This window comes from Natrix helvetica (assembly GCF_964273705.1).
Source record: "Natrix helvetica genome assembly, chromosome: 2".
Classification (NCBI taxonomy): Eukaryota; Metazoa; Chordata; class Lepidosauria; order Squamata; family Natricidae; genus Natrix; species Natrix helvetica.
Genome location: NC_138552.1, coordinates 184,313,166 through 184,373,010, shown reverse-complemented (window position 1 = coordinate 184,373,010; position 59,845 = coordinate 184,313,166). Strand labels below are relative to the sequence as shown.

The 59,845-nt window shown below is 40.9% G+C and overlaps 1 protein-coding gene across 6 annotated transcripts; it reads left to right on the top strand.

The window, feature by feature from the left end:
* Window positions 1-13,172: 13,172 nt before the first annotated feature.
* On the top strand, window positions 13,173-56,244 carry POPDC1 (popeye domain cAMP effector 1). Of its 6 annotated transcripts, none has more exons than XR_014174270.1 (9): window positions 13,173-13,380; window positions 16,354-16,584; window positions 17,010-17,134; window positions 35,045-35,232; window positions 36,926-37,034; window positions 40,524-40,691; window positions 42,836-42,977; window positions 48,994-49,859; window positions 55,608-56,244. XR_014174270.1 is itself a non-coding variant. In XM_081940314.1 (8 exons), the coding sequence occupies exons 2-8, from the start codon at window positions 16,365-16,367 to the stop codon at window positions 49,104-49,106; spliced, it is 1,065 nt and encodes a 354-aa protein (XP_081796440.1). In that variant the 5' UTR covers window positions 13,173-13,380; window positions 16,354-16,364; the 3' UTR covers window positions 49,107-52,454. The 6 variants fall into 6 exon arrangements, 4 of the variants coding, with proteins under 4 accessions (XP_081796440.1, XP_081796441.1, XP_081796438.1 ...); XR_014174271.1 differs by lacking the exon at window positions 55,608-56,244 and adding an exon at window positions 51,628-52,454; XM_081940314.1 differs by lacking the exon at window positions 55,608-56,244 and having other exon boundaries at window positions 48,994-52,454.
* Window positions 56,245-59,845: the final 3,601 nt, after the last annotated feature.

Genomic DNA, 59,845 nt, shown 5'->3' with positions numbered 1-59,845 from the left:
ATATGTAACTTAGAGTTGAACTATGAGTCTTTGGTGCTCTCTGAGCTCGTTTGCTTGCAGGCATTTCATTACCCAACTAGATAATAACTTCAGTGTGAATGAGTGTGGGGTTTGTGCCATGTTTATATACAGCAGATGCCCTACAACTTCTACGGAGATGATTTGAATTTTTAGAGCAGGGGTGTCAAAGTAACATCATCACGGCGGAGTCACATGATATATTGGGACTTTCTCCCTTTCGCTAAAACGGGTGTGGTCATGGCCAGCACGGGACATATCCGGCCCGTGGGCCAGGAGTTTGACAGCCCTCTATTAGTTTCAGTTCAGTAAAGATAATCTATAAAGGATAACACTGAAGGTCTACAGCTGGTTCATTCTAAGGTCAAATAGGATCAATGTAACAGGATAGTTATGGCCAGTTTAAAGAAAAAGAACGTTGGTCTTACCTGAACGTTTTTTTCAGGAGATGTGGAGGGAGGGGTCACAGAAGGGTTATTACAGCCTGATTGGTCCATTTGACTGAGAGAAAACTTCTTAACCTTCGGCTTCTCCCGTTGTTTCCCAGTTTCCGCGATGTCGTTGCATGCATCTATAACAACAAACAAAGACAAGGGAAAGCCCCCCCGGGGCCACCCGATCCTACACCTCCCGGACCCTGTCTATCTAACTAGGGTGGGAATGTGACCCCTCCCTCCACATCTCCTGAAAAAAACGTTCAGGTAAGACCAACGTTCTTTTTCCAGTAAAGTGGAGGGAGGGGTCACAGAAGGGACATACCCAAGCTACGTCCCCGGGCGGGTAGACTGGGTCCCAGGTGAAGGATCGGCCACCACCCTCTGGAGGACCCGCCGCCCAAAGGATGCCTCAGCCGAGGCATACGCATCCAAACGGTAGTGCCTAACGAAAGGCGTAGGAGAGGCCCAAGTGGCCGCCCTGCAAATATCCTCGAAGGGTGCTCTGGTAGCCCAGGCCGCAGTGGTAGCGGCACTGCGGGTGGAGTGGGCAGTGATACCTGACGGGGGAGTTTTCCCGGAAGCACTGTAGGCCTCAACTATGGCCAACCTAATCCATCTCCCGATAGTGGAAGAGGACACCTTACGTCCCAACGAGCCCGGCTGAAAAGAGACGAACAACGCCTCGGTCCTCCTAACGCCCTCCGTCCGTTTCAGGTATATGCGGACGGCGCGGCGGACGTCCAGCCTGTACCACACGAACTCCTGCTCCCTTGCAGGATTGGGACAAAAATTTGGAAGCACAATCTCTTGGGCCCTGTGAAATTGAGAATTCACCTTCGGAATAAACGAAGGATCCAAACGCAGGACAACCCTGTCCTGGTGGATTATACACAGATCACTGCGAGAAGAAAGAGCCCCCAATTCTGAAATGCGCCTGGCTGATGTAATGGCCACTAAAAACACCACCTTAAGGGTGAGAAGGCGCATGTGCACCGTCCTAAGAGGTTCGAAAGGGGAGCCTGTCAGAGCCTTGAGGACCAGAGTGAGGTCCCAGGTCGGGAATCTATGAACCGGGGGTGGGCGGATGTTAGCTGCCCCTTTAAGAAAACGCTTAATCAAGGGAGAACGAGAAAGGGTGGGGGAACCCTCCCCCCCCAGAATGGTGGCCAAAGCCGCCACCTGTCGCCGGAGCGTATTATGTGACGGACCGTCCTCTAACCCCTTCTGAAGGAACTCCAATACGTCTGGGACGGTAGCCCTGGAGGGATCCAACCCCAACGGAATACACCACTTTGCAAACGCCCTCCAAGTGGCATTGTAAATCCTAACCGTAGACGGCCTCCTGGACGCCTCTAAGGTGGCTATAACTCCCGATGATAGTCTCCTCCCCCTCAGGATCCCCCGTTCAATAGCCAGGCGGTCAGATGAAGCCACTGAGGCCCTGGGTGATGCAAAGCCCCTTGACTCAGAACGACCTCCCCTGGGGGAATCCTCCAGGGGTCTGCTACCGACAGCTGGACCAGGTCCGCGAACCAGGGTCTCCTCGGCCAGTACGGGGCTAACAGAATAACGAGAGCCCTCTCTGTGACTACCTTCCTGATCGTATGGGGAACGAGGGGAAGGGGATGAAAGGCATGAAGAAGGCCCGGGGGCCACCGGCTCCTGAGGGCATCCGCTCCTTCCGCTGACGGAGACTGGAAACGGGTGAAGAAACGCGGCAGCTGGGCGTTGTCGGGGGAGGCGAACAGGTCCACCAGGGGTGTGCCGAATCTGCTGCATATCTTCAGAAACAACTCCGACCCCAGTTGCCACTCGCCGTCGTCTAGGGTCGTGCGACTCAGCCAATCCGCCTGAAGATTGGACACCCCTGAGATGTGCTCCGCTACTATCGAAGCCAAGTGTCTCTCTGCCCACAAGCCCAACGTCTGCGCCTCTCGCCAAAGGGAACGGGAGTGAGTGCCCCCCTGGCGATTGACATGGGCCTTCGTCGCCACATTGTCCGTGAGCAGGAGGACATGGCGCCCCCGCAGGTGATGACGAAAAGTCCTGAGGGCAAGTCTCGCGGCCTTCAGCTCCAGCCAATTGATGTTGTGGCGGAGATCCGAGGCAGACCAACGTCCCTGGGTCATGTCGGAGTCCATCACGGCCCCCCAGCCGAAGAGGCTGGCATCCGTCGTCACGGTGACTCTCTCGGGCTCCCAAAAGCAAGCCCCCTGTTGCAGCGCCGGGGACATCCACCACTGAAGAGAGAGCCTCACCTCCGCTGGTAGAGGAACTGGCCGCAAAGAGTTGCTCATCATCCTTCTCTGGACTGGAATCAAGGCCCACTGGAGAGGTCGCAGATGGAGCCGGGCCCAGGGCACAATCCCTATACAAGAGACCATCTTCCCCAGAAGTTGAGACAAGGTCAGGATGGAAACAGACCTTCTTTTTCTTACGGAGGAGACCAGTTGACGGAGGCTGGTCAAGCGGTCTGGGGATAGGCGGACCCTCCCTGACTCGGAGTTTATCACTGTCCCTAAGTGGAGGATCTGTTTGGACGGGGACAGGTGGCTCTTGGGAAAATTCACGGAAAACCCTAACTCCTGAAGCTAACGGATCGTCAGCCGAAGATCTGACTTGGCTCTGGGGAGGGACTCCGCCTGGACCAGGACGTCGTCCAAGTAGCACTGAAGTCTCACCGGAATGGAACGTAGGTAAGCCGCCAGTGCTGCCAGGACCTTGGTGAACATCCGCGGCGCTGAGGCCAGACCAAACGGGAGGGCCCGGTACTGGTAATGCCTGCCCTGGTGAGAAAACCTGAGATAGCGCCGGTGAGACTGGAGAATGGGAATGTGGAGATAGGCCTCTGTCAAGTCTACCGAGGCCATGTAATCCCCCTTCCGAATGCCCTGCAGGATTGATTTCAGGGACGCCATCTTGAACCGCCTGTAGACTAGGTAGCGGTTGAGACGTTTCAGGTTGAGGATTGCCCTCCAACCCCCCGAGGATTTTGGGACTACGAACAGATGTGAGTAGTAGCCCTGACCCCTCTCCGGCCCCGGAACTACCTCCACCGCCCTGATGTCTAGGAGATGGGCAACAGCGAGGTCCATGAGACGACGGCGTCCCGGGTCCCGAGCCAGGGGGAAGACCTTGAAAAAACTTGGGGGTTTGGAGAGGAACTCTAACCTTAGGCCGTGGCGAACGGTCGCCCTGACCCAACCGTCTGATGTGATCTGATCCCACTTGTCCGCATACAGCGCCAGGCGGCCTCCGATGGGATGACTCGGGTTCAAGTCATTTCCCCCTGCGGAAAGGACGGCCGCCCCCCCCTCGAAAGGGCCGCTTGGACTGCGGCTGATACCTAGAACGATCTTGAAAGTTCTGCCTATTGAACTGCCTGTCCTGCCTGTATGGTTGGTAACGCTGATCCTGATTCCTGTCATAGGATTTGAACTGGGTCCTGCGATAGGGGTGACTACGGGACTCCGCCTTTTTGGTGGATGTAGGCATAACCTTCTTTTTATCTTTGTTCTCCACCAAAATCGGGTCTAAGGAGGCCCCGAACAAATTTGGACCTGCAAAGGGGGCGGCCACCAGGTCCCACTTGGCTTTATAGTCCATCTGCCAGTTCCTGAGCCACAGGAGCCGACGGGAGGCCACAGAGGTGGCCAAGGCACTAGAACCAAACCTAACAGCGTCTAGGGTCGCATTGGCCGAATACTGACACGCTGCCATAATTTTAGCTAAATCCTGGTGAACCCGCTCATCTTGGATCGGAATGCGATCCTGAAGCTGGCGGAGCCACATGACCGTAGTGCGGTTAAAGTACAAGGCGGCAGCCGCCGCCCGCACTGCCCATGCTGAGGCCTTATAATTCTTACGTAAAGTGAGCTCCGCCCTCTTGTCCTCTGGCTTAAGTTTGTCTGCCGCATCCCCCGAGACCACTGGGGAAGAGGAGACTAGGGCTGCTATGGGCTGATCTATAGCTGGAAGCTGAATAGCCTGCACAAAAGACTTTTCCATGTTGTAGGCGCGACGGTCGTTGCTGCCTGGGGGGGGGGGAATTAGAAGGACGGGCCCATTGGCTAGTAGCCACCTCTAAGAAAAGAGGAGGAGCAGGAATCTCCTCCTTATTAGTGGCCGTCGCTGAGAACATGACCATGTCTGGATCCGTGGGCTGTGGGACCGTGGGGTCCCCCGTGCCCACCTTGGTGGTCCTCCTAGCCTTCTTGAGCAATGGTTTGAACATGGCCTGGAGGAAAAGGTTGGAAGAACGAGGCGGCTCAGGAGCCGCATCTTCCTCCTCAGAGAACCCCCAATCATCCCTCCGTGCCTCCCCCCTAGAGGAAACCTCATTCATGAGGGAAGGAGAAGAAGCCCTAGATCTGGACCTACTAAAGGGAGTGACTCGACTGTGATGGTAGGGCCTGTCCCTTTGAGAAATGCCCCTAGAGATGGCTGCAGAAATAAGCCTTTTGAGATTCTCAGGGAGGTGTTCTAGATCCTCCTCATCTCCTTCAGTATCATAGTCACATAGGCCCTGCTGGTTCTCCTACCCCTAACGGGACCTGCAGAGGTACCTTCCAACGGGTCCCCCCTATCTGCCTCTCTAGTCCCCAGGGAAACAGAAGGAGAGCGAGGGCCCCCCCACTGCTGACTCCTATCAGATCTGCATGAGGAAGCAGAGGAAGAAGAAGAAGGGCTGAACCCCCTGGCCACAGGTGGGGAAGGGCAGGAAGCCACAGGGCGTGGAGATCTGGATCTAGGCCCAGGATCCCGGGCCTGTCTTTTCTCAGCTCTTTCAATGACCTTCTCTATAGCCCTGGATCGCCTGAGCTCATCCCTTTGCAGAGCTCTGGAAGGTCTGTCCTCTGCCGAAGGCCTAGAAGCCCGAGGCCTAACAGGGGGAGTGGGTTCAGCCTTATCATCACCTGCCTGAGACGGCGCGGCCTGCTGAGCCTCTGTTCTATCAGCCATCGCCCCACTCACGTGCACCAAATGAATTTTGAAGCAGAAACAGCCCTTCAGCTGGTGGGAATCTCCTGCTCCGGGCCTCCGGTAAAACTACAAACTGCACGGCCACGTTGTATCCAGCCTCTCCGTGCTGCAATGCCCAGACACGTGATCCAAAATGGCTGCCGGCTTCTTTGGGCGGTCCCTGGCCAAAGCGCGCCTAAAAATGGCCGCCGACCTCGCCCTTAGCTTCCTCTGCCTGCGGGCGGCCGCCTCCACGCTCGCCGCCCCCAACAGCACCCAAGAAAGACACTGGGCTCCTAATCACCAGGAGACCTCCAAATTCAAGAAAAAAACGGCCCCGCACCGCCGCCGCGGGCTGTAACCGGCCCCGGACTGCAAGAAATTCAAATGTGAAGCCGATCTGTCGCTTTCGCGCTGAAAAGCCCCGGCGCGCTGCGACTTTCTCTTAAAACATGTGCAGAGCACGTAGGGTCGCCCGGCACACCCGAGACACCAGGCATCAGTCCGGAGCGACCTTCGAGGCGGGGGAAGGAAGCCACGCCCCCCCCCTACTGAGTCTCCCAGCCTTCCGAGGGCAGCAAACAACAGCCCTGCAAGGCAGACCCACTACAAAAAATAATTTTTCAAAAGTAATCAAATTAAAAATTCCAAATTTACCAAGATCAATTATCATGCACTGACTAACTAGAAAACCATAAACACTCCTACTAGGAACCAAACCTGAGTCTTGGACCGACTGAGAGGAAACTGGGAACCAACGGGAGAAGCCGAAGGTTAAGAAGTTTTCTCTCAGTCAAATGGACCAATCAGGCTGTAATAACCCTTCTGTGACCCCTCCCTCCACTCTACTGGAAAATTAATGCTTCAACTGGATAGATTCTGGGATTTCTATGTGCTAATTTTTAAAAAAATATCCTGTAATCTTCCAAGGAAGAGATAGAAGGTAGTCCTTGACTTACAACCACAATTGAGCCCAAGATTTCTGTTGTTAAATGAGACATTTGTAAAGTGATTTTTGCCCCATTTTGCAATCTTCCTTGCCACAGCTGTTAAGTGAATCACAGCAGTTAATAAATTAGTAATCTTGTTAAGTAAATCTGGCTTCCCCATTGATTTTTTTGCTTATCAGAAGGTTGCAAAAAGTAATCACATGACCTTGGGACACAGTAACAGTCATAAGTATGAACCAGTTGCCAAGCATCTGAATTTTGATCACAGGAACATGGGGATGGTGCAAAGGTCATAACTGTGAAAAACAGTCATAAGTCACATTTTTCAGTGCCGTTGTAACTTTGAATGGTCACTAAATGAACTGTAAGTTGAGGACCACCTGTATTAGTATGATTCTGTATCATACTAATACATTTCATATTCATAATTACTCAACAGCAAGCACACTACTGCAAACTTGTTCAGGCAATAAAGAAGCAATCTGTCAATAGAGAAAAGGAGAAATACAAACAGCAGACGACCTTCTTCTCTTAATGCTGTAATAGTGTTTGCAGAAGTGATGAAAATCATTCACCAGCTGCTAATAAGACTGATCACACCATTCAACATCTACATTCAGCTATGTAAATATGGAAGGAAAGCTGCAATAGTGCTTAAGACTGCAGAAAATCTATCAAATCTCTTGTCACCTTCAAATAATTGAACCGATTCAAATGCACTCGATTAGATACAGACATCAAATCTATCCAAATAAATAAATTGATTGAATCGCCTTTCAGTTCTGTCTTCTCATCAAAGCTTTGAACAGCCATAGAAAATATATCTGTAGACACTAATATTTGTATGACACCGAAGACTTCAGAGAAGTGGAAAAAGATTATATATAATTTAAACAGTGAACCTGTGGCATACTCTGGGAATCCCAATGTATCTTGGCCCAGAAAGTTGCTTAAGTCTTTAATAACATTTAAGATTTAAAAAATCTCCAACTGATATTTGTTTTCACTGGTCACTAAATCTATGCATTTCCAAAGATGGAAATTATTTTATTCTATTAACCTGAACTTGTTTTTTTTTTTTCCAAAATGAAGGACTTTGAATCTTTTGTTTCTTCTCAATAAATTTTGAGAAAGCCTCTAGTGTAAATCAAGGTCCCCCAATATCAATAAAATATTACAAAACTTCAGCTGGTGCTACAAAGAAATTCCCTCTATTTTTGAAGGAAATTTTTAGTTGTTTTTTTTCTCCTGGCCCACATAATTTGGACTGTGTTTATCTTTTGTGTGTGTGTGTGTTTATACATGTGAGAATTCATCTGTCCTCATACTGTTGAAAACATGGCCAACTAGGTGTACCACTTTCCTTCTTTTGGGAAAATCTGTGATTTAATGACATACTTCTGTTCCACGCAATGGAAAAAAGCAGGATAGCTTATTTAAGCTGAAGAGAATTTAGAAAGGGGGGAACATGGTTTCTGCAAATGAATTTAAAATAGGAATCTGAAGAAAGGTTCGTAATTTCTCCAGAATAATTATGAAACAGACTCGCTAGCTTTCTCATTAAAGTAGGAGAATTGAAAATGATAAATGAATTTAACAAATAACCTTACCAGCGGTCTGTCAGGAGCAGAAAATATCCCATTTTAATAGAATAGCTCATTTCTCACATCATCAGTGATGTCAGCCTATGGACTGTGTCCACTGTTCCTAGGACTGTGACAAGTGATAACCATTCTTGTTTAAACTGCAGATAAAGTGGATAAAGAGGATTTTTAGTTAGAGGTAAGTCAACAGACCAAATTAATATTTATTGCTTGCAGAATGCAATAATAATATTATGCTTGCAGGAAATAATTATTCTTACACATTAAAAGCATAGGGCTTCAGGTTCTGTCACATAAATCTTCATGACAGTTCCTGCTGTCATGATATGGCCAAACTGTGAAAAATGAACAATTTAAAATAGTTTAAATTTGTTTTGGGAACCTACATGCATATAAATAAGAAACCTCTGGAACTTGATTGTATAGATTCTAAACATTCCACATTCTTTTAAATGTATGACTATAGGTTTCACCACTTTCAATTAACAACAATTCTTTGAAGTAGGCTAAATTGAACGAAAGGCTGCACTTTCAATGTTCTGGAGGTTGAGGCTGCTGGAAATTATATGAAATGTCATGTTTTTAAAAGATAAATGCAAGAGATGATGTAGTTACCTCTTCATGATTACCCTTGCTTTACATTACTTGTATTTTTTATATATCAGGTAACTGGAGGAAAAAGGTATAGAAGCAGGGGTTAGAAGATTCATCTCCTATTTATAATAGGTGTGAAACTTGGTCATCAGTTGTGTTAAGTCTGATTGTTTGATTGGATTTATGACTTAGTAGTAGTTTGTACTAAACTATTATGTTTTGGCATGACATAATGTGTCACATATTCACATCCTAACAGCTGAACTTCATTAAACAAACCATGGCTGTGAGAAATACTGCAGGAACCAAATCAGTGGAAAGGACCTTCTAGAGCAGTGGTTCTCAACCTGTGGGTCGGGACCCCTTTGAGGGTCGAACGACCCTTTCACAGGGGTCACCTAAGACCATTGGAAAACACATATTTTCGATGGTCTTAGGAACCGAGACACCAATTTTATGGTTGGGGGGGCGCCACAACATGAGGAACTGTATTAAAGGGTCACGGCATTGGGAAGGTTGAGAACCACTGTTCTAGAGACTATTAACTGAGCCTTTAAGGAAAACAACTGTTGCATTAATAACATTGACTGAAGTGAAACAGCCTTCTCAACCATCACTTCTGGAGTCATTAAAAAACAATAATTGTAATTTTAAAAAATATCTCATGCCAAAATTTACCTTTCAACTTTGAGTATGAGAGGGCTACCAGATCTGGGTTGCAAATATTTGGATAATGGTTAGGTGACAGCAAAGAGACAGAAAACTCTAGCAATTATCTGATCTCTGCACTCCTATGGATGAGGTCAAGGATAGTATTTTTGTTTACTCTGAGTCAGATTTGCTTCTTTATCTTTTACTACTGTATCAGTCCTTTTCTTAATCAAGCCTTCCTCCTGCATCTTTACACTTTTGAGCAATACAGAATCCTAGTTCTTGGTATACATGTTAATTTCCTTCCTTTCTTCATCATAGCGGACTATCTAGGACTACCTGGAATGGTTGTCCATTTCCTTCCTTCATTCATCATAGTGGACTATCTAGGACTACCTGGAATGGGTGTCCATTTCCAGATGTGTGTCTGCCTATGTCTGCCTGTACATAAAGATCTGGGACTGTGCACTTTTTTTAATTGGGAAGAAGTGTTTCAGATCTGCAGTAACACAGCAAGACACTATTATTCATAACAGCAGCAGCCACTCTTTTGTTAAACTTTTTTCAGCCAACCTGTCCAAAAGATGCAACTGATTTCCAAAATTCATTCATTTAAAAGAATGATTCTTTAAAGTATTTGCAACATTTTTTTCTTGCAGAAACCTATGAAAGCAGAGCTGGATTTTGACATGGCCAGACATGGGAAATTGTGGAAGCTCTATTTCAAAAATGTTAATAAAACATCAGACTGTTACAAGCCACTAAAATGCATTACAAATCTATGACCGAATAAAGAAAAACTGTCTTTGAACAAAAGATGTGAATGAATGCAAAAACAACCCAAATTCAAAATTAATGAGAGCCATGGGAGACTTAAATTTAAGAGACTCTCATCTTTGACATCCCAAAACCCTGATAATAATAGTAATAATAGTAATACTAATAATAATAATAAAAAAATAAGAAGATACTTGGTTGATACCTGTATCAACCATCAATGCCGGTCAATAATATTTGTGATATGTTTTTAAATGTTCAGTTAACTGAGTTTCATGTTTAATGAATAAAAGATCATAGTAATAATAACAATAACCACAACAATAACAATAAGTGCATTTTTGAAAGCAAATATGCAAAAATGGAAAACAGTTCTAACAGCAAATGGGAAGAACATTGGCGAAGTCAACATCAGTTGACGAATCTTCCAGGGTGACTCACTTTTGCCACTACTGTTCAACATTGCATTAATTTCACTGACAATAATCCTACGAAACACAAAACTAGGATACCAAATCTCAAGCCAACATGGCAAGATAAACCATCTACTATACATGGATGATTTTAAAATGTATGTGCACTGAACTTAAATCAATACTCAACACAGTTCAACTGTTCAGCAGTGATATCAAAATGAACTTTGAACTTGAAAATGTGCTATATTATCCATGCTGCGAGGAAAAATTGAAAAATAGAATGAATAGAACTGGGAAATGGAAGCATAGTGAAAGCATTAGCAAAGGGTGATGGTCACAAATACCTAGGCATGATGGAAGCAGATAACATCTTGAATGAAAAAGTCAGAGAGTCAACGCAAAAGGAATACATCAGGAGAGTCCACAAAAGATTAAAATCGAAGCTGAATGCTGGAAACATAATTAAAGCCATTAATACATGGGCAGTTCCAGTGATGTGCTACTCAGCTGGAATCATCAATTGGACTTTAGCTGAACAGGAAAACGTGCAAACTTTTTAATATGTACCACGCTTTACACCCACAAAGTGACATCTACAGGCTGTACCTGCCAAGAAAAATAGGGGGCAGAGGGCTATTGCAAATCCATCAAACTGTAGAAGAAGAAAAACAAAGTTTGAATGCTTATGTGAATCAAAGTACAGAAAAATTGCTGCAGGCTGTGAAAACGGACAACATTATAAAAACAACAGAAACAAAGGCAGAATATAAGGAAAAACAGCTGGATGACAGATTAAATAGATGGAAAACCAAAGCTTTGCAGGGACAGCACTTGAAAAACATTGAAGGAAAATGTGATGATAACTTTACATGGGCATGGCTTAAGATGGGAACCATCAAGAAAGAAATTGAAGGTTTAATAGAGGCTGCTCAAGAACAAGCACATCAAATTAATGCTATGAAAGCGAAGATACAAAAATTCACTGACAATCCAAACTGCTGACTTTGCAACGACAAAGTTGAAACTGTTTCACATTTAGTATGTGAATGCAGCAAAATTGCACAAACTGATTACAAAGCAAGATACAACTGTGTTGATAAATTAATCCACTGGTCATTATGTAAAAAATATGACTTACCTGTATCCCAAAAGTCATGGGAACATAAAGTGGAAAAAGTTATCGAAAATGAGAAGATGAATGTCTTGTGGGACTTTCTAATTCAAATGGATCGTCATTTGGAACACAACGCGCCAGATATCAGTTGTCAAGAACCAAAACATACAATTTATTGATATTGTAGCACCAGGAGATGCCAGAGTCGAAGAAAAAGAACTGGAAAAAATCATGAAATATCATGACCTGGCCATTGAAACTATGTGATTATGGATGAAACATGTCATTGGGGCACTTGGTACCATGTCCAAGAATTTTATAAAATACATCAAGAAATTGTAGTTTCCTGCAATAACACCAGCAGAATTGTAAAAAAACTGCGCTACTCGGAACATCGTATATTTTAAGAAGGTATTTGGTTGATACCTAGGATGCTGGCAGCAAACCGTATCAACCATTAGCACCCATCAATGGTATTTGTGATGCATTTTTGAATGTTCAGTTGGCTGAGTTTCCTCCAAACTGCTGACTTTGCAACGACAAAGTTGAAACTGTTTCACATTTAATATGTGAATGCAGCAAAATTGCACAAACTGATTACAAAGCTAGACACGACCGAGTTGCTAAATTAATCCACTGGTCATTATGTAAAAAATATGACCTACCTGTATCCAAAAAGTCATGGGAGCACAAAGTGGAAAAAGTTACCGAAAATGAGAAGATGAAGATCTTGTGGGATTTTCGAATACAGATGGATCGTCATTGGAAACACAACACGCCAGATAACACGATTGTAGAGGGCTGAAATTTACAATTTATTGATATCGCGATATCAGGAGATGCCAGAGTCAAAGAAAAAGAACTGGAAAAAAATCACAAAATACCACGCCCTGGCCATCGAAACTACATGATTATGGATGAAACATGTAACAGTTTCATCCATAGCTGTGATACCCATTGACATCGGGGCACTTGGTACCATGTCCAAGAATTTTATAAGATACATCAATAAATTGCAGCTTCCTGCAATAACACCAGCAGAATTGCAAAAAACTGTGCTACTCGGAACATCATATATTTTAAGAAGGTACTTGGTTGATACCTGGGACCATTAGCACCAGTCAATGGTATTTGTGATACATTTTTGAATGCTCAGTTGACTGAGTTTCATGTTTAATGAATAAAGTATAATAATAATAATAACAACAATAATAAATAATAATAATAATACATTTTTAAAAACTTGAACGTTGGAGAAGCTCCTTCTGATTGCGAATCCCTAAATTGAAGGCCCTTAAACTCTAGGCAGCTGCTTCAACGAGCAGCAGAGGGGTGGTTTGTACTCTCAAGATAAACAGAAGCGGTTTTCTTTCCCCAATAATTTAGAAGAAAGTTCGCAGAGCCCTAATATTGCTCCTTGGGCACTAATCCCCCCGTCTCGCTTTTGAGCTGTCGTGACATTCCGAATAGCTAAAGCGGCGACTGGCGATCACCAAGCATTTCCCCACACCAGATAGACAACCATGTCCCAAGAACTTTTACGCGGGTGGGCCGGGAAGAGCAAAGCTTATTAAATAAATAAAAAAAGCGCCTGCGCGCTGCCCCACGCCGTTGCTTTCTGAGGGCTGCAAGTGCAAGGAGGGAGCTAGCGCCGCCCGCAAGTTAGTGCTGGCGGCTGCTTGATGCCTATTTTAGTCAAAACCTCCGTTCCGCGGAGGGCGAGCGCGCTTCCCTCGGGCTCCTCTAGCAGGCGCAGCGGAGCTACAGGGCGCTCCCGTAAAGGAGCGCGCCGGTGCTGGCAGCCACCTTTGAGTATAACACTCTGAAGAAGGCGCCTGGCAGCGGCGACGCGGAAAGGTAAGGCTGGGACTACGAGGAGTGAAGTAGGTAGGAGAAGATTCCGGAACCTGGGGAACTGATCAGTTTTGATAGGCAGAATTGAGGCAGTTGGGAACACGCGCAGGGCTGGGCGACATTTTCCGCAACCCGGTCTACTCACGAGCCGCCCTTAGGCGGTGAAGAGGGGGGAGAGTTCCGGTGCAAATCTAGTCCGGGTGAATGAGTTTGGGCTACTTACAGCCTTTAACGTGGGCGCGCTGCTTCCCAGAGCTTGACACTTCGTTAGCCTCGCCCGTTGGGTGCTTCCAGTCCTGCCTATGTCCCGCCTTAGCCTACCCTTGGCACCTGCCCTCTGTGTACCGTCCTCGTTGGATTCTCGCGTCGGGACTTGGAGAAAGAACTGCAGAGACTCGCGCTAATAACCCGTCGGGTGGCTAGAGTTGTGACTGGAGTTTAGTTTGCGGGAACTCAAACACACACACACACACACACACACACACACACACACAAAACACAGCTCCTTCATTCAAAAGGACCCCAAAGCACATTACAGAGGATTCTTAGGCTTGTGGAGGAGTCTAATTGCAAAAATCAATATAATAATACTGTCCTCTTTTCATTTGTTTTCAATCTTGCCTTGAAGGGGGGAGGGGGTGAACATGGTCAGGTATCCCTGTGCCACCATCTTTGAATGAGTCTTTATACCTGAAACAGAAGGAAAAGCTAATCAAAACCTTGCCCAGGTCTGGCTCAGTATGTGCAGACAACTAGTCCTCATTGCCCAGCACAACCCTACCAGCCTCCTTATTACTTTTAAGCTGAAGTAATTTTCTGAGAGGAAGAAAAAGTACGGCCTTGTACAATCTCCATCCACGTTGGAAGAGGCTTGAATATTGTGTATGTTTTGTTTGTGTGCAATATGATGAAAGCTTGCAATAAATTGGCAGTCTACTTATGGCCAGATATGACCCTAGACCTTCCGATTATAGTCCGTCCGTCCCCCCCAAGATTCCTGAAGTTGTTGTCTAAGAGGAATTTGATGTCTTTCCCTGTTATCCTGTTTCATTGCTCATGTGGCAACATGTTTGAAATATCAAATTTAACAGCAAGTAAATATACTACGTTTAAAAGTGTATACATATTTCAAGTAATATTCTTTTGTCTAGGATCTAGAATGAATATTGTAAAATAATGTATTTGAGAGAGCTGTTTTGACATGATGGTTAGGGCACCAGGCTGAGACTGTGAGCCTGTAGTCCTGCTTTAGGCATGTAAGAGGGTGACCTTGGGCCACAAGGCAATAGCAATCTTCTTCTGAAAGTATTGTCAAGAAAACTGAATGCTAACTTGAAAATGTGCATGCACACTTCAATCTTTTTTAACCAAACACATATTAAAATGCACATTAAATGCCCATACACAAATGCACATATATCATATGTTAGCAAAATCTTGGACAGTGTTGTATCATAGGACAAAAAAGGGTAAAATGCAGATTTGCTTTTTAGTATAGAATTATTGAGTTCTTCATAGGGACATTCACTTTAAACAACCAAGATCCCACTGATATACATAAAACAGATAATGATATCCAGTGGATATTTTTTTTAACTGCCTGTATATCTGTGAAGTTGGAGATCAATATTTCATGATACTGGAAATTCACTTATTATCTCTCTCTCTTTTTTTTGCTTCACTTCCAGAGCAACACCTTAAAATAAAATATCTAATTGCGAATATATTTAAGGCACTAAACATAAAAAAATATTACTGTGTGGTTTTAAAGATCTGGTTCAACCAATGAATGATGCCACATGGTGATTTAGTATCATGAATCCAGACATAGTATGAAGTAAGTCGTGCTGTGTTTATTTTATTTTTTTCTGGATATAAGGGCTGAAGCAGAAGCACACAGTGTATGTATATGTGGAATGACTTCTGAAGTTGCTTCTTCCTTTATAATAGTCGCAGGGAGTTTTATAGTTGTATAGCAGCTTCATTGAGTAAGTTTAACTTTCTTCTGTAAGCCATTTTCTTGATTAAAATTATCTTTTTTTACTTTCTCTTTGAAAATAGCACATGTAGAGAAAGGTTAAATATATCTTCTACTCTCAGCCTATGGTTATTTCCCATTCAAAAGTTTCCAACAATTCAAGGAATGTTGTGAAGTTCGTACTTTTTTTCCAGCTGAAGTTGTTGTCCATCAAAAACCATCAATCTGCAATATGTATCAAAAATTAACACAATATGAAACGCAGACAGCAGATATTTTGCATTCTGCTAAAGGATCTAGCATAGGTGGAGTACAAATCACATAAGCGGAATACAAATCACATAAGCATGTTGCACAAACTAAAGAACTGTTGAGAAAATCATTATCAAATTTATTGCATATAGAAAAAATATCTAACTTTTGACTAGGGAAATATCATGGACTATATGTATATTGAATCCCTTCGCTGATATTCATAAGTGGATAGTTATCTGAAGAGTCAAATGTATTGCCTATAATGTTATGTTTGAAAATTAAATATTTTTTGTTGCCCTTAAAACTTGGCTGTTAAAATATTGTGTACTCTTTTGCTTCTTATCTTCTATTCAGCATTGCATTAGGTACTATATTTAGTAGTGCTGCTTAATGTCACAGATACATGGCAGTTGGATAGGTGTGGGAGAGATAAGCGGAACTCTAACTTTATTTTAAGTATTCTCTGCTAACCGTTACTTGAGTGCCAAAGCTATACCCATTACTTTGTTGAACACACTTTATGTATGCAGAGTGACATAGATAAGAGCATACAGTTCGTCGTGATTGAATGAATTCTGATAAATACAAGGACTGCTTTTCTTAAAAAAAAAAAATTAAGCGAACATTCGACATGTTCCGTATATAACTTTTCAAGCTCTTGGGATGTGTCCCCATTCAATCCTATTGCAAAAAGAGGAATATTCAGTCACACTGCAAGTTCAACCTATGTTTCTTTTTAACAGGCTAGTTCAAGATGAACTTCATAGAAGCCAGTTCAATTACCACAGCCCCATTGAATTACCTGGACTTCAGAAATGCCACCTCTGTGCCTTTTAATGAAACTGGATGTGAAAATTGGAGAGAGATCCATCACCTGGTTTTCCATATGGCCAATATTTGTTTTGCAGTGGGCTTGGTTATTCCAACTACTTTAAATCTCCATATGATTGTCCTACGAGCTATGCTGACAATGGGTAAGCAAAGGTATATTAGACTCAAATGTTGCACCCTTAAGAATCTACTGTAGTGAGAATTCACTATACCATATTTGTAAACTGATTTCTGTATTCCTGCTGCTTGATTTTGTTTGATTTTAGAAGGGGGTGTGTGTGCTTTGGAATATGTGTGGAAAACCAATCCATAAATACTTTAAAAAATGAGCAATTTCATTTTCTGACTATGCTTCCAGACAAATGTGGGTGATATTCTTCTATAATGTTATAATTTGTATTCTTTTCTTGACATAGTCTTCATTGTTCTTACTACCATTAATCTTTTCTTGGTAGATAGTTCTATGGAAGATAAAATGTTTCAACACAATATTCTACTGTACTTAGTTTTCTGGATTAGGCATGGCCAAATTGTATGCCTAATAATTTCACATTTTTATTTTTGGCAGGGTGTGTACTTTTTATCATCTGGGCAGCCCTTTTTCGTTGTGCTGTGGATATGGTAATCTGGAATGCGGTATTCCTTGTTGTCAATCTTCTACATTTTATATACTTGCTGTACAAGAGGAGGCCGGTACGTACACTACCATTAAATAAATGATAGACGCATAAAGAAATTATTTTAAAGAATTGGGTCTTGCTTCTAAATGGGCTTGTTCGGCTAATGTATTGACGTATATACTAAATACACCACAAGGTTTTTTTGCTTTCTATTTTTTGTCATTGCCCAAAAAAAAGTATAAGAGGCTATTAATCTTTATTAATAACTGTGCTTTTAGTGCTTCTCCTTTCAGGTTTTCATTTATGTAGCCTGTAGTCTTAGTGTAAGATGAATATAACATGTGCAAACATTGAGTGCCAAGAGTTTTGCATTTGTAATTTAATTATATCATGTTGTTTTGTTTGCTTCTAATCTTCTTGAGGGCTCTTAAGCCACTTGCAGATCTTTGGAAATGGAGCAACATATAAATCCTAATAAGTAAGCAAGAATAAACATTCAGGATTTTAGCGGAGTACTATATTGTATTATTTTATGATTATCATATGTTATTTATTATAAGTAAATAGCTTGGTTACATTTTGAACTTTTGTTTTGAACAACATTTGTAATGGCATTGCTTGGTCTGAACTGCATCAATAAATGTTCTTAGTAAATACTATTACTACTAATAGTAATAATAGCATTATCATATATCCAATAATAATATTTTTAATAAGAGCATTATTACATTAGTTCTATTTTTAGCACAATTCATAATTTTCAGTAGGGTGCAATTTGTTCCTCTTCCTTCTCTTTTACCTTATTTGGCCAGCAAAAAGTCATCTCTGCCTACTTTACCAGAATGTCTTATATACATTGATTTATATGTGGAAAATATTCTTTACTTATATCTTCATTTTATCTTTATAATAAAATCTTTCATCGTGCATAGTGTTGAAGTAGTACATTTTTAAAATACATAATTGTCTTTTATTTGATAAACATGTATCGGTGTGTGTGTGTGTGTGTGTATGTGTGTATGTATGTGTGTGTATTATATATATATATATGTATGTGTGTGTGCGCGTGCGCGTGCGCAAAAATATATATATTTGTTTTCGTAGATTTTCACGGGTGTAGGTATGCTGGTTTTGTTGTATTCGGGTCTTTTTGTATTGTACTGATAAATAAATAAAGGGAGACTAGTATAGATCCATTTCAAGCTATTTAGCTCTCATCAGCTAGCCATACCCTTACTGGGATTCGAACCAGGGCTGTATTATGGGAGGGAGCTCACTCGATCTATACTAGTCTCCCTTTATTTATTTATCAGCACAAATACAACACAAATATAAAAAGGCAACATTAAAAATAAAAATATGGTTTTCTGCCTGGATGGTCTTCTGTGATGAGCTGAATGACAGAAAGTGGGAGTAGTGAGCTCCCTCCCATATTTGGGCATACCAGGGGTTGTAACACAAATACATACCTATTACTCTGGCTCAGCTGATGATGAGGAGAGCCTGTGGCTTGGTGGCTAATATAACTGCCTAATATGTAATACAGCCCTGGTTCGAATCCCAGTAAGGGTATGGCTAGCTGATGAGAACTAAATAGCTTGAAATGGATCTATACTAGTCTCCCTTTATTTATTTATCAGCACAAATACAACACAAATATATGTATGTGTGTATATATATAAAAAGGCAACAGTAAAAATAAAAATATGGTTTTCTGCCTGCATGGTCTTCTGTGATAAGCCAAAGGACAGAAAGAGGGAGTAGTGACCTTCCTCCCATATTTAGTCATATATATATATATATATATATATATATATATATATATATATATATATATATATATATATATATATATATATATATATATATATATATATATATATTCAGGCTTGGGCTTAAAATGGGAACGGAGCTCCCATTTTACGAAAACAAATACACACACACACACACACACACACACACACACACACTATATATATATATAATGTAAAAATAAGAATGATGAGATACTGAGTTACATCCAGTGAGTAAAAAAAGGCTCGTTGACTCATTGGAAACTTCCCTTGGTGATACAGAAAGAAAGTTTTAAGAATTGATATTTAGGTTCTTGGACCATTCTCTATTAGACTGTTAAGTGAGGAGGAATTATATGCCAACATTATTTTTATCCCTGATTTCTGACAAAAGTTTTTACTGCTATAAAATAATTATATCAACAGAAAGATACTGATCATTCACAACTCTTCAAGGCTATTTTCCACATTGCAATCCAATTACTCTTTTTCTTGAAATACCCAGGTAAACTTTAAAGGTAAACACGAACAGGATTGTTTATCTTCCAATGAGACATTTGACATTTGAACCTTATTGCAAACTTTTCTGGCTCTCAGACTTTTTTCCTACCTATAACAGCCCATGTGTGCAGTAGGTGTTTGTATAACTTGATCTGCATTCCAACATCCTTTGTAATAAGGCTTTTTTGTCATCCGTACCAAACATGCAACTAGAAATTTTACAGTGTTATTTTTTTAATTCAGTTCAATTTTATTGAAATAAAATTAAAGAATAGAAGGGCAAGCTACACAAATGGGCTGTCATACAACATCCTCTAGTTTTTCTCTTACTCCTATCTATCAAAAGAGCATCAATGTAATAAATTTGATTGAAAGGGAAGTTGCCCCTTTGCTTAGAAATATACAGGTAGTCCTCAACTTGCGACCACAATGGAGCCCAAAATTTATGTTGCTAAGTGAGAAATTTGTTAAGTGAATTTGCCCCATTTTACAACTTTTCCTATCACAAGTTCTTAATGAATCTGCTTTCCCCATTGCTTTTGCATGTCAGAAGATCATATTACCTCAGGAACAGTGCAAACGTCATAAATGTGAATCAGTGGTCAAGCATCCGAATATAAATCATGGGGATACTGAAACAGTCATAAGTGAAAAATGGTCATAACTCACTTTTTTCAGTGCTGTTGTAACTTCAAACGGTCATTAAACTGTTGTAAGTCAAGGGCTACTCATATTGCAAGCTGCATCATCATAGTCTTAGAAATGGAGTGGGGGGGGGGAAGATGTTTTACTGGCTAGTGAATGGTTTAAAGAAATAATCCTTGTCACTTCCAGAGCTTTGCTTATCAGTTACTGCAGAAGAAATACTGCTGTCAGAAAAAGGTGCAGATGCTTTTGTGGTTGATTGAGGCATATGCCTGGTTTATCATATGCAGAGATGCATGATATTTGCTCCCATTCATCGCAGAAAAGATTTCCTCTGTGGTCAGCAGAGCTGTCCTTTTACATCGCTTCTTTCTAAGCGCAGCTGCTCTGAGGGACCATTCCTGGAGGAGCCAGTACACAATAGAAACCACAGTTATCTGCCACAAGGTTTATTTCGATCTCTCAGACAAATCCTATTGTCGGGGCGGGGGGGGGGGGGCTGCCTGAGAGGTCTTATATTAATGAAAAACTAGCTTCGCATTGCTCTTTTAATCCCAAGGTCAAAGCTCTTGTTTTTCCCCTACGGAGCACACATCCCCATTTCACTTAGTTTCCTTACTAAAATCCTGATTATTTCTTGTTAATATAGAAGTAAATTAATTAAGAATAAACCAAGACTGCCTTCTTTTCTTGAAGAGTCCCGTGTGCCTCCATTATAACTTCCATCATTATTTATCTGGCTCAATGCTGTATTGTTTTTGCTTTCTTTTATGCCCATTTTCTCCTTTTCTGAAAAATTAAACGATCCCTACTCTTCCTGCCTATGTTTTCAGATAAGACAAGGCATAGTGTTTTGGCTATTGAATGAAAAGACTGTGTTGTCAGTTTGGCCTTCCTCTCATGGACTTCACTGTTTTGATGTACTATGTGAATCAGGCACCCTTTACATTCCATTATAACATGTTGTGATACAGGACGTTGTGTGACTGAGGCAAACAGGGCCTCCGGTGGGGCAGGCAGTCTAGGAAGCTTCAGTGTGCAGGATCATCTTGTTGCCCGCTAGTCCAGCTGCCACACCTGTTTTTTTAAGAACATTACTTGAATTATGTACATTTAAGAGAGCCAGGGCCTGAAAAGGATTTCTACAAATTTATCAGCATTAAATAAACCAAAGTAATTCAATACAGAGAGGTGTAAAATAGTGAATTTATCAGACAACACATCCCAAGTTCTTTGCTGATGTGTAAATTATAAGAGAATAACACAATAAAAATATAAGCCCCAATCTAGACATCCAACTTGGAATGTTTTTTTACCCTTAGATTTCTATCCCACCCTTCCTTTAGGACAGGGGTGTCCAAACTTGGGAACTTTAAGACTTGTGGACTTCAACTCCCAGAATTCTGGGCTGGGGAATTCTGGGAGTTGAAGTCCACAAGTCTTAAAGTTCCCAAGTTTGGACACCCCTGCTTTAGGAGTTTAGGGTGACATCCGCACTCACATCTCCAACTTTTCCCCACAGCTTTTCCCCACAGCAAAACACTGTGAGGTAGGTTAGGCTGAGTGAGAATAACTGCCCCCAAATTATATAGTAAGGCTTCAGTAGTTGAGAATGGAATTGCATATGGATATCCCCATTTCTAATCCATCACTGTAATAATGTATCTGTGCTGATACGTTGTTTAATTTTGATAGTGAACTTCCCAAAGGATGTGCAGTTGGAAAAGATGTTCACCCTTCCCAAGCATTTGCATTTGTACAATCACTGTAGCTTCATTTGTCTTAATCATGTCTTGGTTTCTGTAGTTTAAGTCCAGCCATTGGGTTACTTGACACTTTAATGCATTGTGTGAAATCATGAATTAGACTCATCAGGTAATATGTCTATGAAGATTATCAGTCATCCAGGTCATAGTTTATATCAAAAATGGTTTTTATTTTTGAAAAGGCAACTAGACTGATTAAGATTAAGCATATTATCTGAACCCACTCTGCAAGGCCCAAGTTTTCATTGGTTTGCAAAAAGAAAAAAAAAGAAAAAAGAAAAAGAGAATGTATGACAGAAAAGTATAAGTATAATCTTTATTGTCATTGTACTTAAATACAACAAAATTGGTTTTAACCTCACTGGGGCAAAATTATAACAGAAACGAAAAAAGAAAGAAAAAAAACTAGCATGAAGTGATTGTGGTTGTATTTAAAAGTCTGACAGTCCAAGGATAGAAACTATCTTTAAACCTCTTTGTTCGGCTAGCTATACTTTGATGTCTTCATGCTACTTTGATGTCTTCTGCCCGATGGTAGAAGTGCAAAGAGACACTGACCAGGGTGTGAATCATCTCTGAGTATCTTCTTTACTCTGCTAAAGCAGCGAAGTCTGGCGATGTCGTCCAGTGGTGTCAGAGGACAACCAATGGTTTCATGTGCTGAATTGATCACTCTCTGTAGGGCCTTCCTGTCCACAGCAGTTAAACCAGCATACCATACTGTAACGCAATATGTGAGGACACTTTCTATGGTGGACCGATAGAAAGAGGTCATCAGCCTTTGTTCCACCTGATTTTTTTGCTGTGTTGTACGACCAGTCTCTCAAAGCACTTCATCACTATAGACGTCAGTGCAATGGATCTATAGTCATTCAAGCTTTTTATGGCTGCTTTCTTTGGAACTGGGATAATTGTGGCTGCTTTCAAGCATGATGGGACTCTAGCCTGTTGCGGGGAGAGGTTAAACATCCTTGTCACGACCCCTGTTAATTGGTCAGCACAGGTTTTTACTACTTTCCCCAACACCCGTCTGGACCCGCAGCTTTGCTGGGATTTACAGCCTTCAGCTCAGCTCTCACTTGATATTCATCCAGGGTGAGTGGCTGGAGATCAGAGGGCCTTTAGGCTAGAGCCACAGAGACTGATCTTTTGACCTCAAAGCGGGCGAAGAAGATATTTAGCTTCTCTACTAGCAGGGTATTAGCATTGGCTATTTTTTTCATATTGCCCTTATAGTTGGTTAGGTGTTGTAGCCCCTGCCACACCTGTTTTGAATTATTATTTTCCAGATACTTGTCTACCTTTTGTTTGTATTTCTGTTTAGCTGCTTAATGCTTCTTCTCAAGTTTGCCCTGGCTTCATTGTATTTGTCTTCGTTTCCTGCCTTTAAGGTGGAGTTTCAGGCTCTCAGAAGTGATTGTACCTTTGCTGACATCCAGGGTTTACGATTACTGTAAACTCTGATGCGCTTATTAACTGTTACATTATCTGTGCATGTTTTAATGTATGAGAGTACAGTGTCAGTGAATTCTTGCAGCTGCAAATGTTCAAATATACTCCACTCGGTAGTCCCAAAGCAGTCCTGCAACTGGCAGAGTGCTCCCTCTGGCCAGATTTTGACAGTTTTCAAGACTGGCTGTATCCTTTTCCTAAGGGGGATATACTTTGGGCACAGTAGCAGAGAGATATGGTCAGACGTACCCAGATTGGAGAGGGGGATTGCTCTATATGCCTGTCTTACGTTTGAGTACATATGGTCTAGAGCAGTGGTTCCCAAACTTTTTCAGTCCTTAGTGCTACAAACTGATCCTCAGTGCCCCCCACCCAGTGGTGGAATTCAATTTTTTTTCTACCGCTTCTGTGGGCGTGGTTGGTGGGTGTGGCAGGAGGGTCATGTGACTGGGCTGTTTGCATGACGGAAGGAAGATAGTAACAGTAAAATTCAAAACTGTAACAATTAATTGCACATTTATTCAAAATCAATTTAAAAACCTTTTAGTTAATATTAATTCAACAAAATTGTTGAAAATGATCCAGTGATACCAGGTTTTCAAAGTCTGATAGTCATTTATTAAGAACCTTAGTGACTAGTAACTTAGTAAACTCAGTAAAATTTAGTAACTACTTCACTGTTCAGTAAATTCTTAATGTGATAGATGGGTTTGATGAAGTGATACCAGTTTCCCAATGTCTGGTTTTAAGTCACTTAGCAGGAGTCTTAAATCACCACATTCAGTAATCTGGATTCGATTTCTTTTCTTGGAGAGAAGTTGGATGACCACACTGAAGCCACCTTCTGTTAAATCTGGGCAACGAGAGACAGACTGCGGACACGAAGTGACTTAACAGCTCTTTATTAGTAGTAATAGTGATCCAGCTTGTTTGGTGGTCGGAGGGTTCCCCTTTTATAGGGATTGGGCACGCCCCTCGACCAATCAGAGGGATACCTGTTTCCCGCTGTAGGAGCGGACCAGAGGGAAGACTTATCCCGATATATGTTAATATCTAACACCCCTCCCCTCCTAGATGGGACGTTGCGGTAGGTAACATAATCCTTTAGGTAGGTGGGTGTTTGTCTTGCTCGGGAGGAACGTCGTAGTTCGGGTTGGCTTGAAGTGGTTGCAGGACTGGGTGCGGGTTGGTTTGAAGTAGTTGCAGGATCGGGTGCTTTTTCTATTTCCCGTTCTGGAGGTCTTGTGCCTTCGTTGCTCGGGTGTTCAGGAGTTCGTTCAGCTGCGCTGTCTGGGGGTTGCTCTGCTACGTGTGTGTAGTCTTGTTCCACGCTTGGCTCGCCGGCGTCGTTGTTTCCTATGCTGGGGTTTTCTTGTGGCTGACTTTCCGTAGACAGGAAACTTTCGTCTTCATTTCTAAGGTTGGAGTGTGTTAGGCGACCCCGCAGTTGATCGATGTGCCTTTTCCAATTCCGCCCATCTTCTAGCTCTAGCAAATATGATCGTGGACCCGTGATGCCTATGACCTTTGCCGGCATCCATAATGTTCCCCCCGTGTAGTTGTGAGCGTATACTGAATCCCCTACTCTGAAAGACCGGACCTTACTTGTAGAGTCTGGGGGAGCCGTGGCAGAGTAATTCGGGTGGAGCCGGTCTAGGTGAGACCGTAGGCGACGGCCCATGAGTAGTTCAGCGGGGCTCCTACCCGTCGTTGCGCTCGGGGTAATGTGTTGAATGAGGAGGTAATGGTCAATGCGTGTTTGCCAATCACCTGGACCCATCCTGGCGAGGGCCTCTTTTGCGAATCGCACCATTCTCTCCGCCTGTCCGTTTGATGCTGGATGGAATGGTGCGATGAGGGCATGCCGGATTCCCAACCCTGCTAAAAATGTTTCAAAGTGCATGGCCGTGAATTGGGGCCCGTTATCGGATACGAGGAGATCTGGCAGGCCATGGGTGGCGAAGAGTCGCCGTAGAACCTTTATGACTGCCTCTGCCGTGGTTGAAGTCATTAGGACTACATCTAGCCACTTTGAGTATGCATCCACAACTATAAGGAAAGTCTGACCTTGGAATGGCCCTGCGAAGTCGATGTGTATTCGCGACCAGGGTGCTTTGGGTTTCTCCCATTCTGTGGCGGGCGCTTCCGGGGGTGCTGGTCTCGATTCCTGGCATGGGTCACAAGTGGCCACCCACTCCTCTATTTCTCTGTCCATGTTTGGCCACCACACGTAACTTCTTGCTAACGCCTTCATTCTAACAATCCCCGGATGACCCATATGTAAAGCATCTAATACATTTTTACGTAAAGCATACGGAATAACAACTCGATCCCCCCACAACAAACATCCTTGTAGTACTGAGAGCTCGTCTCGTTTTGACCAAAACATTTTGAATTCCGGGCCCACATTTCCCTTTGGCCACCCCCTCCAAACCCAAGTTTGAACTTGCTTTATTACATTGTCTTTAGAGGAGAACCTTGCAACATCGTAGGAAGAAACCGGTCCCGAATCCAAACAGTCAATGAGCAATACCGGTAGTTCTGGAGTGGGGTCTGGCAGAATGTCAGGTAATGGGCAACGGCTGAGTGCGTCTGCGTGTCCAAGAGTGGAGCCCGGTCGATGTATCAATTTGTATGAATATGCAGCCAGGAAAACAGTCCACCTGGTCATGCGAGGAGAAAGGGAGACCGGAGTGGGGCGGTTTCCCGCCAAAAGTCCCAACAGCGGTTTATGATCTGTGATCAGTTCAAAATCGCGGCCGTAGAGGTATTCGTGGAAACGCTTTACTCCCGCGACGGCAGCCAGCGCTTCCCTGTCCATTTGGCTGTAATTTCTTTCGGCCGATGAAAGAGTTCTGGAGTAGAACGCGATGGGTGCTTCTTTTCCGTCGGGCATCCTGTGGCTGAGGACTGCTCCAACTCCGAAAGGTGATGCGTCGCAGGTCAATACCAGCGGTAGGGTCTGGCTGTATTGAACAAGCAATGAGTCAGTGGTGAGTAGACGCTTTACTCCGGCGAAAGCTGCAGCTTCGGATCGTCCCCATTTCCATGGTGCGTTCCTCTGGAGTAGACGGTGTAGTGGCTCAGCAACGGTCGCCTTCTGTCTCAGAAAAACGCTGTAGAAGTTAAGTAATCCGAGGAAGGCCTGCAACTCGGTCTGATTTCGTGGTGTGGGGGCGTCCTGGATCGCCTTAATTTTCTTTGAAGTGGGGTGTATTCCCTGACCATTGATTCTATAACCCAGGAATTCTACGCTAGGCACGTTAATTTGGCATTTTTCTTTTTTAAGGCGGAGACCCTTTTCTCTGATTCTGGCCAAAACAGATCTGACTCTTTTGTTTAATTGCTCCTCGTTTGCAGCTGACACCAAGATGTCGTCAAAATAGGGGACGACTCCTGGTATCCCTTGCAACAGTCGTTCCATGACGCTCTGGAACAATCCTGGGGCAATGCTAACGCCGAATTGTAGCCGGTTGCATTTGAATGCTCCTCTATGCGTCACTATCGTTTGGGCCTCCGCTGTGGCGCTATCAACTGGCAGTTGCTGGTAAGCTTGTGCCATGTCTAACTTTGCAAATACCTTTCCTGGCCCCAACGAGTGCAATAAGTGCTGTACTACTGGCACAGGATATGCGCTCTGTTGTAGCGCGACATTAATTGTGCACTTATAGTCCGCGCAGACGCGGACTGATCCGTCTGGTTTGACTGGGGTCACGATAGGTGTTTCCCAGCGCGCGTGATCTACCGGCTCAAGGATCCCTTGTTCCACTAACTTATCTAACTCCTTATCTATTTTTGGGCGGAGTGCAAAAGGCACTCGTCTCGGTTTAAGTCGGATTGGCGCCACATTTGGGTCTAAATTAAATGATATTGGTTTGCCCACATACTTACCAAGACCGGGGCTGAACACATCCTCGAACTCCTTAAAAATCTTTTCAGCGCTGCTGTTTCTCACGGCGTTGATTCCGGTGACTTCTAATCCCAGGGCTTCAAACCAATCAAGCCCCAGAAGGTTCTGCAATGGCGCGCTGGCGATGGTCACGGGCAGCTGGGCTTCGATGTCCTTGAAACGGATGCGGAATGTGCCTTGGCCCACGATGGGGACTTGGTTCCCCTGGTAGTCTCGTAGCAGGACGTCTGGAGCACGCAGTTGGCTCTTTCTGAGGCTAGGGATAGCCTGTTTCATGGATGCCCATGAAATGATCGTCAGGGTTGATCCTGTGTCAACTTCTAGCTCGCAGGGTGAGCCCTCCAAGAGGACTGTGACTTTCAGCCTTTTGGGCCGCTTAGGGCGGACCTGATGTATCGTGGTGAGATACGTTCGCAACTCCTCTCTCTGGGTCAACTCTATCTCATCGTCAACATCCTGAAAATACTCTTGTTGAGCGTCTTGATAGCACGCTCTTTCAGCTCTCTGTGTGTATTCTCTCTGGGGATACGCTCGCTCACTTCCTTGTGAGTAGTCTCTCTGGGAATACGCTCGTTCAGTTCTTTGGAAATTTTCTCTCTGGGTAAACACTTGTGGATTTCTCTCTGGGCGCCCTTTTTGATTTCGCCAAGCCCCTGGGTTGGGCTTCTGTTGGCGGTACATGGGTGGCTGCCGTGAGGCAGGGACTCCGCTCCGGCACACTCGTGCGATGTGCCCAAGTTTGTTGCAATGCGAACAAACAACGTTCCTGAACCTACAAGTAGACCTGGGGTGATTCCCTCCGCAGCTTGCGCAGGGCGGCAAACGGGATCCGGGTCTCCCCCCAGGCCTCACGTGACTGCTCTGCATTAGGTGACTGTCCTCGAACTCGGAATTCTTGTAGTCGGGGCTTGTGTCCTCGTAGTGAACTCTGGTTTGCCTCGGTGCTGGCTGGTTTACGCTGGCCCCTCGTTGTATGGTCACCGATGATTTCTCCGCTGATTCTGATGCTCTCGCTTCGTTTAACGCTGTCTGTAGGGTTAAACTCGGGTTTGCCAACAGCTTCTTTTGCAACGAAATGTCTCTTATCCCACAGATGAGCCGCTCTAAGATGTGTTCTTCCAGATCCCTGTATTCGCAGTGAGCTGCTGCTTTTTGTAGGGCTGCAACATATTGATTAACGGATTCTCCCGCCTTCTGAGTCCTCATGTTGAACTCCTTGCGGCAGACATGGCGGGAAGGTTTTGGCGCGTAATGGGTTTGCAGAGTCTGTTGCAACGTTGTCCACGATACTGCTTGTATTGGAGTCGGCGCGGTGAGGTCTCTGGCCGTATTGAAGACTTCTTTTCCGCAGTAGCCGAGGAAGATGTTTTTCTTCCTCGCATCGGTGATCCCCGTGTATTCGTTCGCTTCGAGGAAACACTCGAAACGAATCATGAAGGCTTCCCATTCGTCGTTTTCTGGGTCGAAAGGAGCGGGGGGAGCATGCATCGCCATCTTCTCTGTTTGAATTTGCCGCGCTGCGGTGATCTGAGATGGCTGTCGGAATTGCTGCCGAATTCCTGGGCTGGATCAAATCCGGAGATTCTGGAGGTAGCGTTCTTCGTCCTATCTGTCTCTCAATCCCACCTTCGTCGCCAATGTTAAATCTGGGCAACGAGAGACAGACTGCGGACACGAAGTGACTTAACAGCTCTTTATTAGTAGTAATAGTGATCCAGCTTGTTTGGTGGTCGGAGGGTTCCCCTTTTATAGGGATTGGGCACGCCCCTCGACCAATCAGAGGGATACCTGTTTCCCGCTGTAGGAGCGGACCAGAGGGAAGACTTATCCCGATATATGTTAATATCTAACACCTTCCACCAAATATGATGTTGGAAATGCAACAAGAGCTTCTTAACCACTGTCCATAGTGCAGGATAGCAATCAGAAATTTCTTTCTGTAACTAAAACTCTTGGTACGATTTCTTAAACTTTGGCTTCAGTTCAATGTCATTTTACAGCTCTGTGAGTTGTTCCTCCACTACCCCATCTTCCTCAGTATCTGAAAATGGATTTATCACCCAATCTGTAATTTCCATCAAAAGAAAATCCTGATATCGCTCAGACATATCTTTATGAAGCATGTCCAAATGGTCACAAAAAACGCAAAGATCATTGTCTTGTATCCCACCTTTCTCTTCTAGCTCAGAGAAGCTCGGAAATTGGTATAGCTCGCAACGACCTATATTGCGCTTGAATAGAGTTAACTTTGAAATAAACGTAGAGATGACAAATTTGGCTTTAATAAGAATTGACCTAATTTCCTTGCAACTGCAAATTCACTCCATTGAACTTTGCAAATAGTTCTGATAAATAAGCAATGTCATGCCTGATCTCTTTGAGTTCACCACTGAGCAAGGCATTCTTGTCTTTAAAAACTCCACAACAGTGTCAAACAGATTGTAAAAGCATCTCACACAGTTGCCTTTTGATAGCCAACGAACTTCTGTATGAAGCAGCAAATGATCAAAATCTTCATCATTGAAAAGGTATTGAAAAAGTGACTTATGGCCATTTTTGACAGTTATGACCATTATAGCATCCCCATGGTCGTAAGATCAAAATTTGGATGCTTGGCAACTGACTCATACTGTATTTATGATGGTTGCAGTGTCCCGAGGTCATATGATCATCTTTTGCAACCTTCTGACAAGGCAAAGTCAATGGAGAAGCCAGATTCACTTAACAACATTAGTAACCAGTGCAGTGATTCATTTAACAAGTGGCAAGAAAGATAATAAAATAGGGCAAAATTCACTTAACAAAAGAAATTTTGGTTATAGTCATAATCTGAGGACTACCTGTAGTTTGCAGCAGGAGGAAAAAGGCTTTTCAGAGAGCAAAGAGATAGCAGAGTTTGGAATGTAGGCAGGAAGAGAGCAGGTTTGTATCTTCCCTAGCAATTTGTGAAATACAGGTGGTCCTTATCTTACAACTATTAGTTTAGTGACAGTATGAAGTTACAATGGCACTGAAAGAATTGAGTTATGACTGTTTTTCACACTTATAACCATTGCACCATTCCCATGCCCATGTGATGAAAATTCAGACACTTGGCAACTTACTCATATTTATGATGGTTGCAGTGTCCCGGGGTCATGTTGATCACTTTTGTGACCTTCTGACAAGCAAAGTCAATAGGAAAGGAGGAAAAATGCCACTTTATAGCTAGTACAACTAATGATTACAGATATTTCACTCATTACTGGGAATGAGATCAGGGCAATGATAATTCATTTGGGGGGGGGAAACACAAGGATGTAGTCAGGACATGATGTTAAACTGCACTGTAAGCTACTTTTATTAGGTGTGTCAATGCTTGAGAACCACTTGTCTCAATTCCACAAACTACTCTGAACAAAACGTGCCTCCCTCTTTCAGCAGATCAGCCAGCCAGCTAATGCTATAAAATTATTACTAATTTAAAACACATTTTCTGTAGAATTTCCAGCAGTGAGCAATATTAAGATAGTTTATTAATCCAGATGATTTAAAAAAGTATCCTATTAACAATACTAATACTATAGAAAAAGATGTGCATCTATGAAGTAGTTGCAAAATCACACCCTGCCCCTACTCTTCCTAAGAGGAAGAGTAGACGCTCTTCCTCTTAGAATCTCATTTCAAAATTTCAGCTTCTCCTGCAATTTTTTACGGAGGCAGCAGCTCAGTTTCTACACAGCATGACAGACTGGCCGAGGGTCTCCGTGCGCTCATGTCGGGTGGGAGAAAGAAGGTGGCAAAGCTGGCGAGAAGCAGGGAAGACAACTCCATTGCTACATTTAGGGTTCACGCCCCCCCCTGCAGCTGGAGGAGCAGTTTTAACTGCCAGTCTCGCGCGACGAAGAAGAACCCAGCCCTTCCACCCATTGAAAGCGCGCGCGAAACCCAAGCCTTCCAAAGGTGCGTCATCGCCGGTTCCTGGTGAGGCGAGAGTGAGCCGCCATCTCCACACAAGCCGTGCGGGGAAGGACTCTCGCTTTCGGTCCCATTACATTCCTTTCTGCGCCTGCACGCTAAGCTAGGCGAGTCAGGAGTACAGTACAGCAGAACACCTCCAGCACTCCTCTGCCACCTCTCTTGCTTCTTAGAACCCCACTGCCACCGCCCCTTGCCTCTTAGTGCCTCCCTGCTGCCCCCCCTTGCCTCTTAGCACACCCGTAAGTCATCCCACCACCCGCCAGAGGGTGGTACCGCTCACTTTGGGAACCACTGGTCTAGAGTATTCTTACCTCTGATGATACACTGCACATACTGCACAAACTTAGGGAGAACAGACTTTAGACCGGCTTGATTAAAATCCCCAGCCACGACAAAAGCACCCTCAGGGTAAGTTTGCTGCTGCCTTGCGATGGCGTCATGTAACTTAGAGAGCACTGTGCTAACATTTGCATCAGGTGATATATAGACAGCAGTGATAACTATAACAGAAATCCCTCTAGGTAAATAAAATGGCCAACAAATGACAGTTAAGAATTCCACATCTGCAGAACAGTGAGTATAAGCAACTCTACTGTTAGTACACTAGTTATTATGTGTGTAAATACAAACTCCTCCACCTTTGCTTTTACCAGAGATGCTATTTCTGTCAAAGCGGTATGTGGTGCGGTTAGCTAGCTCCACTGATGAAGCCAGGTCTCTGTGATGATCATCACACAGCAGCCGCGAATGAGCTTATTCGCTGCCATCCATAGCTCTAGTTCATCAGTTTTGTTGACAAAGGATCTAGAGATGGTTAGAAAAATGTTTGGTAATGCTGGTCTGTGAGGCTGCTTCCGTAACTGAACTAGCAAACCAGCTCTGCATCCCTGCTTCTGCTTTCGCTCTCTTCGCTGCCTTCTAGGCCCAACAACGATCCATGGAGAGCCTGGCAGTCTTACTATGACACTCAGTATATTATGAGACTGCTGGAAGTCGCTGGTAATATCTAGTCGACTAGAAGATCCAATCTTTAGTAACTCCCTGCAGGTGTAGACTAGCTTTTTCCTAACTCCACTGTGACACCAGGAGCTCAAAGCCGCAGCGCCTAAGTGTGCCGTCATCTTGGGGGGGGGGATCATATACAAATCATGCCTGAGTGAAGAAAGCAGATAATTAGAAATTGGGATCATGCAAAATTTGGGAGTGAATGATTTATGAAATGCTACTGCAGGAAGTGAATAAGTAATCTATAGAATTTATTATTGCAAGTTGCAGAGATCAACAATATATTGGAAATTAAAAGCAAACAAACACAAAGGATTGATGTGCACAAGTCGGGGAGACTGGAGCTATAAATGGCTGGTAATAGTGGTGAAACATTGCATTTAGTTTCAAAAATGATGTATGTTTTAGCACCCGATACTAGAGAACATGAGTGGGAAGGTGCTAATATCCCCATGTCCTACTCATGGACTTCTCTGAACCCATTGATCTTTGATCATTGTAAAAGCCAAGTTTTGGACGAGACAACAGTTTGATGTCTTTAATAGTTTTCAGGGATTTTAGATGACTTTAAATAAAGGACAAAAGGAATGGAGTAATAATATACAATGCTACATAGAACTAACTTGTATTCATACACACTATTACCTTATAATAATTTGAGAGATAGTTTTATTATTTCCAGATGAGAAGATGCTGATGCTAATAAGATAATGTAGAATGTTTAAGACTATGTTTGAATTCACAGCAAAGACAAGTTTTGAACTGAATCTTTCTTGATTTATAGTTCATACTTTTTTGACACTCTGCTTTGTCATCCGTGATACTTCCAGAAAACTTGATAATCTATATGATTAGAAAAGAAGTTTATGTATCTGCTTAACTATGTTGATATATTCTGCTTACAGCTGTGGCTGCAATAACAGATTGGAACACTTATTTTTGAACATATAATTGTTTTGAGTAATTTTTGACCCATAACTCACAAAAGTAATCAAAACAGATCTGCAACTTTCAGCAACAATATTACTCTCCATTGTCATTAAAATCCATGTAGTTTAGAGTCTACACATATGGGAAAAATAAATTATTTTTAACAAATTTGAATTTACTAATGTAGTCTATTGTCTTTTTTAAAAAAATCCTTATTGATATATAGATTTTGTTATTCTATCATGAAAATAAATAGGCTTAATTTTATTTGCTAAAGGGCAAGTTAAAGAAAGATAATATTGGTTGCATGAGCAGTAACATAATTCTCCATTGGGGAAAAATGGATTATCATCACAAAACTATTTGTACCATAAATATAATTATTTGTGTAAACTAGATGGCTGTCAGTTGGTAATTATAGGTAACTGTCAGTTGGTAATTATAGGTAACTGAACAGATCAGAATAATCCTTGATCCTGAATTTAAATTTGTCAGATTAAAATGTGTAGCTGCCATGTTCTGTTTTATTTATTCATTAAATTTATTGGCCTCCTGTCTTATCACAGGGCAATGCTGGGTGGCTATATATAGAATGGGGGCTTCTATAGAATTGGGTTATATGTTGCCATGAAAATTTATGAAAGATTTATGGCAACTGGATTATTCTTTGGGAGCCAATGATTTATAGTAGCGATGGTATAACAATTTTGTGAGGGAAAAATAAGAAGGACAAATTTTGTTCTGCTGGACTTTTAGCTACTCTTGATAGTATTGACCATGATATTCCCCCTAGGCTGTTCCTGTGAGTTGAAGATTGGAGACATTGCATTACAATAGTTCCAATCAAACTGAAAATGGAAGTTGGCTGTGGCCTCCAAAATGCACTTTAACGTCTGTCTCAATGCTTTTTAACATTTGGGATGTTTTCTTTTTTTGCCGATAATATTTTACTACATAATATATACAGGGTTGAACTATGGGAACCTTGGTGTCTCTGTGTTGGATTGTTTACTTGCAGACATTCCATGATCAAACTAGGTAACATCATCAGCACCTAGTTAAGTAATGAAACATCAGCAAGCAAACAACTAAGTTCAAACAACACCAAGGACTCCAGAATGATTTTTGTGTTCAGAATAGAGTGGCGATGCTTCAGAAAGAACAAGAAAGTACTTTTGGGAGGCCTCTAGACTTATTATAGATTTCAGAGGCCCAAGTAATCTTGTGCAAAGGAGCATCCATTATCAAAATTAGTTGGAATGCTAATTATATAGTCTCTTGTATATAATAACAGCTGTTCTATTATTGAACACACACTGATAGCTTCATTAGATTAGATAACATTCTACGTGGGGCTTCCTTGTGCTTGCCTAGAAAATGCAGAATGTATGGTAGAATCCAATCAGCATTCTGAGTCGGATATCTCATCATGCACACAATGAGTGTCAATTTATCAAGCCAAGTCCCTGCTTCTGACACTAAACAAATCAGCACCAGGATATTTAATATCCGGTTACAAATCTGAACAATCACTACGATCATCAGAAGGTCTATGTATTGTGACTGACAATGTCATCTTGTAGTTACAAAAGCAACTGGCAGCTGCATTCTAGAAAGCTCCTTTTCTTCTTCCCCTCCCCACCCACCCCCTCAATCTGTGACATCTGTTAATGTGTCTTTTAGATGCCTGTTGAAGACTTAATTCTTCCACTGGGGTTTCTTTGAATGAAAATGTTATGATTAGCTGGTTTTGTTTATGTTTTTCCTTTTCTTCCCCACCCTCTTTATTGAGTGGGCAAAATTGTATTTTACCATGCAATTTTGATTTTTTACTCATAAATAGTTTTAACTTTTGACAATATAAAAAGCAGTATTAAGTAAACAAATGAACGGCAAGCTTTTACTGATTTTTTGCCAGCAACAATATTTTAGGAGCCTTTTTAAACTGAAACAGTCATGTCTGAAAAGCACTTCTTCTGCATTTCCAAAGTTTGTAATATTTCTTCACTATTGTCTTCCAGATAAAAATAAATAAAGAGCTCAGTACCCTATACAAGAGAATGTTTGAACCACTCCATGTTCCTCCAGAGCTATTCCAAAGATTGACAGGACAGTTCTGCGAAATCCAGACTCTAAAAACAGGTCAAGCATATGCTGCAGAAGATAAAACATCAGTGGATGATCGATTAAGTATTCTACTAAAAGGAAAGTATGTACCTGAAATAACTGGATCTGGATGTCCCTTTTATATAGTTGGACTGTACAAAAAATGCACACTCAATATGAAAGAGATAGGTAAGGCTACCAGATCTGGTCTGCACAAATCCAGACAACCACTAGATGGCAGCAAGGAACTCTCAGTATTGCTTTGCTGCCAATTTGTGCTCATCTGGATTTTTATAGCTCAGGTATGATAGACCTAAAAATAAGCTACTTAGATCAAAAATCTACAACACACACACACACACACACACACACACACACACACACACACGAGCTCTTTCTAGGTAATGGAAGAAGTTCTGCTGTAGAAGTTGCCACACTAATTCTCCTTTCCTTCTAGATTTATCCAAAATCCAATCAAAAAATTTGGAGAATCCTCCCGAATTACTGAAATAGCACTAGATGCTAAAGGGGATAAATAGAATTAATGAAGATTCTTTCCTTTTCTTTTTACTCTGGCATATGATCATACAAACTGTAGTCTGCCTAGGACATGCCTACGGATTTTATTTTTTGGGTGTGTGTGTGTGTGTGTGACAAAACAAAGTTAGATCCTGTCCTGTACCTTCTTTTTACTCCATCAGGTTTGATCTTGGAATTTCCTGATGATTTGCAGTACTAACAGATCTGATCCTCCTTAGTATTTTGGAAAACCAGCCCTTGTCAGCTGCTATCTTCTGTAATTCTTATTCAAATTTTATTCTTATCTCTCAGTTATCATACATTTGTTACTTATTTCAAACAATGTGGTTCTAGGAAAATTAGATTGTTGATAGATTTTTAGTTAAATGTCTAAGCTTTTGGGAATTGTGTGTTTAAGAAATGTATTTCTTTAAACCTTGAAAATGTTTGTGACAGTGCCCAAGTCACTGGATTCATGATTAATTTCTTCTTGTTACAGTGAGCCAGAGAGCAATCTTATGCTTTCCTAGATTCCTGGTAGTTTATTTATTCACTTATTTCATGTAGAGAAATTGCCTTAATTATTAGGTAATAGGAAAGCTTCAATTAATCCCATCAATGTCGGTAACATTGAGATTGAGAAACTAATATTGGGAGCATCACTACTTCTCCCAATCCCAAACTCCAGGTTTTTCCTTTCAGCAGGATCAAGGAATAATCCCTATCCACAATTAAAAACAGAAGCTTGGCAAGGATCTTAAAGTCCAACCTGAAGTTAACCAAGCACAACAGTACAGATTCCTTCTTCTTTCTTTTGCTCTTGATCTGCCAATTTATAACTTTCTCCCTCATTTGCTCTTTCTCCCAATGCAGCTATCCATTATGTTACATTACATCTACATTGTTAATGCATCATTAATTGTAACAAGGAATTGAAAATTATATTTTCAGCCTGCTTAGCTTAATATTGGTTAGTAATGATTCGTGATGAATGATAGTGAACAATATAAATGTACCATGCAATTAATGCAAGGAAGAGGGAAGAATGGGGAAGGGATATCTAAGTGTAGGATATGATTCAGATTGCATTTGCATCATGCCTCTTGGAGACTAGCTTAACTGCAAGGGTTCCAGAATTTTAACTAGCAAAAGTCAATTAAGTTATTTTCTATGATAACAGAATTTACATGTTTGCAAATAATTGTACTCTATTAGAAATTAAGCTGCTACATACTGCCTATATTACCAATTGTTGTAATACTTATTTTCATCATCAGAATGAAGGTCTCCTATAGAGGACATTTTCTGCATAATATTTACCCATGTGCCTTTATAGATTCTCCTGAATATCGATCAACTCAGATGAATCGGGATGAGAAATTCCAGGTATGAAATCAGCAGTTTCTTTAGGAACGATTATAATTATCATGGAGATTCTGCAGGGAAGAAAATTGAAGAGCTGTGAATTTACAATCTTTTGTCCGATGCATTATACAGCTTTTCAAACTGTTATTGTTGGAACATAAAATAATTCCCGATGTGAAATATTATGGTTGTGTTTATTGGGGAGATTTAAAATGGTATTTGTTTTCATTCACCAAATAAGTGCTTGAAGATTAATAATCACTTTGCTATAATTTACTGAGAAAAACCAAACTGTACTTGAATTTAATGCTATTTTACAGTTGGAACTATAATTTGAAAATAATCACTTTCACCTGATCAGCTAGTCTTGTTTGCTGTTGGTAGAAGATCCATTAGTAATTCAAGCTATTCTGTAACACACTGAAAACAGGACAACTTGGAGAGCTTTCAGAAAAAGCTGGTATATACTTTATTCAAAGATCTTTTTGTTCAATGCAAGGGAATATAAGAGAAAGAAACTCTTTTTTCACTACAGGTTAAAGAACAATTGTGAGGGGGATACATTAATACAGCCTTCCTGTGCTGCAGACAGACTAAAGGATGGAAAGATCTATGGGAAAGAGTTCAGAAAATGCAAAATCTAAGACGTGACAGATGGCAATTTTAGTGTCCTTTCAAAAATCTGCCAGATCTTTTTGGCAATTGATAACAGCAATCAAGGAAATATGGGTATGCGTATATTCGAAGGGAAATGATGACTTCCAGGGCTTTTTATTTGTAATTAGCCATCAAATTTCTAAAGTCCTTTTTAAAAAGAATTTTAAAAATGGTTGAAAATGATTGCTAGCCCTTAGTATGTCTTAAAGAGACTTGGAAAAATAAGGTCTACTACTACGGGAAGTACCTAATGAAGGATCTTTGGAAATAAAGAAATAATAGGCTACAAAAGTGGTGAGAGATCCCAGATTCCCAAAATGAAGCTCCAGCAGGCGAATTTCAGATATTAGCTGGAATCAACTAGCTAGATCTTTCTTATGCAGTTGCCCAGAGCTACTTTTCTCTTTTTCTTTTCTTTTTTCAAAACATGTGAGGGAGAAAAACATGGAATTATTGCAGTGTCTTTCAGTCGTAAAAGGCAATCTCTGCTTGGAAGCTTGGTTCCTATGCCTGACCAGGAATGACTATGCAGTTGTTAGTTAACTTGATAGTAAAAGTGAAATTGAGCCTGGTACGGAATCTAAAATCAGTGACTTAGCGTAATATGTTCCACTCAAAAACTGGGCTTAATGCCATAGAAAGGTTGTTGTCATAATACAGTAATCACCCTACTGGAAGCCCAGTGCAAGATACGTCTGCTCTTTCTAACACATTATCCACTTTGGGTTTTGCACACTGATTTATTCAGACTTGGAGAAAATACAATCTGTACCAAATACTGAAAGAAAACACCTCAGACTTCCTATTCTGCAGATTAGTTTAAATTCAATCAAAACAAGAACAAGGCAAGGAGTACTGAATTTATTTGCCAAGGGGCCTGAAATCCACACATGGTTTTAAGTTCAACATGTACATTTTTAACCACAAGTTTCTAGCATTCTGCTTATTTAGTATTTACTTAAGTCTGTTTGTGCTTTTGTTAATGAATGAAAAATGTTATTTTTAAAAAATTCACATTTCTAAAATGTTTTTTTAAAAATATATATAAATATGCATTTAATGATACGTAGACAATGTTTATGGACCTCCCCAAATGCTTAGACATTGCTTTCATTTTGTTCTTTGGAAGGGGTATACTTATATTTTTTGTTTATGGAGCGTTGGGTGAGAGTCTTTGGCTTCCTTTTGTTCTTGTTAATACACTGGTGCCATCTGCTGGATTTAGATTTCTGGAGATGCCCTGAACACAATCATTGGTTGCTATCTTGCATATAGAAACAGCACTTAAATTGAATTTTATTCTGAGGCTCTAATTCTTGAAGCACTTACCTGATATCCCATGATATTGTTACTTCTGCTGACATGCTTAGAGTTTATACAGAGGAGGATCTTTTCTTCCTCTTGAAGAAAAGATCTGAGTTGCATATTATCAGAGTACAGGTAGTCCCCGACTTATGACCACAATTGAACCCAAAATTTATTTTGTTAAGTGAGACATTTGTTAAGTGAGTTTTGCCCCATTTTACGGCCTTTCTTGCCATAGTTGTTTAGTGAATCACTGAAGTTGATAAGTTACTAACCCGGCTGTTAAGTAAATCTGGCTTCCCCATTGACTTTGGTTTAGGTTTTAGGTTTAGGTTTATTTGGATTTATATGCTGACCTTCTCCAAAAGGACTCAGGGCGGCGTACAACATTAAAAACACACATCACAAAAGTTAAAAAAAAGATTAAACCCATTTCCAAAAAGACCAAACCGATTTTTTTTAAAAGAAACAATACATTTAAAATAAATTAACATTAACATTAACAGGCCAGGCCGGCTTGCTGGAAAAGCCAACTTTTTAGGGCGCGTCGGAAGGACCGGAGGTCAGGGATTATGCGGAGCTCCGGGGGCAGCTCATTCCAGAGGGTCAGAAGGTCGCAAAAGGTGATCACATGACCTTGGGACACTGCAATGGTCATAAATATGAACCAGTTGCCAAGCATCTGAATTTTGATCACATGAACATGGGGATGCTGTGACAGTTGTAAGTGTGAAAAAAGATCACAAATCATATTTTTCATTGTAACTATGAATGGTCACTAATCAGACTGTTGTAAATCAAGGGCTACCTGTATATGGCCATTTCAGAACGGGCCATCAGAAATGGGCTGCTTCAATCCAGACGAGGGCAGCCAAGAGATACACACATTTTAACACTCTGCTGACAGCTGGTAGTGATACGGATTTTGGCAGTGCAGATATGATAAATGTATTTCAGAACTATGGAATGATAAAGGACATTTTATAATATCCCCCAAAATAAGGGATAATGGAATTGTTTAAAACCCTTGCCCTATATTATTCTTAAAATAATTAGAGGGCAATTATGGTTATTATTCTGCTTCTGATTCAACTTTTCCATTTTCTTTGTCTTTAAGTACAATCAGTTAAACTTTATCCGCAAATATGATTTACAGCACTGGGGTGTTGGGCCCAGTGTGCAATGTTACATACTGTAATTAAAGCTTGGCTGTTTGAATTCTTGATACTGACTCTCGTGTTTTTTTAATTCCTCCTTTGCAATACCTTTGTTTACAGGGTTTTAAAAATCCAAATGAAGTAGAATAGAAAGCAAGGTTCTCAGTATAGTCAGAATACTATTTTCATCCTGGCTGAAATGAGACAGTTCATAAAACAAAGTATTTTTAATATGCTGACTCTCTAAACCGCTCAGAGGGCTGTAAAGCACTATGAAGCAGTATATAAGTGCTTTTGCTATTAATCATTTCCTGAGATCTGAATTAAATATGCTGTAGTCATTGGGACAATTAAAATGCTGTATTAATTATTGACCACACTTTCTTTATAGGTGTCAATTACTGCTGATGATAACTGCAAATTCTTATGTTGGTCCAGAGAGAGACTCGCGTATTTTCTAGAATCAGAGCCATTTCTTTTTGAAATATTTAAGTATCTTATTGGAAAGGATATTACAAACAAGTTATACTCATTAAATGATCCAACCCTAAGTGATAAGGTAAGTATTTCCCTTTTGACTTCCATGCATTATATAACTGTTTTCTAGATGAGCTAAGTTGTGCTCCCTTCTAAAGCGCACAATATCATTTCCCTCACAGCTTCTTAAAATACAATTGATACAGGATGCCTATTAATAACTTTTTATTGAATGTGGCTTCTGTCAATTATCTTATCTTAAATCCAAGAGAAGATAAATACAACCACTGGATAATGACAATTAAACGTTTTTTGAGGGAACTAAATAAACAACTACTAATAGTTGGAATGCTTAATTTTATGTAATTCTGTTGTCATGCAGAACAACACTTAACAGTTATATTTTTGAAATTGTTTAATTATCAAACATCATTTGGTTTTGGGGATTGGATCTAGAGCTCATCAAAATTCAGGTGGATTTTAAACTGTTTTGACATTTTACCTTTGCTCTGTGCTCATTAATATCTGTATGGTGCTTTCCATTATAAGATATTTAGAGATATTGAATAGATTTCCTGTTCTACATGGCATTGGAAATTCCTTGCCATAAACTGAACTCTATAGGTTTCAACATGCTTCCACTTGGATATCTGATTAGATATCTTAGTGCAGCAAAGCTCTTCTGAAAGAAAAAGGCTTTCTTCACTATCAGAGAATTTGGGAGCTGGAGTTTTAAGTAATAATTCAAAGAAAAAGTATAAAGAAACCACTTCTGCGTGACTGTGAAGAAAGCTACATGGGCACATCCATGAAGTCACAGGGCACCAAATTCTTTACTTTTATAGTTCCATTGGGACAGATTTGTCATACTCGATTGGGCCATACAAACTTATATAATGCCACAGTTAATCAAACTCTATGGCTCATATCATATGTAATTTTTCTCCTTCTAAACTCACTGTTAGCATAATTGTCTACTTGTTGTTTTTAATCATCTTCTCTTGATTTACATGTGAAAAGAAGAACATGAAATAGAGAGCAGCAGGCTATCTAAAACATAAAACAAACTAGCTAAACCTAAAATGTATATTTTAAAGTCTTCTCCCTCCTATATGATTGTTTTTAAATATTATCCATCGGAATGCCCCTGCCCTGGCTTATAAATTTGTGGCAAAACTGGAATTCTTTGGCTAGAAGTGGCCTAATTACTTTTTAAGATATTTTTTATACCTAGCATCATTGGTGTAGAATAATTAGTGTAATTCAGCTCCCCCTACCTGCACCCCAAAATAATAAAACTAACTTCTTCTAATGAAGATCTTTTGTCCTGTCTGCTCCCAGACATCTTCCAGTAATGTAATATCTTAGCCCTGAGGAATTATATAGCATCAATATCTGTCTTTCTAGTTTTTGCTGAGCATGACCAATAGAGACATTAGCAGACATTCTTTCATCCTATTCCAGTGATGGCAAACCTATGGTACGCGTGCCACAGGTGGCACACAGAGCCATTTGTCAGGGCATGTGAGGCGTTGCCCTGTCAGCTGGGCAGCGCGCATGCGTGCGCTGGTCAACTGAGTTCACCCTTTTTTAAAGCCATTTTTCGCCCTCCCCAGGCTCCAGAGGCTTTATAGGAACCTGGGGAGGGCGAAAAGAGCCTCCCCCGCGCCCCCGGAGGCCCTCCAGAGGCTTCATGAGCTTCCCTGAAGCCTCTGGAGCGCAAAAAACCAGCCCTAGGGGTGAACCGGAAGTTCGGGAACAGACTTCCGTTTTGTTCAGAGGTTTGTTTTGACTGCTCTGGAGGCTTCAGGGAAGCGTCCTGAAGGTCCCTGAAGCCTCTGGAGGGCTTCCGGGGGCGGGGGGCTGTTTTCACCGTCCCCAGGCTCCTATAAAGACTCTGGAGCCTGGGGAGGGCGAAAAAAGCATGCAAAAAATGGGAGGTAGCACCTGTAGTGTGCACATGCACACTGGGGGGGGGGTCGTGCATTGCATTATGGGTACGGCATGCCCACACATGACCCCCCCTGCGCTCCCCCCACTTATGGCACATGAGCCAAAAAAGTTTCACCATCGCTGTCCTATTCTATCTCTCGTGGAGTTGTTGGGATGGTAAAACATTCTCTTAGCAACTTAGAAGAAATGATGGCAGGATATAAACGTAAGAGATGAATATTTATTAGCGTCTAGGACTGATGGAGAATTGTGTGGTTTTTATTTTCTGTGCAGACATCCCAAAAAATAGATCGCCAGCCCAGCCTATGTTCCCAACAGTCTGTGATGCAAATGAGGAATAGCATGGCAAGTTCAAGCGATGGTGAAGACGGATTAGAACATTTTCTCCGTGGAACTTCTACTGCATCTACCCTTCGTGAGTCATTAACTAGTCAGTCAACATTTCCAGGCATCACTAAACATTGCAGTCAGTGGCCAAAATCATGTTGCTTTTGGGGAGAAGATTTGGGAGGGGGAAAAGGGAGTCATGTAGCAAGGTGCATCTGAATGCAACACTCTACTGCTTCTTTTAGGGCCAGTATTTGCATTCCCATCACTTAGTAGTTACAGTCAAATAGCTCCTTTTCCATGTGTGACTAATTATCATAAACCAAACATTACAAACAAATTTTTCATTTGAATGTCTCTTCATATGCATTTCTTAGTGTGGGGTAATCTCTGCACTTAACTGTTTGTTTTCAAACATGGTTCTCAAGCCTTTGTGTCCTCCTTCTACTGCAAAGTTCAGAGAAACCATCCTCTTCATGGTAAGAGAAAACGAACATATCAGATTACTTAGACATTTTTATTTAAAAAAAAAAACCTATAGTACGAGTGTTTTGCATTAGTATTGATCTAAGACTTTGGACATCTGCTAAACACTGTGTGACCTGCTTGCAGGCAAGAATTTGCCCTCTGCATTCACCTCTGAAAGTGTGGATTTCACTACTTCATGGATTTTTATGAAAATTAAACCTCATCCAATATTCTCATTGTAAATCAGAGGTGCCTAATCTTAGGTCTTTGGGATAGTGTGAGCCTGAAACATCTTTAATCGGCGAGCTCTTGGAAAACTCCAAAATTGTTATCAAATTTTAATTTTTAATGTGAGAGAAGAGGGGAGGCTAAAGATGTAATTGGGGAACTCTGTTCCATTTTAATTAAATGTAAAAGCCAATGAGTTAAAATGAGAACCTACCTGAAGTGCTTGTTGTTAGTTGAGAAGTCGTGTCCAACCATCACGTCCCCATGGCCTTCCTGTCCTCTACCATCCTCTGGAGTCCATTTAAGCTTACGCCTACTGCTTTGGTAACTCCATCCTGCCACTTCATTCTCTGTCATCTCCTTCATCTTTTGCCCTCAGACTTTCCCAGCATTAGGCTCTTCTCTAGTGAGTACTTCCTTCTCATTAGCAGTACCCAGCAAATCCATGAAAGACTAGGATGGTCTGTTACTAGAAAAGGGTCTGGGCCCCTCCCTTATAGAAATTAGACCCCTTTCCTCCAATCAATCAGTGTTTCATGATGTCTTAAATTGCAACAAAAAAAGAGACTTACATACGATATGATTTTATATACTTTTTTTTTACAGAAGTTGGTTTCTTTATTTTCTGCACTAAGGAGCTAATTCTACACTAAAAATACATAGCACTAAAACTACTAATAAAAGCATGTGTGTATTTAATATTTATTGATGTAAATCTGATTCTTGTGTTTTTAAAAATAAACCAACAAGGATTCACTTATGGAATGAATCCTTATGGACTGAATTTAAAGTATGTTTTTGTCAACAGCATGACGTATTCATCAACATTGTCAAAAATTGTATGAAATGGACTGAATGTCACATATTTGAGGCGAAATAATAGTTTGGGTTCTTCAGAATTAAAGATTGTATCAGCGTACAAAAGCTATATCCATCCTTCCGAGGTTGGTAAAATGAGGACCCAGATTATTGAGGGCAATACACTGACTCTTTAAACCGCTTAGAGAGGGCTGTAAAGCATTGTGAAGTGGTATATGTTCTATTGCTATTGCTATGTAGACTTGTATTCAACTGTAGAAAGTCATAGAACAATTTATGCTGATTCCATACATGGTTTTAGGGTCACAATATCATGCTCATTTGTAATGTTAATTTTAGATTAGTAGGAATACTGTAATATATATATATAAATGGCTGTGTGTGTGTGTATGTTCCAGCATAACTCTGGAATGCCTCGAGCAATTTCAACCAAACTTGGTACACAGATTATTTCCTCTCTGGAAACAAATACTGTCAGGGGAAGACACCCCTAACACCCCTTGAGGTGTGTGTTCTGTTAAGATACAGCCTGTCGTGCCTTAAAATGGCTTTTACTGTACAGCTGTAAAATGGTTTCTACTGCACAGCGCAGTGGAGTTGCCGTGGTAATGGCTTAACAGTACTACACAAAGGGGCTCCCTCTGATAAGGGGGAAAATCCAACATTAGAAATTATGTTTGGTCTGGACATTTTCCTCCTATAAGTAAATGCTCGGGCAACACCGGGTTATCAACTAGTTACTTATATTTACTGTAACTACATTACACTCCCTGAAAAAAACACTAGCTTTTCCCCATCTGGGTGACTGCGATTCCTAAAATTTCTAGATAGAAAATTTTTGGAGAGGGTATCCTAGTCTATGTGGTCCATGCCTCACCACGCCACCTAAAATACATTGTGGTTTGTTTTTTTCCCCTGCTGCTGGCCCTTAAGGTGTATTTCAAAGGCCCCAGAACTGGCATGTAGCCCATTAGTACCTCCTTGGTGTTAGCTGGCTGATACTTAAGCTTTTGAAATATTTTTCCATTTTGGGAATTCTGAAGGATTTCAAGGAGTGAAATGAAGCTTGAGGGGCCTACCTATTACACTACAAGCATGCGGAAGTTTAGAAGCCTGAAAGAATGCTTCAGTCAGATTATGGGCAAACCGATTACAACTATTGGTGTTTCCTGCAGCTTGCTACAACTTTATGGTGCTTCCTGAATTCAAAACATGTATATTTTTCGGGGATCATATAAACGACTCTATGTTAGGCCTAAAGAATAGGCTTCCTTCCTTCTTGAAGGAAGCATTGATAGGTGTGATGTGCATGCCCCTCCAAAGCACCCTTTGAGCATAATCCTGAACTACAGTACATCCTTACATTACACTTCTTGGGAGGAGAAACTAGCTTCGCAAAAAATTGAGCTGATTTTCTTTGCTTTTTTGATACTTGACCTAAACTATTCTGTAATCTTCCAGCTTCTATTTAAAAATAATAATCACATATCTCCTTGTACACATACAGTGGTATGCAGGTGCACAATAATAGAAGGACAACTGAAGCAGAGGTGGTATTTAGATGGATGGCAACCGACTAAAACTCAACCCTTCCAACCCTTCCAAGACGGAGTGGCTGTGGCTTCCGGCCTCCCGGTTCAACCAGGTGCTTCCATCTCTGGCCATTGGGGGCGTCCAACTAGCCCCCATGGAACAGGTGCGCAATTTGGGCGTCCTCCTAGATGCCCGGCTGTCCATGGATGACCATGTAACAGCCGTGGCAAGGGGGGCGTTCCATCAGGTCCGCCTGATGCGCCAATTGCGCCCCTTATTGGACCGGGATGCCCTACGCACAGTCACCCATGCGCTAGTGACGTCTCGCCTGGATTACTGCAATGCTCTCTACATGGGGCTTCCCTTGAGATGCACTCGGAGACTACAGTTGGTCCAGAACGCGGCCGCGCGGGTGATTATGGGGAGGACTAGATACTCCCCTGTAACACCTCTCCTGCGCGAGCTGCACTGGCTTCCTGTGGTCTACCGAGTGCGTTTCAAGGTTTTGATTATGATCTTTAAAGCGCTTCATGGCATAGGGCCTAGTTACATGCAGGATCGCATCCTCCCCCACACATCCCTACGACCAATTCGCTCACACAGAGAGGGACTTCTCCGGGTGCCGTCCGCCAAACAGTGCCGGGGGGCGACACCCAGGAGCAGAGCCTTCTCTGTGATGGGCCCAGCCCTGTGGAATGACCTCCCCCGTGACATCAGGATTACTTCCGATCTCCGCTCCTTCCGTGTACAGCTGAAGACCCACCTCTTTCAATTATCTGGCCTGGCTCAATCGTAATCTCTCTTATTCCTCCTAACTGTTTTTAAATTGTCTTTTAAACGTTAAATTTTTTAATTGCATATTGGGTTCTTACAATTGGGGTATTTTAATGCTGATTTTTAACTGTCTATATGATGTAATTTGTTACCTCCTCCGTGTCCGTGTCCGTGTATGTGTATGTGTGTTTTGTATGTATGTATGTCTATGTGTTTTTATACATCTTTTATGTTTTATATGCTCCATTGTACGCCGCCCCAAGTCCTACTTGGAAAGGGAGCGGCTAATAAATTCAAATTTATTATTATTATTATTATTATTATTATTTAGCAGCTTCTGACCAGTTCTGGAGAACCGGTAGCGGAAATTTTGAGTAGTTTGGAGAACTGGTAAATACCACCTCTGACTGGCCCCGCCACCATCTATTTTCTGCCTCCCGAGTCCCAGCTGATTGTGAGGAAATGGGGATTTTGCAGTAACCTTCCCTTAGAGTGGGGAGGGAATGGAGATTTTACAGTATCCCTCCCCTGCCACATCCACCAAGCCACGCCCACTAAGCCACGCCCCCCCACCAAGCCATGCCCACAGAACTGGTAGTAAAAAAATTTGAATCCCACTACTGAAGGTTGTCAGGTGATTGTGAACTTTTGTGGTGATGAGAACAAATGAAGCTTAAAAACAGCAAACCTTTAAAAAAAATTGCAAGAATGAAGTTTCTATATAGCAGGCAAAGCTTGGAACAGTCCTCCTAACATTGGGCAGCCCTGCTCGAGTTGATGCCAGAAAGAAACAAAATTCCGTATTGTATTTTGAGTGTCATAGGAGGCATAGACTCCTGCATTTATATACATAACTGCCAAATCACTCTTGTTACTTAGTGTATCCATTCCATAAGGCATATGTAGATAGGAATATCTTATGTATTTCACTTTATTCATTGTGAGCTTCATGACCTCATGGGAGGAAAAGGTGAAAAATCTTTTCCAGACTTGATGCGTCAGAAAAGTAATAGCGATCATATCTGAAAAGCAAAGCAGGAAACATCTTAATGAGGATGACTCCAGTTTTTGCAGGAAGTGAAGAAATGCATCATGTACAGGCCTTCTTCATGCATAGCCATGCAGTTATCGGCATGTGAAGTTATCCCCACAGGGGAAATAGTTGAACCTTTCCTTCCATCAAACAGATGCACTTTATGTAATTACTGTGAAGATGTGTTCTTTCTCAACCCTGGGAGACTCCAGGGTCAAAATGCCCTGACACTGCATGCTCTTTGCAAGCACTGTGGAAAGCATTTGTCTGCAGAAAACCTATGCTGCAATCCTGTATATGCATTTACCTGAGAGTAACTGAGTTGAGCTCAGTTGAATTACTTTTGAATAAACCAGGCCTAGGATTATTATGGGATAGTATTTTATCAAATAGCCATTCATTCGTTTGTTCGTTCATTCATTTGCTTTTATATCCTGTGTTTTTATTAATATTGAATGTTTCTAGTAATTAACAACTAACTTTTAAAAAAAGTCAATAACAATTAACTGATTCTGATCATGTATTGTGCAAGTAGTTTAGATGTAAATAAAAGTTAACTACTACATTTCCTATCTGTTTTGCTTGAATCTTTGCTTCTGAAAAAAATATCAGAAAGTACAGAATACTATTTTATTTACTAACTCAGGGCAAGTTCTTATTATATTTAATTGCTTCTTGAGATGTATTTGTAATAATTATCAAATGCTGAACTGTGCATAAAATGTTGAAAACAGTATTTTTCTTTTAAATACCAAGGGGAATGGGAGATGGAATATTTGTTGCAGGTTTTTATGCTGTTTTTTTTAATTTTATAAAATAAAAATAAATAAATGTAAACGCACAATGTTCCCAAGCTAAACCTATGCCATATAGCATAATACCATTGTTTAAATTACTTACTTCAAACATTTTAAAGTTAAAAAGTAACATAAAAATAATTGAGAACATTGGATTTCAACCTTTCTCAACTTGATGTCATGTTGGTTTGGAATTTTAAGAAATTGTACTTCTATTACACTTGGATTGACACTAGAATGTGGACATATTGTCTATATAATGCTTTGAAACTCAAGAAGAGCTGTTCAGAGTGAATTGTAAGAATTTTTTTTTAATTTTATTTTTCTATCTCTGGCACTCGATAGGCTGTCTAACTCAAATCATTCAATTACTGCAGGGTATTTTTACTGTTGTACACTGGTTTTAACTGTTATATTGTTTTTAAATGATTGCTTTTTGAAAATGTTGGCAGGCCAACCATCTCCTTGTTTAAGAACTTCATCCAAAATGAAACCAATTGAAGAAAGTGTGGAAGATGATGTCTTTGAAGCTCCATCTGCCACACCATCTAAAGGTCATGAGTGACTTCATAGGACATTCATGCATTTGTTCAGAAGAATTGCAACAGTAGATGATGGCTTTATTATTTGTGTTTTAATTTTATCCGTCTTTTGACTTTGTAGTATGTATCTATGAGCAAACTTTTACCGATCACTCAAACTGTACTAACCTCCACACCAAAGATCTTGTTTGTTTCAGTACAACTAAAAAACCTGTTGGGAGCCTCTATATGCTTGAATGAATGGAATATGAGGAACTATATGAGGAATGGAGGAACTATGCCATGTTTTCCCAAAAATAAGACAGGGACTTAATTTTTTTGACCCCTGAAATAAACACTTGATCTTATCTTTTCAGGGAGGACTTATTATTTTTGAGGTGCAGGAGGAGGCGAGCATGGTCACCTCATAGCTGTTGCTGCATTGCAATATTTTCGGGGGAGGGCTTATTTTAGCACACGCGCTCAAAAGCCCGATTGGGTTTATTATCCGGAAAGGTCTTATTTTCAGGGAAACAGGGTATATACATTGGGCATTTATGCACATAGCTGGCTCCTGTTCTAAAGTAAATGTCAGCTTTCAAAGCAGCTGGTGTGCCACATGTGTATAGTCTAGGCACATAAGGATGTTGGCATTCAATTACAACATTGTAATGAACCACGTGGATTATATGAAAAATAGTCCAAGTAAAATATATGTTTATTTTAGCTTTTTGGTAATAAGCAGGATGCGATTCTAAAGAGACTGAGCAGTGACACATCTGTACAATATGGAAAATGTAAGTTTACTACAATATTGACCTGTATTTCTTAGATATCAAAATTTGGCAGCAGTAACTTGTTAAATTAGCAAGGGAGAGGGTAATTTCTAGCATCCTTTCCTGTCTTAAATTGGAAAATGATTACTATTTTCAAAAACAAAAGTTCTGATTAGGTATTGTGTACGTATGCCACTCACATTCTGGCATGTGTATAAGTGAGCGGTTCTAATTTTTCCTCACTTCTTTATGGTGTCAGTAGGGTTGATTCCAGGCATACTTTTATACATAATTCTCTCTTGGCGAACTGGAACCAATAATGTTACAATCAGCAGTGATTATAGTTCTTTTTGATCAGTTCATGTATGTTTGTGTGTGTGTGTGTGTGTATGCCTTGAGGAGTGGCACAATTGTGTTCAAATATTCAAATAAAAGGTTTCTATTGTAATTAAATTTGAAGCTTATTAGTAACTTTAAAATGATAGACAGCTTTCAATGTCATTTATTTATTGAATTTATTGGGAATTGTTTTTATTATATTTATTTAGTGAACATTTGACATTAACTTCACTTGGTTATAAACTAAACCTATTTTATATAGAAATAAGCATGCATACTTCCTAAAGAAGCCATCCAAGCTTACTATTATTTTAAAATTTATATTAATATAGGATTACTGGCCTTAAAGTTAAATTGAATTTACGTGGAACAGAAAGATTGATATGGTCTCTTTCCATCCTACTTTATTCTAAAATATATTGGGAAGATACTCTCCCTCCTTGAAGGAGATGGGCCATGTAGAAATATAAAATACAAATAAATAAAATGTGAGCAATGATAAACACTTCCATTTCCATTTTTTAAAACTTTACAATACTATACTGAATTTTTTTCACTGAAATTGGTGATAGATAATGTTTAATTTTATTGTAGTTATAGCTGGGCGAGCAGCAGTGGCTCAGTGGCTAAGACGCTGAGCTTGTCGATCAGAATGGTCGGCAGTTTGGCGGTTCAAATCCCTAGCGCCGCATAACGGAGTGAGCTCCCGTTACTTTTCCCAGCTTCTGCCAACCTAGCAGTTCAAAAGCATGTAAAAGTGGAAGTAGAAAAATAGGGACCACCTTTGGTGGGAAAGTAACAGCGCTCCATGCGCCTTCGGCATTTAGTCATGCTGAACACATAACCCGGAAACGTCTTTGGACAGTGCTGGCTCTTCGGCTTTGAAACGGAGATGAGCACCGCCCCTAGAGTCGGGAATGACTAGTACATATGTGCGAGGCCAGAGGTGGGTTCCTAATGGTTCGGCCCAGTTTGGTCGAACTGGTAATGGTATGCTGGCCTGGGTCGCAGAACCCTAACCCTCCGAACTGGTTCCCCGGTCGCTGTAATCGCCGCCACCATCTTGTTTGTGAGTTCTGCGCATGCACAGAACAATTTCTATTGAACTGCACACATGGATGAGCACGTGAAACATGCCCACAAGCGAACTGGCAGTAACACTGGCTAGAACCCACCCCTGTATGAGGGGAACCTTTACCTTTAATTATAGCTGGTTCAGAAAATAACTAGAAATAGTCATGTATGGGCTTGTACTGACAAGCATCTTAAGGAAAAAGCTCTAAGGTAAAAGAAAATACATTTGTTATGACAGATGGCTCTAAAGTCAGCAATTATTTATGTGATAGCTATCTTTGAAAATCTTTGTATACTGCACAGCTTTTGAAAACTGAAGTTTAGTATTAAAAATTCAATGGTCAGTTTGTGACATGGAACAAGTTTATTTTTCTAGGTATTTAATTCTTTTGATAAGATGCTGCCATAGTTGTATCTCTGATAAAATCATCACCATCACCACCACCATCATCATCATCATCATCATCATCATCATCATTATTATTATTGAAAAACTTTACAGTTATACAATTCAGACTTAGGTAGTACTAGACTGGATTTACCAAAGCAATTTTTTAAAACTGTGAATTTACTATGGTGCCATTATAATTCACTGTTATGTTGCATCATTTCTAATCATCTTGAACTGGATTGAATGTTTCACACCTGGAATCCTGGACATAGAAGAAAAAATGTATTTAACTTTTTGATACAATAAAACTGTTAAAAGAAAAACATGTGATTTCAAAACAAAGAGTTTCTGTATATAAGCTTCTAACAGCCAAACAACAGTTATCATACCCTGTATGTGTGATTCTCATGGTACCATGGTACCATGGCTATATTTTTAACCATTCAGTGAAATAAAACTTTGTGGCTGTAATGGATTTTTCCAGTGCAGCCCAACATTAGAAGTTATATTCAGTTATTGACAGGTTTGCCATTACCAAATTGTATCTTAATGTTAATTCTGCATATAATGGATTAGTCATAAAGTAACAACATTGCTATTTTGCCTGTTTCCTTTTCAAATTTTCCTGGCTAAATTTATGGATTTCCCAGCAACAATATGTAATAAAGGTTTTCAATTAGCCTCATATTGGTACTTCATTGCTGTAAAACTTTCAACTATTGCCATCAACATGAATCTTAAAATCAGTCTTACTGTAACTGGATTTTACTGCCATAGTAATGGAAATGATACTGCTTTTAGATACAAATGAATAAAATAAAATGATGAACGTTATGGTCATCTTTCAGGGAAATATTTCTGTGACATAAGGTGACATTTTTCAAAAGACAAACTTGTTTAAAGGTAAGTTTAGAATTTAGGAAGAGCCCTTTTAATGCAGATCAAAAGCTTTCTATCCCTGATTCTATTCCAATTAGGTCAAATCAATAGAAGTCTATAAATATAGGTTTGCAACAATTCTAGTCATTACTGTTAATGCTGCCCTTTCCCAATTAATGTAAACTCTTTTGTACAGTTGATGGCTGGCATTACCTTTTAGTAAAATCTGTGTTTTAACTATGGTTGTATTTCTACAGCATACTAAATCATTGTTTGCTTAACCAAGGTTTGAGCTTATAGAAGATACTAAACCATACAAGCTGGTTTACACATTACACTTTGGTTTAATCCAGCAGTGGGTTGCAAATGGTACGCCCCAGTACGGGCATACCGGATCCAGCCTAGAGCACCAGATACCGTTCCCATACGGTGCTCAGGAGGCCCGCCCACCCGCCCACGCTCCTTACCGTGTTTTAAAGCTGTCGGCGCTTCTGTGCACGCGCATGGCATGTACAGCACCTGCACGACATTCCGCTGAGCAGCTGGAGCGTCACGGAGGCTTGCAGAAGCATTGTTTCCAGCTACAACGCATGCGCAAATGCAACTTCTGTGTTTCATGTATCTTTTAATCTTAATGGTTTAGTTAGCTTACTTAGTTACAATCCATAAGAGGCATTCCACATTTTCTCAGGCTTCATCCTAACCAATCCCTCATAGCAAAAATAGTGCTAGCAGCTTCCCTATAGCAATAGCACTTAGACTTATATATCACTTCGCAGTTCTTTACAGTCCTCTCTAAAAACAGTTTACAGAGTCAGCATATTTCCCCCAACAATCTGGGTCTTTCTTTCACCAACCTCAGAAGGATGGAAGGCTGAGTCAACCTTGATCCGCTCAGAATTGAACTCCCGGAGTGATCAAAGAGTACTGCATTCTAACCAGTGGCTCAAGTTTCCTTCAGACTTCCTATGGTCTTCAGACCTTCTTTCCTTCATACATGCTGGCAGTATTGTTCCTCTTTTGGTACAAGCCCCTTGGAACGTCTTTTCTAATGGTGACTGGATTTTCAAACAATTATTTTCTTTTCCAAAGTTATTTGCCCTATATCTATATAAATCAAGGCAACTTCTCCCAGCTATATACGCTTCATGGAGTATGAAGTTTCTCTTTCGTAAGCAGCTGCTGTGTAGTTTTGCATAACACATATAACCATGGGTAAGGTTTTTTGTTTTCTTAATCCACACAGAATGCCCAATCCCATGAGTTGAAATCACAACCACTGAATCACAAATCAGTCAATCACGTCCTCTTAGCATAAATAATAAAACCAGTCTTTTGGTTTAATGTTAGTTCACTTACAGATTCCAAAAGAAATTGGAGTATCTGCATTTCTTGGTGAAATCCAGCTTTCATTTGAGCCGTTTTTGGTTTCTTTTTTTAAAAAAAAGAAAGAATAGCAAACACCTATGCCAGCCTCAAATCTAATGAGAGCATTTGTGAAATCTTTATTTCTTGCAAATATCTTCCTAACAATTTTTAATTTGTCCTAGTCTTTCTAATTTCTGTGAACAGTAACATTACTTAGCAGATATATGGATGGAAGATATGAGATGGAAGACATTGCTAGAGAGAGAGAGAGAGAGAGAGAAAGCGCTATAACACATAATAGCTACAGTTGCTTTTATTTGTTAGGTAATGTAACATATAACATCCCCACAACTCTCTCTTCTGGTTTATCACAAAGTCCTGAAATACATATTTTATTAATATAATTTAGAAGAACTTTTAGAGCACATATAGAATTAGTGCATTTTTCACCTCTCTGCGTATCTTCAGATACATCTTTATTACATCTTTTATTTTTAACGATTTGGTATCTTTAAAATTGGATGTTCTTATCAACTTCTCAGATCATCTAAGACCATCCTTTTTTTCTTCTCCTTATTGAAGCCTGCAAAGTAAGAGCAGCATCTGAACTTCAGCCGGTCCTGTGTCAATCAATAGACAAAGTGAACAATTCCAGATTACAGGCAGTTCTTGACTTACAACCTTTTGTTTAATGACCATTCAAAGTTACAATAGCACTGGGGGTGGAGAATGACTTATGACCCGTTTTCAGAGATATGGCTATTGCAGCACCTCCACCACCATGTAATCAAACTTGGGGTGCTTGGCAACCAGCATGTATCTATGATAATTGTAGCATCCCCAGGATGTTTTGCTTCCTTGAGTTCTTCTGAAAACAAAAATAACATTTGATGGAAAGCATTTCAGTTAAAAGTGAATTAAATTAATAAGCATTTTTTTAAAAAATCCTTTTTTAAAAAATTGATTGTCTATTAAATACAGTTCTTAGTGCTTAATAATCATTGGATTATCTGGGTATTTAATTTGCTTAACAATACAAATTTCCACCCCCTTTCCAACCATTGGTAAAATAAATCCCATGTTTGATAATATTCTACATCTTCTTTCTGTTTAATTTTCAATATCAATCTACCCATTTCTGCACAATCTAATATCTTCTTGACTATCTCGTCATCTCGCAGTATATCTTCATTTTTCCAGTATTATATTCACACAGTATTGTGTGAAGAAATCCTTTTGTTGTTGTTGTTCCATTTAGAACCAGAGCTCTGGAAGATGCCCCTAAGAAGGTGGCACATAGCATTCAGGTTGCCTCTCTCTGAAATAGGCTCCAGTAGACAAGATGACAGCATGACTTCACAGATGTATGAGAGACTTGCGATCATGTTGAGTCGAATGTCATCCGGTTGTAGTAATTGACTGCACTTCAGTTTGTAATGCTCCTCCTTCATTTCCCCCTTAGAGATTAATCATATACTCAGACCACATCTTGATTTCCTGTTCAAAGCACTCTTGTGATATGAATTCCCTTCCATCCTCTGTAGTAAAAGCGGATGCTGAATGGACATTTCAGCTACGTATTGACTTAAGAGAATCTATGATTAATCCAGCCACCTACGGCACAAAAGAGCTGTGTCAGAGTTGGCTGTCCATCCAGCTTTCCCTTTCAACCCGTTCAACAAAAATGTACAAGAACTACATGCATTTTCTTGTTTCAGAGTTGCAGAAATTCCCACTGAATGACCCTTTGGATGAGACAAAACATTTCACAGCATTATGCTTGAAATATCATGAACAGTATCCAGACAAATATCTTCTATCCAGATGGGCTGTTTTGTAGAGTCACGTGTTTCAATCATGATTCAGAATTAAGTATTCCCCTTACTACTTTATCCTCAACACAACCATGTAAGTATATAGTATAAGAAATATTCAGAGTTCATTTACATATATCATTAATTTTCTAACCACCTTGTTGATGAAGGAAAAATCTGAGTCGTAATAGCTATGTTCACACATCATACTAACCCCAAACACAGTACAGTTTAGAATTAGTTGTTAATCAGACCACTGAAACAGAAGATTGAAATTGCCAGAGATTTTCAAGAAAAGATCGGACAATCATTTGGGATGTTATAAGGACTCCTGCCTTTGGCAGAGAGTTGGCGTGGAGACCTCTAAGGTTCCTTCTCAGTCCTATAAGTCTATGAAATCAGGATAATTACTACAATTAATCTTACCTGGAACTCCATAGTGCTTCTATGATTAATAAGATATTACAATATTACTGCCTGGTTCATACATGCCGTTAAGGTAGGCATATTAAACTTGATAAAAAGTTCTTATGCTTATATAAAAACATACTACTAATAATAATACTTTATTTACAGTCACAGACCAAAACACGAACAGTACAAAAGAGACACAGCAGCCAGTCACCAGAAGCCCAACTAAGGGAGATTACAGCTCTCTCCTCTAATGGTCACAGCTTTCAAGAAAAACCTGGAAACCTGAGAGGTGATGTGCGAGGAGACATCCCCAAGGCAATGCACAAACAAATCACAGCCATCAGGACCAGAAGGGGCGATTTCAGGAAGAGACAATAACCTAGATCTGTCTGCGCTATACATAGGGCAAAATAGAAGGATATGCTCCGCTGTCTCAACCTTGGCTCTGTCACAAGGGCACAGCCGCTTATTAATCGGGAGTCTCTTGTAACGACCATCCAGAAGTGCTAAGGGCAAGACATTGAAGCAAGCTAGGGAAAAAGCTCTTCTATACTTGGGAATGGTTAGGGTATAAAAATAGGAAGCCATCCTCAACCCATAGTTATTAACTTGGTTGAGAGTCAGGGGGAGCAAACATACTATACCTTCATTGCAAATAAGTTTACCATGTAGTAGCAGGAAAGGTTGGCGTTTTCTTGATCTCTTTGTTGCCATCAAATGGATACCCAGAGTTTTGCAGGTGTGAGAGGCTTAATTTATTCATATCTCTCTTAACCCTCCTTAATTCCAAACAAAATCGATTCTAGCCCCAGCTACTTTTAGAAAATGTCCTTTTTTTCTAAAGCCCTTGCCTATGATACAGAAAGTAAGCTGTATAGTTGTACAGTTAATCCTAAATGTGAATAAAGTAAAAGGTAATCCTCATTTAGGTAATCCTCAACTGAGCCCAACTCAGTTGTTAAATGAAGCAGTCATTAAGTGAAATGGCAACTGTGTTTATTATCTTATTTCAGGCATTACAGGCCTGCATCATTGTTCACAAACATGAACATTTTTATTAATGTTTAAAGATGAAATGTTTCTATGTGTTAATATCTGAGTCAAAAAGTAATAATTAAGAGCAATTATATTTGTATCATCAATCTTCAATCTTGTAGTAAAATGCTGTTGCAAAACTTGATCCCTTGTCTTTTTTCTGTTAAAGCACACCAAAATATCCTCTAAAACATTTTTCATTCTTGCAAATCTACTATTTATTCTATATATTTTAATATTTTTGCCTCTTTATCCATCTCATTCCAATCCAAAAAATGTCTAAAACCTCAATAATCTTTCTTCTAATATCTTCACCAGAATCATCTGAGATTACTCTAAATCTCAAACAAAATCCCTTCTCTGTCAATTCAATAAACCTAGATTATCTAGTTTTCTTTCCAAGTGCCTTACTCCCCAAAATTTCCACTTCATCATGAATTTGATTTACATAACCAGACATATCTTTTACAGAGCTTTTCATCTTCTTAACTTCTTCTTTCATCTACTGTTTCATCTTTATATTTTTCATCCATTTTTTTCCCCCAAAATTGACAATTGAGTATCAAGTGATACACTCACTCCCTGGCCAGTTTCTTCAACATTTTCAGATGCAAATCTGGCATAATTAATCCCTCTGCAGGTTGCTTTAGCGATTTTTTGCTCCATTTTTGCTGGTTGTCATTATAATCAAAAAATGCAAATATTTCAAACAAGACAAAAAGAAAAGATAAGATTCCCCACCTTTTGTCTTCCTCTGACCTTAATACTTTGCCTTAAGTGGCACTCATAGCTACAGTCAGCATCACGGTATGGCTCATATTTCATATTTGTTGTATAAAATCCATCAATTTCCTAGCCCTAACTCTAAAACAAATGGGATTGAATTATTGGATTTGATTTAGCAAGAGACATGATCCTAACAATTAGCGTGAGGGTTTTTGTGTGTTTGCCAATTTGACTTGGTTGACAAACAATGGCTAAAACCAATCACAAGTGAGGCCAATAATCATAAGGGTTTGTGTTTGCATGCCTTTTGAAGAGTGGGGTTTGGGTGAATTTTTTTAGGTATTTAATAATTGTTACCTCCTGACAGATTAAAAGCATGAAAATCCAAGTAGATAAATAGGTACCACTTTAGTGGGAAAGTAACAGCATTCCATGTGCCTTTGACATAGAGCTATGCTGCTTACATGACCGTGGAAATTGTCTTCGGACAATGCTGGCTCCCTCATCTAAGAAATGGAGATGAACATCCTGCCCTAGAGTCGGACATGATTGGGAAGCCTTTATCTTTGCTAATGGAAAAGACTGACATCCAACTGAGTCCAAGGTTGGTGCTATCTATGACAATCCACAAACTAGGTTGTTAGTCAATGTTTCAACCTAAAGTTACTTCATTGGCATTTTTCATGCCTTAGTGAGATTCTGTCAGTGAGTGGAACTGAGAAGCCATAAATCAAGTCATTTACTCAGTCAGCTCATAAAACCATAAATCAGGGTGTAGCTCTTCATCAAATGAAAGGGGCTAGGGCAGTGATGGCTAACCTTTTTGCCGTCGTGTGCCAAAAGTGGGGGGAGCGTGGAGGGGGTCATGCGTGTGCCTGCCCATACCCATAATTCTATGTTCACTCCCTCCCGCATGCGTGACCCCCCCTGCGCTCTCCCCGCTTTTGCCACATGATGGCATGTAGACCCATTTTTTGCAAAAAAAAGGCCTTCCCTACCCCCCCGGGGCTCTCCGGAGACTGGAAACGGCCTGTTTACCGACTTCCAGTTGGGTCGGAAGGCCCATTATTCGCTTTCCCAAGGCTCTAGAGGGTTTCTAAGATCCTGGGGAGGGCAAAAATGGCCTTCCCTGCCCACCCAGAAGCCCTCTGGAGGCCGGAAACGGCCCATTTGTCAAATTCAGGGTTGCCCATTGGGCTATTTTTGTCCTTCCGGAGGCTTCAGGAGGCTTCCCTGAAGCCTCTGGAGAGTGAAAACGGCCCAACGTGCAAACCGGAAGTTGAGGAACAGGCTTCCGGTTTACGTGTTGGGTAGTTTTTTGCTCTCTGGACGCTATAGGAGGCTTCCCTGAAGCCTCCGGAAGGCGTAAAACAGCCAAAAATCAGCTGAACAACATGCATATGTGCGCTGGAGCTAACAGGGCAACACCTCGCGTGCCCTCAGAAATGGCTCAGCGTGCCACTTGTGGCAAGCGTGCCATAGGTTCACCATCACGGGGCTAGGCAAACACAGCATGCCGCCAATGGGAGTTCGGACTTAGAGAAAAGTGATTAAGTCCATCTCTGAAATTAAGAAGTTACATTATGAGGATAATATATCATTTATCATTTAAAATTGCTCTCACAAAGGATGAGAACAACTTTCGATATACTGCTATTTATATTCCCATGTCTCACTTGAGCACAGCCTTTATGCTTACTTCTGAGATGTTTACCTTCACTGTGAAATCTTGTGAAAAACTGGATTCTTGAGGACTGTTGCTAGGCAGTGCAAAATAGTATCTTTTCCCCTTGGAAAAGCTGGCTGGGGTGTTGAAAATTGCATTTCAGCAATATCTGGAAGGGGCAGATTTGCTAATGGAAGCAGCTTAGATAAAACTAAAGACTGCCTTCTTCTGTGTGAACTCAACAGCAAACTGATTTTCTTAATGAGCAGCACTAAGTGAAACAGATTTAAGTTGCAGTTGC

What these genes read in the sequence shown, in the direction of transcription:
- POPDC1 (XM_081940312.1), top strand. Translation starts at nt 16,365, where the DNA reads ATGAACTTCATAGAAGCCAGTTCAATTACCACAGCCCCATTGAATTAC. An exon ending in TGCTGTACAAGAGGAGGCCG is followed by an intron (nt 17,135 to 35,044) that starts GTACGTACACTA and finishes ATTGTCTTCCAG; the next exon opens with ATAAAAATAAATAAAGAGCT. An exon ending in ATCCAACCCTAAGTGATAAG is followed by an intron (nt 40,692 to 42,835) that starts GTAAGTATTTCC and finishes TTTTCTGTGCAG; the next exon opens with ACATCCCAAAAAATAGATCG.